The following is a 71,188-nucleotide window of genomic DNA, read 5'->3' as shown; positions in this document are numbered from 1 at the left end:
TTAAAATAATACTTTCTTTGACTGAGTTGCTTCCAACTGTCCATTTCTTCAACTTGTAAAATTAACGACGTTACCCAACTTCATCCTTCATTTTCCTTCATCCTCTTGCTTCCTCCATTGAAACTGACTTCTCCTTCTTCCTCCATCTTCTTTTCCTTCCGCGATCTCCATCCCTTCCACCAACACCACCATCTCCGGCGACTTTGCCGCCAAGTTAAACAAAAATCCTATGAAAAAGGGTGAAATTAAGGGGATGGTGAACCCCTAAGGGTAAGGGTGTTAACCTCCTCCATTGAAGCTAATTTTGAGTCCCACTTTTTCCATTGAAGCTTTTGAAATTTCTATTGGCGTTCTCCACGAACTTAACGCTGTTAACTTTCCTTATTATTGAAATTACAAGGCTACCCAGATTTAAGTATATAAATTGACAGTTATACCCTCATGATAAACACAATTTGTTTATCATGAAAATAAACTTGTATTTTCCCTAATTTGATCGTTTAGTTGAATTGTTCAATGGAAGTGTGAACAATCTTTTTACTTTCAAGAAGCACTTGATGTGACATTAAACTTTGACAATTTCTTATTACGCTTAACAAAAAATCGACAAAGTATTTGTGCATCGAGGTAACTATTGATCATTCGATTTGTTTTTATTCAGGTCATGTCAGTTCGGGTCGTGTTATTTTGATCATGTAAGACCTATTTTGGTTGATTTTGGGTTTGAATAAGTTTGGATCGAGTCGAATCATTTTCAATTCTATTGCCAATATGCTTATTTTGATAAAATAATCATTATTATCAACATTGATTATTTGGTCCGTTTGGGTTAGCTCAAATTGGATCAAGTGATTTCTAGTAGAATTTGGTTTTCAAATCAGATGTTTCGAGTCAACTAATCAGATATAAGAAGACTTGTGGATGGTAAATGACATGAAATGAACTAATCAATACACCAATGATGTACTCCATGATTAGCCGAGACAATGAAATAATAGTCGTCCCATTCCAAAATTTCAACCGTTGCAATCACTTAAATAACGAAAGACACAAATGTTTTAAGTACCTACAACTCTACAAGTATTTAAAAACGGACAGAAGTGTAGCAGTTTCAAATAATGGAACTTAAATGCTGGCTTAAATATGTTGAATGGGTGACCAAGATATTGGGACCACAATACCCAAATTTGAAGACATAATTATTATGCAAGTAATTTTCACAGATGAATTATGTGAAATCAAGAAGTCCAAATGTCATGACCCTGAATTAACTCAACCAAGGCCCAACTTACTCAAACACAAAACATTCTAGACTTCTCTCAAACTTTCTCTCTCATCCTCTTCATTCGTCTTCTCACCTCCACTACTCCTCGATATTATCACGTCGGATTCCGACGGATTCCGGCGACTTTGCGATATCCGACCTCCTCTTCTCCGGCGGACGGCGGCAGCGCAAGTTACTAGATTCTTCTTCTAACTATTATTATTCTTCCTAATTCTTATCAAAGGTAATTAACTTTTCATCTATGTTAATTTTTATTTTTTATATATTTTATTATTATTAGATTAGGTATTTTATTGACTTTTTGGTTTTAGGTTGTTGATTTTTGAAATTAATGTTTATTATATGCTCAAATTAGTTGGAGTCCTTTATTAATTTTGAGTAATTAATGTTAATCTGATGATTTATGTTGTGTTCATCATGTTATGCAGTATAATGTACTTCGTACTATTTTATGTTAATTAAAAATGAAGAAATGAATAATAATCACTAGAGGAAATAGCCACTGCCTTTTGGCAAATGGTAAAAATAAATTTTTTGGTAGCGGGTCGTAAATGTCGGTAATGAGAAAGAATTTGAGTGTAGATTTTGCAAGGATTGATTATTTTATGAACGAGTATCTCAGTTGGTTAGAGCCTCCCTCCTGGTTCCAGGCATCCTGGGATTGATTCACATTACCCGCTTTTGTGGCTCTCTAAATAATTAGTTTCTTACACTGTACTCTGTTACTAAGGAGCCTATCAATGTATATTATATGAGTAATAGAAATGTATACTATATGAGTAATAGACGGATATAGCAAGAAGCCTTATCCTTATGTTATACAGTGAATTACAATAACACTGTATGCAGATAGCGAATTGGAAATCAAAGATTGTAAACTGCTTTGCTAAGTGAAAATCTTGCCGGAGTGTGCATTGAATTTTAAGACGTTATGCTTATTGCTTATATGTTGATGTATGAGTGGTTAGTTAAAAATTTGGTAGATCATGGGCTTTATGTCTATCTAGGTAAGGAGTATTACGCAATTAGGCATAATGTCGCTATGGGTGGAAATTGATTTCCCCGTTCCTTCAACCTAGCAGTCACCAATGGAACAAGATAACTCAATTTTATTTCTACTTTTCAAGTGAATAGCCTGGACAACATGCTATATTCCTTTCCTTTAACCTTAATTTTCTTTCTGAATTTGTTTTCTTTTCCCAGCTCGAGTCAAGGGGCACTTGAGTATAGACGGAACTTAAACAATTTTTGCTAGTGATCGCTCAGATGGGGGATCAAACAAAGCAATCAGAGACAACAATCGAAGAGGAAGTGGGGAGAGTGGTGGAGCAAGCAAAGGAATTGCAAGAAGCGGCGGCATCATTCATTTCGACGTCATCAAGGGAAGAGAAAGAACTTCGACAACGTGCTCGTTCACTCGATGAGTCCATCGCGAAGCTTCGTTCCTCCATCAGTTCTTTCACAAATAGCTTGGATCCCAGGCTAGTTGAGAAGGTTATACATCAATATCTTTAGAGTTGAATAGATTTGGTATTTTTGTTGTTTGTTGATGTAATTGGAAATTTTTCTTTGGGGCAGCTTGAGGATGAATTGAATAGAGCAAACTGTATCCTGGTTGATGGAGATGCTTCATCTTTTCTTCCTGGCAAAGTTGAGAGTGTGTCATTTTGTTCTCTCACTTTGATTCTATATTCTTTGCTTATTGTGGTGAATAATTATGAGGTTTTCTTGTTGATAGGTTGGTTTTTAAAGAGGTTTCTTGGTCCTATTAATGTGCGAGCTATCAGGAAGGATGTCCAGTTGAAAGTCAAAGAGGAGTACAATAGTTACAAAGTAAGTTCTATATATATATATATATATGTACCCTTTTATGAATGAGAATTTGTTGATCTTGAATTGGTTAAAAATTGATCGGATGTATACACTGCATTGTGTATCAAAAGTTTAAAATGTTGTTTTGAACACCGAGAGCTAAATTTGTTACCTATTAATAGGCTGAAAAAGATGCATGAAACAATGAGCAATCTAATTTGATTTATAAAAAAAGAAAATTTAGAAACTTGAGCCCAGAGGAGGGGAGGAAGCTTGTGAGTGTCTTGTATATCACTCGAGTACCAAAATTTTGTATTTTTATTCTTATGTAGTGGTTGCTCTTCCTATGATAACCTCCTTGTACTTATTTTTAGCTATACTTGCATGAATATTCATCTTTGAATGTGATTTGGCCGTTTACTTCATTTTGTTGGCGACGTATGTCTATTAAAATCAAAAATGGTTTTGAAATGGATTTTAAGTTAGTTCTTGCTAGGGGGGTTTGCTTACATGGTTGGTGAGGGGCGTAAGGAAAGATGGAAGAGATAGAGAAACGGTTTCTGGAAATTGGACTAACAACTTTTGGTCTCTAGATGTCTAATGTCATTTGCATCACATCATTTGAATTTCTTTAGCTTTGATGATTACCCTAAATTGCCACTCATAGTTTGTTAACTAGACAATAAGCTGCCAATGTATTCCCTTGTTTTAGCAATTTATATTTACAATAAGCTTACCTTAGATGTTGAATCACCTTTTCTCCCTTTCTAAAAAAAAAAAAAGACAAATGTTACATTTGTGTTTGATTTTGATGCTTTATTTTATTTTATTTTATTTTATTTTAATTTAATTTAATTTTTTAATTTTTTTTAATTTCCTTAGTGACAAGCTAAACGACGCCTTTATTTTAACAGGTAACGCCCACATTTAAATATGAATGGACAAACATACCCTCATGTGTATTCCATGTTCTAACTCAATCTAACATTATCTCCTCCCAACAAACCACACCACCACCGGCCGAGGGCAAAGTTACTTGACACATCGCCAGAATTAAAGTTGTTTTTTTTATTGGTGGAGGCCAAGCGCCTAATTTTTTCAAAACTCTAGAGGGGAAACGCCTAGAATTTTCAAAAGTTCCTAGGAGATTCGAAAATTCTAGGCGCTTCCCCCTACAATTTTCCAGTTTTTTTGCGTTTTTTTGTTTTTATCATAATTTTTGATCCCGAACTCGGATTAAGACAAATAATATATCATTGAAAAGCTATGGAAGTCTACTTTCCAACGCAATTGGAATCGGGTCAATATCATTTCTAGACCTTAAAATATGGTCGAAATAGTGCAAGGGTGTTGGTTTTGGACCAAACTTAGTATATTAGTCATATATTAAGATCTAGAAATGATATTGACCTGATTCTAATTGTGTTGAAAAGTAGATTTTCAGAGCTTTCCAATGATATATTATTTGTCTTAATCCGATTTCGAGATCAAAAGTTATGATAAAAACAAAAAGCGCAAAAAAACTGGAAAATTCTAGGCGTTCACGTCTAGAATTTTCGAATCCCCTAGGGACTTTTGAAAATTCTAGGCGTTTCACCCCTGGAGTTTTGAAAAAATTAGACGTTTGCCTCCTCCCCAAAAAAACGACTTTAACTTCTTCATGTTTAAAGCTAAGTAACAAAACTTGATTACTGCATGCGATTGTAATTGTAATTAAGAAGCAATTGTACTACTATACATACTAAGTATGTATACCCGTTCAAAAAAAAAAACTACGTATGTATACTATTGTAAATGCATGCAACTTGTCATTTATGCTGCTATATGACGATGACGAATAAATGAGATTTGCATAATCTTAGTGTTAAGATTAAATATGTAACGGATGCAGATAGAGCGTAAATAATAGAGGCCAGGGAAGAAAAACATGGAATACACGCGAGGGTATGTTTGTCTATTCATGTTTAAATGCGGGCGTTACATGGTAAAAAGATGTTTCATAGTTTTGCTCCTTTTTATGTTTTAAATTGTTAATTTTTCTAAGGTTATTTATTTATGCATTTTATTTATCTATTTTAAAAAAATCCATTTCTGTATTGTTATTTCTATGTATATGATTGTGCGAAGTGGGGTTATATACAACTTGGTGGAAAGAGACATATCCTACTTTTATGGTTGGTGGCAGTGACACTAGTGAATGATAATGAGATTGTCTTACTGTTACAAAATCTTAAATTATATTTTTGTTTGAAATGGATAGCTAAGGACCAAAAAAATACAATTGCGGTGGTCTAAGGGAAGTTTTCATAATAAAGTAATTATACAAACCTGTACTAACATAGTATTACCCCAAGTTTACGAAGATGTTCCTACCTTGGTCAGGGTTGTGGACCTCACATGTGCATAATCTGGTTTTTACAATTGCATGAGGAATAAATAGTCAAAACTCAAAAGGCCACAAGTGAGAGATTTACTTGTGTCTTGTGTTTCAATAAAAATTACTCCGTATTATGTTGTATAATGTGTTGCATGTATGAATCCCATTCTGCTTATGGATGGCTATAGTTATGTGCTAAGTGCATCCATTTATTGCCCTTTTGTCTTCTCAAACATTCCATTTTATTTATTTATTTATTATTATTATTTCTTTTATCTAGAGATCTTTTGGAGTATAGTTCAATAAATATTGTACACTTTGTTTGAGCAGGATAGAACTGCCTACTTGTTTCTTCTTTTTCCATCTATACTACTGATTCTTAGATCTTGGATGTGGGATGGCTGCATGCCTGCTTTTCCAGTTCAACTTTATCAGGTACAGGCTACATTCAGCTACTTAGCGTCAATTTTATTTCATTGTTTGCTTAATTTATTTACTGCTCTTTTTGTACTTTGTCAGGCCTGGCTTTTATTCCTTTACACAGGCTTGGCTTTGAGAGAGAATATCTTGAGAGTGAACGGAAGTGATATTCGTCCATGGTAATTGCTTTTTCTTCTTTCAAGTCTTGCTGATTTATTTTTCTTTGCTGGGGCCTTCCAGTTCAAGTTAACTCTTTTTAATTGTGCATGAGTTGATTGTGTATTGCTAGCTTGCTTGTTTTGTATAGTATAGAAATTTGAGTTTTTGAGCTTTTAGTTAGTCATTCTCCTCAAAGTTTCTGTTTTCTGTTCCTTTTAGCTCTCTAATGAGCTTGTCATGCTTAAGTTGGATGCTGCTTTAATGGATTTTATTCGTATCAGTTCATGGTGCTCTATACTCAAAACTTTCTAATGAGATGAGGTTAAATTTGATCATTAGCTTAGATTGTACCTTGGAAATAGTACTAGTTAAGCCCCTTACATTTTCTCTCTTTTTTTGGCTCCCGCTTCCAATCTTTCTCAGAGAGAGCTTTACGGGAAACCTTTGTGCACCTAAGATTGATATAATCAGCTCCCATTTTAGCTATTTGAGGGAAGCCAAGTGACAATAGGTTTATTGAAATGCTATGTTATGTTTTTATGATTTGTCTCTTGGTCATATATTCTTTGTTCTTTATAATTTCCTTTGATAGATGTGATATATCTTTATAACATAAGTTCATGTTGCTTATTCTTTATTTCAATGGTTAAAATTTGAGCTTGATTCCTTTTTGCGACTGCTCTAAAAGAAATGACTATTGACAAATACTTGTGAAAAAGAAGTGGCAGGGGAGGTTGAAAAAATCAAACAAATATTTCAAAATAAACATATCTACATCTTATGTCACCCCAAAACCCTATACTTTCTAAATTTATTCAACTATCTTAGGAGACTAAGGTCCTGTAAACTGAAATTATTTTTGGCTAGAAATTATTTTTGCTGAACTTAAATGATTTTTACTGATTAAAACTTATTTTTATTGATTCTCTATTATATTTGCTCTTTAAAGTTAATGATTTTTACAGATTAAAACTTCTTGTTGATAAAATGAACTTATTTTTACTAAACTGAATATTATTTGAATAAGGTGAAGAGAACAAGGCCTAAATTTTTTTATTTTTTTTAATTGCAGTTTATAATGTAGTGATAGATTCCAAGAAATCAAACAACTTTTTTATACTAAAATCTTAACGAAAGCCTACAAACCTATCTATTAAATTATCAAATTGTGATATTTGGATAAGGTGCATACTAAAGGATTCTTTGCCCAAAAAATTGGCGGTAATCAATGTCAACTGTATACTGATATACCAGTGATGGATTGGTGGCTGTTGATGGGGATTGCAAGTCTATGGATTTGCCACATTTGGGCTGCTGCGAGTGTATTCTTGATAATTATTGAAAGTGATATATGTAGTGAAAGGTGACACTAGTAGTTCTTAAAATTGCAATTGAATCACTTGGAGAAATAGAGGATGGTGAGGATAGAACTATAGAAGGTGAGGGTGAGAGTGAGAAAGGGAGAGAACAAGGAATTGAGTAGGTGTATGGGTTTATTTACCAGAAAGCCATTATTGACACATTGTTGTCTGTGGGATATTGATGACTGGGAGTTGATTTTGCTTATGTTGAAGTGCGTATCAACCAGGTGGGTGCAATCAGCTCATCAGCTTTGTATCTTACTTTGAATATCTTATATCTTTATGAGGATCAATAATTAATCCTTTTCTTTTGGCCTTTTAAGAGTCTAGTTAAAATGGAAGTTTATTAGGCAGTGTGATATACAAGCATCTGATGTTATTGGTTGGCCCTTTGTAGTTGTTACTAGCTGCTGCATTGCTCTTTTAAAGATTATTCATTGACATTAAATCATGGATTAGTTGTTTTGTATATCTTACATCCAAGTAATGTAGATAGATTTTAGACCCTAAATCTGTCTTGATTGCTACCCCCCCCCCCCCCCGGGGGTAAATAATACATACGCCTTTTTTTTTAGAAATATATATATAACTATCTAAATCTCTCTTTCCAGTAACTCTGGGAAGATCCAGGGAACACTTTAAATTGAACAACCCTTGAGTAATATAGAAGCACCAAAGCCAAAATGCAAGTATAAGATCTGATGGAGCTACTTAAATCATTTTCTTGATTAATCCTTTAATATTCTAACCAAGTACACTAAACTGCTCAGCAATCTATGACTTGAAAGAAATTACGTAAATGATTTGCTAGGGAGCTTGCTATGCTGTGAAAATCAATTAATACTTTGATTTATATGTACAAGGGAGTCTTTGGCTCATATCAGCAGTAAAATCCCAAATTTTATAATTTTTTACAGTGATTCTCTGTTAACTGGTAGTATTTTTCCGTCATATATATTTGCATTGTCCTTTAATATTCCATTTCCCCCCTCCAAGAGGAAAGGGATCTCCTCTTTGTGTTCCGTTAGCTTTTCAAAGTTCATTATTAGGCAATGGATTTAAAAGATGACTCTAGTAACCTTGTTTAAAATTTTCAGGTGGATATATCATCATTACTGTGCAATGGTGATGGCCCTCGTGAGCCTTACATGGGAAATTAAAGGCCAACCTGATTGTGCACAGAAGCAGGTCAGTCTTCTTAGGGTGCTTCATGGTATTCCATATATTTTTTTTGACAGACTATGGTATTCCATTCTTTAACAGATGCTGAAGTGATGAAATTCACATCTCATCTGTAACAGAATGATTTGATCTGCTACATCAGTGGATATTCAACTGCATATTCTAACATTCTTCACTATTAAGTTCTATTAGAAGCAATACTTTTGAAGGAAATAAAAAATTAGAGAAAATAATGCAATCGAGAATCTCAATTTGAGTTCTCAAAGATTTGATTGGAGATATTTGTTTTTGTAACTTCGTCCATGGAACTTGAATTTCTCATTTTTTTCATGCTTTACACCAACAAGGCTTAAAATGTTTCCTCCATGGTCAATTTGATAAACCTACTGTGACAGCTTGATTCTGATTCATGTATATGGTATATTTGATATTGCAACTTGAGATCCTGCTGTGGTGTATTTGTTGCTGTATATGTAACTACTTGATTTTTAACAAGTTTCTCCAACTATTTTTATTTTTAATGGTATTATAGAGCTTCCCAAACCTGCAGACCAGTGGGAGAGAGTTGAGTGGCTAATAATGTATTTTTCCATCACGTTGATAGTGTAATTTGAACCAGCAATTTTAAAACTCTATCTTTGATGTAGTATACACATATTTCAGCTTTTTTTTTTACAAAAACAAAATTCTTTTCCATTTCTGTGTTACATAGTTTCAAACTATTAGGTGTCCTGATAGAGTGATGTCAGCTTCACCAAACACGTGAATCTTTATGGCAGACTTATGAGCACGCCTTGCCACGATGAACTATTAATTTCATTGACTTCTGCATGGGATGTTTACATACATAAGTTTGTATAGAATCTGCTATTAATTTTCTGAACTTGTTGGACCTTAGAGGGACAGGGGACTCCCCCTTTGGTACTTATTCCCTTAGAACAATGCATTGCATTGCAAGGACATGTATGAATTAAATCTGTTTGTTTGCCCTGGAACTGTTATGTGTGTTTGTAAATTACATTTGAAGCTGTATAATTTAAAGGGAACTATATTAGCTGTATTGCATCCTTATTGATGGTGTCCTATTCTCATTCTCAGAAAGTGGAGTATAGATATGTGTCGAGGGGCTTGATCATTATTGCAACCTATAGCTTTTAACTTGATTATTTCTTGTTTGTTTTCTAACTCATGGTCAATGTCATCCAGAGAGGGGTAAAACTTTTTCTACAATGGGCCATGATGCAAGGAGTTGCAATGTTATTGCAAAATCGATATCAACGGCAGAGGCTGTACACTCGTATTGCACTTGGAAAGGTATGTGCTTTTTTTTTTATTTTTATTATTATATATATTTTTTTTATTGATAGTATTCCCTGAATTTGGATATGAGGAGTTGGATGTTCAGGAGTTTGTTAGTGGCATGAAGCTTGGACACCCATTCCATTAAGACTTTATTGGCTGCATTTTATATTGTGTCTAGGCTCCAAGGATACCTGGGAACAGGCTGCATGTATTAGGTGTGCAGCCTCAATCATCCTTCTTTAATTGCAATTACATAAGGTGTTTTTTTCAAAAATGTTCCAGCTAACATGCCACTGTAGTAAAGATTGACGAGAAGTGTGATATATTACAATTTGTGTAATGAAATCATTGCAACTACAGAGCCAATCTTAGCATACACCATAGAGTTCCCAGTGGAGCTTATACTACGCTTCTGATGTAAATCATGTAATGTTATTCACGTAGTTCAGAAGCTCCATCACTGTTCACATACTAGACTGATTTTGTGATCACATAATCTGCATTTCTTCTGAGTGTAGTCAGGGGCTTGTGGTCCATGGTCAATTGATCATAATAATGGTTTAGGGTTCATGGGAGGAACATCTCATAGCTCTTATGTTGTGCGTCGTGGCTGTCAAGTATGGGATAAATTATTAAGTTTATACTTGAGCATGCCCCAACGCCTAATATGGTTAATTGGTTATCAATTTATGCAGCAATGAGTAGTTTTGTGTATTGTGATGTGTCAATAATCTGAGACTAAAATGTGAATTTCACTAGTAACAATGGGATATATCAATGATGTCTTAAGAAAATAATATAACTGAAATTCCTATGGGATTTCTATGAGTGGAGTGGTGGACTGCTATAATGTTTCACTAGATTTGGGGGTCTGTGTCTAGAATCTTTTAGTATCCCATTGTTAGGCTTGGGGGACTTGTTTTAGCTGTCACCTCTGTTAATATTCCCATTCCCATAGTGGATCTTCAGCAAATGTTCTCCATTCATTCTTCTGTCATGCCTTTCCCCCAAATACTGTTTGATGCATAATCCCCGCCCCTCCTAATTACGAGTACCTGATGTGGATGAAAATCTTTCCCTCACATGTATAGAAAGAGGGGAATAAAGAAAAAAGAGATATAAGAGATACCTCTCTCTCTCTCTCATAATACCTTATGTTATATGGGTTATGGTGTAGTAGTCTTACACTGTTACCTTCTGACATATTTCAGGCAAAGAGAATGGATATTGTGTGGGGAGAAACGGCAGGAGAGCATGGCCAGCTTTGGCTGCTTTGCCCTATACTTTTTATTTTGCAGGTAATTGGAATGTTACTGTTTTTGGGAGATTTTTTATAAGTATATTTGTAAATTGCTGCATGTTGTATGACTTTTATCAACTATCAAGGATAAAGATTAAAAACTGCATGAACGTAAAAGAATAAAAAGGATAAAGATTAAAGAATAAAAGCTTCAAATCTCATTTGGTGTGACAGTGCTTAGTTTTCTGAACACGGTGACATGCTTAGGCTTTTACTTCGCAAATATTGGGTGATTACGTAGGGAAGTTTTTTTGTGTGTTTGTGTGTGTGTGTGGGGGGGGGGGGGATTTGGTTGGGGTGGACGGGATCATGAAGGATAGCTATGGAGGGGAAGATACCAGAGCAATTGCTCCAAATGAATTGTGTCGGTGGAATCCATTAGTCCATAACTCCATATGTAGCTTTGAGAAATTATTTTCTTAGATTACCAAACTAATGAAATACATTTTAGTTCCCACTCTCTCCGCTACCTCCAAGGCGCCGACATTCTATTGCCAAAAACTCCAACTCCCCCCCCCCAAAGAATAGATTGAGAGCAACCTCTAATCAGGATAGAGAACAGCATGGCAATCATCCTTTATCAGACATAGCATTCAGAGACAAAATCCTTCTGAAAAATAAAAAATAACAAAAATAAAAACCAAGAATTTAAATAATGACATTGGTATTATAGTTGATAAGGAGTCTTCTGTAGGATATTGATCCCACAATATCAATGGCTGGTATCTGTCTTGTGAAACTGTGATTAAATCGATGGGTGTCATTCCTTGGTGCTGATTTTGCCGTTCATCTTGTTGTTGGGGAAGTGGGAGTTATTATTTTTAGTTGCGAGGATCATAAAATTTTAGAAAATTTGTAATGTTTTGTCCATACAGCTACTTTTTAACCCTTGAATTACTCATGCCATGTTTGTAACGCAGTTTTTGAGTGCGAAAAATTATCTATATTTGGGATTTTTTAAAGTGTGAGGGATATATAGTTGGCTTAATTGGCTTGATGGATGGTGAGGACCTGGGCATTTCTATTAAAGTTAGAAATAATCATTTGTGCTGTATTATCAGGCTGAAGTTGGAAGAACTATGAAAGCTTGTTTCTATTCTGAAGTGATATTTCCCTTCCCTTCTTCAATCTAGCCCCTTCTAAATATTGAGATACTGAGCTACTGCTGGATTAGAAATTGTAATAGAAGGCAATCAATTTATATATTTATTTTTCTCTCTTTTAGTGAGATTGACATGAGTAATGTTGATGCTTGCTTGTGAATGAAAGGATAAGTTGTATCCTAAGATTTTTAACAAAGATTTGGTTGAAGACTATGTCTCTTTTTTGACGAAGAAGACTGTCTCTTGAATTTATGTAATCTGCCAAAAATTTCAGGGTTTCGAGGCATATGTTGGTTCATTGTTGCTTCAAACAGCATTTGTTGGATTTGTATCTGAATGGCAGGTGAGCTACCTTTTTTGTCCGTGTGTTCTCCAGGAAGGGATAATAAGATTATATTTAGCATCTTTGTACTTGAACCTTTGGCAGGTTGTTTTTTGTGGATTTCTCTTGGTTTTGATGGCAATTGGTAATTTCGTAAATACGGTGAAAACTTTACTCGTGAAATCGCGGTTTAAGGCAAAGATGAAAAGGACTAAAAGCAAGCAACAGCTCGACTAGGGATGGCATTTCTGAAAGTTCCGATAGCCTCATACTCCCGATTTCTTTTTATTTATATCCTTGGTATGTTGGCTTTGTGCTGCTCTGGTGTAACTGAAGATTCTTTTCACGTAGTTGAGATGTACACATTGTTTTATAGCATAACCTCCCCTTTACCCTAAGAAAAAAAAAAGAGATCATTTTGTTTTGTATGTGTAATTGTTTGCTTATCACAATCATCGAATATCGGCATTTTTTTTAGATTGCATAAATTAGATTTGTATTAATGAAATAATAAATGGGATGTTACCCAGTTCAGTTTTGACGTTTTATACCTTGTTTCTACTAATCATCTTTCTCAAAATCAATCAATTTAATTTAATTATGAAGGGGCACTTAGTAAGGTTACGAGAGAGAAAAAAAAAGGTATTTTGTTTGTTTTTTTACGATGAAAAAAGGCATGTGATAAAACAAATAAGAGAGAAAAAAAAAGGCTTATAGCTTGTTTTTTGTTTTCGGTTTTTTTAAAATTTAAAATCAAATATTTTCTCTATTTTTTTAATTGCTCCATGTAGCATGGATAAGATTTAACAAAAAAGAGTAAAACACGGGGATGTTAAATGTGCCCATGCAAAATTGTGTAGAACTACATGGAAGATAGGCTGTTTTGTGAAGAACTACCTATTTTTTTTTTATTTGTTTATGACTACCCGTAAGTTTGAAAACGTTTGGGTAGCACTACCCAATAACATTTTCCATCCAAAAAACCGTTAGTAGGCCCCACATTGTACACGTGTCAAGTATTTATTGGATAAAAAATTAAAAAAAAAGGAAAAAAAATAAAAAAAAAAACCAGCCACCCCAACCACCGTGAAACCCTAACCCCTACCCCCAGCCACCACCAAAAATCGGCCGGCCGCCGCCCTAAACCCCTGAAAACGGCCGCCCCCATCCCCTTCTCTCTCGCCGCCATTTCTCCGCCCATGCCGGCCCCCTCCCCTTCCCCTCCTCTTCCCAAACGCACAAAACGCCATTGAAGCTCCATTTGAAGCTCATGCATGAAAGCTTTAGGAACATTATTTCTTCACCAATTTTTATTAAACTTGTACCAAAATGTTCACAATTCAACATACAATCAATTAGAGCAAACAATTTTGTGAATTGCTTCACCAAACAAAAAACCCCAATTCAAATTTTTTAGGGTTCTTCACAAAAATTGGTGGTGATTGGAGTTTAGGTTGGTGGTGATGGTGGTTGTTTGGTTTTGTGGGCTGTGGGTTTTCAAGTGGAGAGGGGAATGGGGTTGTTGGGTTCCGGTGGCCGGTAGGCAGTGGGGATGGGGTGGTCAGGGAAGGAGGATGGTGTTAGGTTGAATTTTCTGATTTTTTTGTTATCCAATAAAAAAATGACACGTGTATATTGTGGGACCCACTAACGGTTTTTTGGATAGAAAACGTTAATGGGTAGTGCTACCCAAACGTTTTTAAACTTGCAGGTAGTTGTAAATAAAAAAAAAAGGGTAGTTCTTCACAAAACAGCCTATCTTCCGGGTAGTTCTACACAATTTTCCATAAAACAAATAAGACAGAAAAAAAAGGTGAGGTAATTTTGTTAATATAACACTTAGATTAGCTCTCGTGCGATGCACGGGTATAATAAAAAGAATTTATAATTATGTACATTTTTAAGTTATATCATCACTCAAAATATGTAAAATCTTTGTATTAACATAAACAAAACTACAAAAATTAAAGTAATATAATCAAAAGAAATTTCATATCTACAACAAAATTTAGTGGACTTTGTAATTAGACAGAGTAATCACATATAAATATTTGATTTCCTTAAGATTTAGCTATATATATGTAACTTAAGATAATGTACCGTATAAAAGTACTTTGTAGTCGATATTTAGCTTTTTCAAAATAAAAATAAAAAAATTAAATAAAAAGTAAGAACAATAAAGAAAATTGGAAGAAAAAAAAAATTAGGCGGGAAAAAATTAGAAGGAGAATCTGACACGTGTACAATTTGAAAAAAGGATGATGTCAGCGGTTGTTACTTTAACATTATTTATACACACTTCGTAAATCGCATTTCGTAATACAAATGAACAAGGCATGGTAGTTAGGATATTTTGCAAAAACTAAGGCGGCTAACGCGTACAATGAGTGCGTTATAGCTAGCTATGTTCGAAAGTTCTTTCGATTTGGAGTTGTTAATTGCGTTAATTAGGGAAAATATGTAAGCAAATATTTTTAGGGGTATAAATGTCAACACATTATTTTTAAGAGTTCAAAAAAAAAACAATTAACATTAATGAGGGCAAATATATAAATAAACATTTTAGGGACATAATCGTCTCAACACTATTCATAAAGTGTGGTCATACTTTTGAAAGGGGAAAATACGTAAATAAACATTTTTAAGGGTATAATAGTTTCAACACTATTTATAAGAAACATTCTTAAGGGTATAATAGTCTCAACACTATTCATAAGACTTTACTCATACTCTTAAAAAGGTAGGGAAATAACAAAGCATACCAAATAAGAAATTGTGCAATTATTATGCATCTTCTCAAAAGGAAATTGGTGCAATGAAAAAAACTCGCAGAAGTACCTAGAATTTGAAAGCTAGAAATCTATTCCATTGTCTATATATATGACTATATTGATTAGTATAAGTACTAATGTAGACACCTAAAAATGTCTCCCTAAAATCAAATCCGATGATGAACAACCTTTCATTGTCATTATTGGTCGGATTGAGTATTTAATCTCTAGAGTGCTAAAAATCCATACTTAGTCCAATACATTTTTATAAACCAATTCACATTTAGCCCAAACATTTATTAAAACCTTTGTCTAAACTCATTTCTAGCCCGAACTACATTTAATCCATTTCCCTAATTATGAATTGAGCCCAATTAATAAAACCACAAAACCCTAAACTTAAAATGAGTCGAGAATGACAGAAACGGCGCTTAATTATCACGTGTTTTATGAAAAATCAGATAATATTTCAATTAAACGACATTTTACAAAACTGAGGAAGTAATGTGCCACGACACCAGTGTCGTGACACGTCACAGGGTACCATGACATAGCACCAGTACTCCTCAGTTTTCATCTTTTCACGCGTTTTGACTTTCTGAAATGATAATATTTGGTATCGCGCCACGCCACGGCAGTGTTGCGTTACCTTTTCCTTTGCGCGACGCCTCATTTCTAGGGTTCCGGACCTCATTCCCCTCAATTCTTCTATAAATAGGAGCCTCAATTACGAGCTTTGGGGCAGCACTCAAATTCACTCTCAGCTCCCTCCCTCACACTTACAATCCTTATATTTTCATCTTACATCCAAGGAGTCCATACTATACCTGAAGTTCCATACTTAAACTAAGGCGTGAAATGTAGAACTGTTTGAGGGTTTGGACCAAATCAACTCTACTTTAATTTAATTTAATTTCAATTTGATTTGATTTATTATTCCTTGAAGTTACTAACGCTTTATTCATGATATAGCAATTTAAAGAAGGGCGCAACGTGAAGTAATTTATTACTCTTATTTTATTGCTAGTATCATGTTTAGGTTTATCGTTATACTTTTGATGATTTGACTAACAATGTTATGGTTAAATTGCTTCCAATATTATTGTTATTCTATTGTTTTGTTGATCATCATATTGCATGTTAGATTGGGAATATGTAATTGAAATAACGATTAATAAGATAATTTGGATAACCGGTTTAAATTCTTTTTTAATCTTGTTGTTTAATCGAAGTGGTCATAAATATTTAGAATTATGTGTGCATTAATATTCAACCAATTTAGCCTAATTTTATTTGGAGCAAATTGAATATTGTTTGTATGCCTTTGAGATCGTAGGAAATATTTTTCGCTATAAGAATCGAGTAGAGGCCAATACGGACGAAATTGACTTCCATTACTCACTTCGTACCATCATCCCCGATCCTCCATTCGTGGTTCTTGACCATATGAAATTAGTAATATCATGGATTATAAATGGGGTGTAACCATCACAGGTCAATCGTTGTTGCCTTTCGTTATCCCTTATCATGGTTGCCTTAAATGATCCGTGAACGGTTTATAAATTTCTTAAAAACTTGTTGGTGGCTCCCTACTTTTATTGTCCCTTATTGTATAACGTTAAATCCTGCTTCCTATAATTACCAAGCATATTCACACCGTGATTAAATAGGCGCGCTTTGAATCATGCCTACAATTACTAAGTTAAAATTTTCATATAACTTATCTTATGACAATTCACAATGACGATGCAACTTGTGTACATATATACAGAATAATTAGTACTATTTTCACGCTTGCTAGTTCTAATAATGATTAATAAAGGTTACCTAACTTACCTTAGTTCAATTTATTAATTAAAAGTACAAGTTCAACCTTATACAATTATACCTTAGTTTTTTCCAACTGAGCCTAAATATATCACAGAAAGAATGAGAGTGGTTATTTCAAAAAGTAATGGAGCTTATTAAAAAAAGAGATCAATGGACAAAATTAATCCTACTTAAACAAATTGAAGTTGATAGCAACTTCTCAAATTATGCAAAAATAGTAGTTAACAACTCATTGACTTTCACATTTGTCATCCTTTATTATCCAAAGTTGTAACCGTTGACAAAAGCTTATTAATTATGATGAAATTAAAACATCCAATAATAAGAGGCATGATGCTTGCTAACTTATATTCTGTTAGTACGTACGGGCGTGTACTTTGCGCACGGATAATTCACTTTCGACTACTCCCCACACATGCCATGCACAAGCTCATACTATACCATTTTAATTTCTATTATTAATTCTAAATTAATTAGCTAGTAATTACAATAAACAACACTTAATTACATAAACTTTAGACTACTATAAATACTCGAAGATCTGAACCACAAATCATCATCAACAATTAACTCATTTACTTAAATCACTAGTATTTTCAAAAGCTAAGGAAAAAAAAAAAAAAAAAAAAGGCTAGGGTAATGTCTAACAAGAGAATGAAGGTACTCCAAACACTCTCGATCTCGATCGCTCTCCTCATGATCCTCCTCCAAGCCTCCTCGGCTCGAGGGCAGGACACCTCCGAGTGCGAGGTGGCCGCTAGTGGTGGATGTTATGACAAGGAAAAATCCTTGAAGCTAAAAGTGATAGGCATTTTTACCATATTAGTAGCTAGTATGATTGGAATAGGGTTACCCTTATTTTCAACTGCTTTTCCTGCGTTACACCCCGATCGTAACGCGGCTGTTATAGTAAAAATCCTAGCTGCAGGGGTAATTTTGTCCACGGGTTTCATGCACGTCCTTCCTGATTCTTGGAATGATTTAACTTCACCATGTTTGCCTGAAAACCCTTGGAGAATTTACCCCTTTTCTACTTTTATTGCTATGGTTACGACGGTCTTGACCATGATGATGGACACAGTTGCAACCGCGTACTTTAAGAAGAAAGGGTTGAAGAGAATGCACGCCCATTGTGGTAACCATGGTACCGACAATGGTGGTAGTGGTGTTGGTACTATACATCACATGCAAAGTCCTAGAGAAGGTGACATGGAAATGGTTGATCATCATGACATTAGTAGCAATAAAAAACAAGGTGTGGAATCCGAGGAGAAGCAGTCTCAACTCTTGAGGTATCGCATTATTGCTCAGGTACATACTACTAAGTAGTTTATTTATTACCATCTACTAAACATGTCGTTTATTTCATGTTTTGATTTGCAATCAATAGTTCATAGTGTTATTAATTTGTTGTTATATGTAGGTATTAGAGTTGGGAATAGTAGTGCACTCAGTGGTGATTGGAGTGGCAATGGGTGTTTCAAACAATCCATGCACAATAAGACCACTCGTCGCGGCTATGTGCTTCCATCAACTCTTTGAGGGCATGGGTCTTGGTGGTTGCATCTTACAGGTACTGTACTCTAATCGACTTAATTAAAAATAAATTGTGTAGATTTCATTGAGATTTATAAACCCGACCCAAAATTAACTAGACTACTTAAAAACTAACATTGATGATGATGTATATATATAATGTATATTTTTTTAGGCCGAGTATGGAATGAAGATGAAAGCAACAATGGTAGCATTCTTTTCAGCAACAACACCATTTGGGATAGCTCTTGGGATTGGCATGCTAAGTTTTTATAATGAGAATAGCCCAGCTGCCCTAATTGTTGTTGGAGTGTTGAATGCTATTTCTTCAGGGCTACTAATTTACATGGCTTTGGTGGACTTGTTAGCAACTGATTTTATGGGACCTAAACTTCAAGGAAATATCAAACTTCAATTTGTTTGCTATTTTGCTGCCTTCCTAGGCATGGGAATTATGTCTCTCATGGCGAAATGGGCGTAATAACGACATGTAATGGAATACTTATGTTCGAAGCTCGTTAATGCATATGATTTAATGGAAGATTTCCTAAAGTTTTCCTTTTTCTAGCTACCATTATTGAAAGAATGTGTGAAGCTCCTAATTTGTGCTTAATGGATTGATGTATTATCATTGAAGTTGTCGTTCTCTAAACTAATTTAAACTTCTTAAGTTTGTTGCTATTTTGTTTTTATCAATATTTGAGAATTTGAAAAAAAATAACAGAGAAAAATATGAAATGGAAGAGAATTTTTAGAGAGAGAAAAGTAGTTAAGTGTTATTAATTTCTATAATGAAGTTACAGAGAAGAAGACTATTTATAGTCTGTTATTACAACAATTACAGCTAGGTTGTTACAACCAAATTTCTAACAAAATTAGTTATGGGCCCAAAACAACTTTTTATTTTGCTGAGTGAGAATGCTGACGTGGCACTCTTCATCATTATTCTTCACACCCCCCATAAGCTGGAGGCTGATTGAAGCATTCCAAGCTTGGACAAATGCTCATTGAATTGAGCAGAAGGTAATGCTTCAGTGAACAGGTCTGCAAGCTGAACCTTAGTAGGCAAGTAGCTCAAAGAGATTAGCCCTTCCATAACTTTGTCTCTTGTGAAGTGGCAATCGATTTCTAGATGCTTAGTTTTGTAATGGAAGACAGGATTCTTTGCAATATAGGTAGCTGATTGATTGTCACAGTTGAGAGTAATTGATTTCAAGCCTTGAACACCAATTTCCTCAAGTAGTCTCACCAACCATGTTATTTCAGAAGCTGCATTTGACATTGCTCTATATTCTGCTTCTAAAGAATGAACTTTTAGAGACTACTGTTTGCTTCTTTGATTTCCAACTAATTGGAGAATTCCAAAATAGCATCAAATATCCAGTAATAGATCTTCTTGAATCACAGCAGGTCTCCAATCTGAGTCAGAGAAAGCTTCTAACCTTAGCTCATTTGAAGCTCTAAGTAATATGCCCTGATCTTCTGTCCCTGCTAAATACCTTAGGGCATGATGTAGAGCAGAAAGATGAGAGGTTCTGGGATCATGATGGAACTGACTTAAAGCCTACACTGTAAAAGACAGGTCAGGTCTAGTGTGTGTTAGGAAATTCATTTTTCCTACTAAGCACCTGTAATAAGAAGGATCTGCTATAGGATCCCCATCTGCAGCTGATAACTTCAAATTCACTGGTAAAGGAGTCAGAGCATGTTTAGAGACATCCAAACCAGATTCTTTGATCAGTTCCTTAGTAAACTTCTTTTGTGTCATCAGAAAACCATCCGCAGAGAATTTTTATTAGTTTGATGGATGAAATTTTTAGATTGAATGTTTTTGCTATCAAGTTGTAATAAATTGTTAGCTATGTACAACTTTTTGGAAAGCTTATTTCTAAATGAAAGTTTATTGATTATATGCACTTTAAGCATGTTTCTTATATCTGCATTATCAATCTATTGCTTTAGAGTCAATTAAAAGTGTCTTTATAGATTAAAAAGTGTCGCCTTAGTTTCAATTGGAAGCATTGCCATAAACTAAATAAAGTGTTGCCTTAATTTTAAAGGTCAACTAGTAGCAAGCTAAGAAGTGTTGGTTAAAAATACCATAAATTTTTGCTTAAACTTTGGAAATGTTGCCTACTGTTGATAAATAAGTGTTGGCATAAGTTAAAAAGCGATACCTAAGTAAAGCGTTGCCATAATTATATACAGCAACAGTTTAAAATAATTGTTGCCTTATGCATGAAAGTTATTGCCAAAGAGTTTTAGCAACAACACTTATTGGTAACGGTTTATATCCGTTGCTATAGGCATATGGCAACATTAACATGATATATGGTAACATATTATTGCTGTTGCCATAAGTCTTTTTTCTAGTAGTGGCGCAAGTGGAAAAATTGCGTCATGAGGACTTTAATTTGTTCATCATTTTTTGATTGGACTGGATGACGCTTATGGCTCGATTAGGGGTCAATTGTTGGCTCAAAATCCGTTACCTTCTATTGATAAAGCTTATCAACAAATAATTCAGGCTAAGCGCTTGCGGGGAGGCGAGACCACCATGACCATGCCGGTGGCTCGTGAGAATGTTATGGCTTTCAAGCTTCAACATGACACCACTTCTAAACCGCAACGTTTGACGGATAACTCTGATAAATTTTGTAACCATTGCAACCGTGTAGGACATGACGGGTCAAGTTGTTTTCAGATTCATGGCTACCCTCCTAGGTGGGGAGACCGTGGCCATAGAGGTAGGGGCCGAGGTCGTGGTGACTCGGGCTTAAGCAAAGGAGAGGAAGATCTGGGGGCTGAGGAGGAGGTGGTCAGCCTGTTCGTGCAAACAAGACTGGAGGGGAGTCAGCTTCCCAGACCACGCAAGGTGGGAGTGCTACGACAGCTGACAGGGCAGCTCTTGCGGGTGTATCCTCTACTCAAATTCAGCAAATTATTGACCACTTGAACACTATGAAACCCAAGTTACAGGGTAAGGATCAATTAGGTTGTATCGTTGATACCGGCGCATCCAACCATGTGACTTGTGACTTGTCTCTTTTGACGAATGTGACTAATGTGCAACTTTGTCTGGTGGGTCTTCCGGATGGGAAGAGTGCTAATGCCTCAATTGAATTGCAATTTAATCTCTACAACTCAATTATGTGATGAATCAAATTAAATTGTACTGTGCAATTTACTAACAAACATTGTGTTATACAGGACCTAACGACGAGGAAGTTGATTGGAGCGGGTGAACGAGTGGATGGACTTATTATTTCCGTGGTGTTCTTGAAGTGAAGGCTTTGAAGATAGATGGTGTTCAGTCGACGGAGTTGTGGCATCAACGAATGGGACATCCTTCGGGAAAAGTATTGCATCATCTTTTAGTTGTGAGTAGTTCTATTAGAAGTATTAAAAATAAATCTTGTGATGTATGCCCTAGGGAAAAACAACATAGGAGTAGTTTTTCCATTAACAATAATAAAGCTAGTCGTGTGTTTGAACTTATTCATGTAGATTTGTGGGGACCTTACAAGACCTCATCGACTTGTGATTCTCACTATTTTTTAACTATAGTAGATAATTTTTCAAGAGGAGTGTGGACGTATTTAATACGTAATAAAACTGAGGTTGAATACATGTTTCTTAATTTTATTGCTTTGGTGAAACGACAACTTGGTCACAAGATTAAGGTAGTTCATAGTGACAATGGAACGAAATTTAATTCCTTGAAAGATTTTTTTTGCCAATGGGATCCTATTTGAAACTTCGTATATGGGAACACCTCAACAAAATGGGCGTGTTGAACGGAAACATCAACATTTTCTTAATGTGGCACGTGCCTTGAGATTTCAAACACATTTACCTCTTAAGTTTTTGGGGGAATGTGTGCAAGCGGCTTGTCACTTGATGAATCGGACTCCCTCTAGATTGCTTGAATTTAATACTCCGTTTGAGATCTTTTTTGGTAAACAACCCTCGTATGAATATATTAGGGTGTTTGTGTTATGCTCACAATCAACGTAGTAAGAGTGACAAGTTTGCTTGTAGGAGTAGGAAGTGCGTATTTTTGGGGTATCCTTTTGGGAAGAAAGGTTGGAGAGTGTATGATTTGGAGACTAAAGAAAGCTTTGTTTCACGTGATGTGCAATTCTTTGAGTTCGAATTTCCCTTTACCATGCCTCAAAATAATGAAGTTTGGAGACCTGTACATGTGCATCCTTCGGGTGAGGAAATGATGATGAATGGGGTTTTGATTGGCACAATGAAGTTGTGGGAAGTGCGAATGAAGGAATGGGAGGTGAAAAAGTAGCCCACATAGCAGATTCCGTGGGCAGCCCGCGGCGTAAAGAGGAGTACCACAACCAGGCAGCAGCAGGGACTGCCAGCAGCACAGACATGCTCGCTGGGTTTCCAGCGCGCGTTGGTGCGGCAGCTAGGGAGACGACCAATGCGTCTGGTCTGGGAGCTGGGTTCCAATAAGGGTGAGCATTGGATTTCGAATTGGATATCCGTATCCTTCCTAAATTTGATATTCGTATCCGATCCGAAATTTTCGGATATCCGAAAAGTTTCGGGGCGGATAGCTCGGATATTCAATATCCGACCCTTTTAATAATATATTGTTTAAATACTAATTTAATGGCAAAATTAAATTTTTGAAGGCAAAATTGATATGTATTGAACTTTTTTTAATCATGTTATAGAGGAAAATTGTAACAAAGAAATTTTACAGACTTGCAAACTAATTTTAACAAATTTAAAATAAAGCAATTTTACAGAAAATTGCAAACTAATTGTCACAAATTAAACAAAAAAAATTCCAAATAAACCAATTTCCAATTGTTAAAAGTACATAAAGATTCCATCTAATACCAAAAATGTAAAAATAATCATCAACGATTCAACGACGGAAAACTGAAGGCGGATCATCAACGATACTTCAACCCTTGAAATCCAAAGAACCTACAAAATGTAAGGCTTATATTCAAATTAAACCACACATCATTTAGAAATCAACGACCCAACTATTGTTTTAAAAAGGCCCAATTGTTTTTACGAAATTAGGGTTAAACAAAAAATGATCTAAGTATCTAACCTAACTCAAATTCTTTGTCGAAAAAAGGTCCTTTCCCAACTATTTAATTTGAATATTACCCTTATGTTCTTAGATCAAAAATGCTAATTTAAACATAGTTGAATTCATATGAAGGTTCAAAAGAATAAATAAATAATAAAAAAACCTATACCGATTTGTCACGGGGGAAGTCGTGGTGACTGAGGAGAAGAGAAGTCGTGAAGAGGATGGAAGTCGTCGCTGTCAAAGGAGGGACCGATTTGTCCAATTAGGGAATAAGGAGTAAGTCTTGTTGATTTGAGATCGACAGAGAGAGCACTACTAGAAAATAAGCGTTTTCAAACACCCTGTTTTCCGTCGAAAAACGTGTTTCCAACAGAATTCCGTCGAAAAATGGTCATCGGAAAACTCTTTGTCGAAAAAACGTCCTTTCCCAACTATTTCCGTCGAAAACACTGTTCCGACGGATTTTGGGGCATCGAATGAGGTCTTCCGGCTTAGAAAAAACCGTCGGAAAATACTGATATTAAATTAAAAAAAACACGCTGCAACACCACCGACATAGCCTATCACCACCTCCAACCACCTGAAAACCCATTGTCATCCCCACCCTCTAACCCTAACCGAACCAGACCCACCACCTTAACCCACCCCACCTAACCCTAACCCACCTAAACCCAGATCTAAACCACCACGGCCCACCCCATAACCCTAACCGAACCAGACCACCACTTAACCCTAATGAAAACGAACCAAACCCACCTTCTAACCCTAACCGAACCAGACCCACAACCTTAACCCACCCCACCTAACCCTAATCCACCTAAACTCAGATCTAACCACCACGGCCCACCCCCTAACGCTAACCGAACTAGACCACCACCTAACCTTAATCGAGATGAACCAGACCCACCCCCTAACCCTAATTGAACCAGACCCACCACCTAAACCAGATCTAAAACCACCCACCACGGCCCAAACTAAACCCATCCTAAGCGAACCACCCCACCACCCACCTAAAACCACCCAACACGACGCCAAAACACCCCAACCACCGTAAATAGTAAAAAAAATCGAAAAAAACAACTATCAAAATCAAATCAATTTTTTTTTTTCTTTTCTTTTTTTTTTTTTTTAAAAAAAAAAAAAAGAGATACATACCTTAATTTCACTACACAAAACCTCGAAAGAGATACATACCTTCGTTTTGACCATGAGACTTCGAATTTCCGTCGTCGATTTAAGCTTTTTAGGCTCCAACCATGAAAACCCACCACCCTAAGAAAAAGAGAAGAGAAAGAAAGGGAAGGTGGCCTGAATTAAGAAAGAGATCGAGAGGGAGGTCGTAGAAGAGGAGAAAGAAAAGGGAGGAGAATAGAAAAGGAGAAAGAGGAGGGATGAGAAGAGAAGAGGAGAAAGAAGAGAAGAAGACCGAGAAAGAGGATGGAGGAGAAAAGAAGAAGACCGAGAAAGAGAAAGAAGAAGGAGAAAGAGGGTGGAGACAAGAGAGAGAGAGGGCCGAGAGAAAGAGAAGAGGAGAGAGAAAGAGAAGAGAAAGAGAAAGAAGAAGGAGAAAGAGAGATAGAGAAAAGATGAAATAAGGGGAAGGGGGCTGTCGGTTTAGGTAAGAGGGTAGGGTTTTTTTTATTACTTTCCGATGGAAATTTAAATTTCCGACAGAATAAGCCGTCGGAAAATACTATTATTCCGACAAAACAAAAATCCGTCGGAAATTTCGATTTTTTCGACCGAAAAACGTGTCCGTCGGAAATCGGCCTATTTCTAGTAGTGAAGGAGAGAGAGAAGATAAAGGAGAGAGAGATGATAGGGTTGGGTGGGAAATAAAATAATTAGGGTTTCTAGTTTGGGCCTTGGGGCTTATACTACTCTTTTATTACTTTTGAGAGTTTTTAAAACATTTTTTTTAAGAAATATAAAAAGGAAATACTGTAATAAAATAAGTGACTTTTGGATATAGGATCGGATGTCCGATCCGATCCGATATCCGAAATCCAGTATCTAGATATCCGATATCCGAAATCCAGTATCTGGATATCCGATATCCGATTATTTCGGATCGGATATCCGATCTGAAATTAATCTTGGATCGAATATCCATAATTTTCGGATCGGATACGGATCGGATCATCGAATTTTCAAATAGTTTTGCTCAGCCCTAGGTTCTAAGCGAGCGCTGGTCAGCCTCACACTAGCAGCGAGACTACGGTAGTGCAGGGGGTAGCGTAGCATACCTCGAGTGATGTTGAGGGGTTCGAGCAAGCCGACACTGATGATATTATCGGAAAAGGGCAGCGTCAAAAATTTCCTTCGATCAAGCTACGTGACTATGTAACACACACCGTTCAGAATAAAAGTCCATCTACGCCTCAAAGTTCATCTGTGCCATCTTCCTCATGTATTGTTTACCCTTTAACACATTTTGTTGAAAGTATATAGCTAAAATTACAGGTAGCAATGAACTGAAATTTTTTGAAGAAGCTATGAAGCATGAGGGATGGAGAAAAGTCATGGCCGATGAAATTCAGGCACTAGTAGAATAGGGGACATGGGTGCTAGAATATCTTCCACTCGGCTAAAAGGCGCTTGGGAGTAAATGGGTCTACAAAGAAAAGTACAATGAGCATGGTAACTTGCAGTGATTGAAGGCTAGACTAGTGATATATATTTAGCAATCATCATCAGGTTGAAGGTCTAGACTACAATGAGACATTTGCTCCTGTGGCAAAGATGGTGACAGTTCGAACATTTCTTGTAGTTGCAGCAGTGAAGAATTGGGAAGTTCATCAAATGGACGTGCATAGTGCCTTTCTACATGGAGATTTGGAGGAAGAGGTATACATGAAAATTCCCCCTGACTTTGACAAAAATAATTCTGGTAAAGTGTGTAGGATGAAGAAATCATTATACGGCTTGAAACAAGCATCGCGTTGTTGGTTTGCAAAACTGGCAACGGCATTGAAGAATTATGGCTTTAAACAGTCATACTTTGACTATTCCCTATTTACTCTGATAAAAGGGAAAATGCCAGTTGAATGTTCGAGTTTATGTTGATGATTTGATCGTTGCAGGTAATGATAAGTCCACTATGCTTAATTTTAAGGCATATTTGGAAATTGTTTCAAGATGAAAGACTTGGGCGTATTAAAATATTTTTTAGGGCTAGAGGTAGCCCAAAATAAGCAAGGAATTTTCATGTGTCAGAAAAAGTATACAGTTGATATTATTACAGAAATAGGTTTGCTAGAAGCAAAACCTACAAATTTTCTCGTGGAGCAGAACCACGGATTAGCTCTGGCGCATGGTGAATTTATGCACGATGTGGAGAAATATAGACGTCTCATAGCGCGTTTGATTTATCTGTCGGTTACTAGGCCTGACTTGGCCTATTCTGTGCACATTTTATCGCAATTTATGCAGAGTCCGAGTTGAACATTGGGATGCCGCGTTACGGGTTGTGAGATATTTGAAGAAAATACGGGCCAGGGCATCCTGTTGCGATCAGATAGTGCTTTGCAATTGGAGGGTTAGTGTGACTCTGATTGAGCGAGTTGTCCTCTTTCGAGACGATCTTTGAGTGGTTGGTTTGTGCTTCTTGGTTTGTCTCCAGTGTCGTAGAAAACCAACAAACAACATACTGTTTCGCTACCCTCTGCAGAAGCGGAGTATCGTTCTATGGCGGCAGTGACCAGCGAGTTGAAGTGGCTAAAGCAGCTTTTAGGGGACTTAGGTGTGCAACATGAGAGTGGCATGCACCTATATTGTGACAGTCAGTCGGCGTTGTATATTACTCAAAATTCGATTTTTCATGAATGCAAGAACCATATTGAAGCTGATTGTCAGTTTGTCAGAGATGCGATTACAACAGGCATTATCAAACCTTTCTATGTGTCCACGACAGTTCAGTTGGCTAACATTTTTAAGAAGGCTTTAGGGAAGGTCAAGTTTGATTATTTACTCCGCAAGTTGGGCATTTGTGATCCGTATGCTCCAACTTGAGGGGAGGGGGGGATATTAGAGATATACTAGGATATAATATTATTATGATATCCTAGGATATTATTATGGTGAGTTGGGATAATATTTTAGGTGAATATCTTTCGTAAAGATATGGAGAATATTAGGGTTATTTTTAAATCCTATCGTTATATATACTTGTATGGTGAGTGTGAATATGAATGAGAAATACAGTGAACATTATTCAATCTTTGTGACTAATTTAACAGTTTGTAATGTATAATAAAATATTATAACTATGATTTTTTTTATATGTCCATTATTACATAAATTCAAAGAATATATTTATATGTAATGTTCTTTTATTTATAAGTTATGTTCTTTTATTTATAGGTAATGTTCTTTTGTTTATAAGTAATGTTGTTTTATTTATAGGTAATGTTCTTTTGTTTATAAGTAATGTTCTTTTTGGGTAATGTTATATGCAGCCCTAAGAGCTGCATATAAGCATTTAATATACTTCTTTTTTAGTATTAAGTTAGGAATTTATCGACAATTCACGAGTAAATTGGTGTAATAATTGTTAATTTAATGTCTATTCTTTTCACTTTTGACTTTTTATATGTAACCCTAAGGATTGCATGTAGCTTTCTCCATATTTTATATATACTCCGTATTAGTTAAAAAAAATTAAATATGGTCAAAGATCGAAGATGAATAGTATAATTATTGTTTTTTTAAAAAAAATAATAGAAAGAGTTTTAGTTGTTTTGTAAGGAGCTTATTCAATGAGCTGATTGAGCTCCAACGTCTAATTATATTCTAGCACGAAAATACGAGTAAGCCTTTTGATTTTTGATTTTATGTGTCGTACATTTTAGCCAAACGACTCACGCAACCAACTAGCCAATTCGACTACTAGCTCTTAGAGTTTTTTTTTTATTTTTTTTAAATGGTAGCTCTTAGCGATTAGTCAATCGCTAATACCAAACATCACTTTCTTGTTAAGTTCGTAATGACCTGATAAAAGCTGGAAATGATGGAAGGATTATCATGCATGCATTTGAACAATGGATTAGACATGTAGACTATTAGGTTAACCAACGATAGAGTCTTTTTATTACTATTACTCGGTATTTTTTTTAATCATTATATTGTTATTATGGTTAACGATGAGCTTGTCTAGTATTAAAATTTCTAATGGACGCATTTTTTCCCATGCACCTGATCTGATTCTCTCTTATCTGAACTCATTTATTTATGTCAAACTTATTTTAGATGTCAACTTAGCTTTAGTAACCCCACTTAAATTTTTTTTTTATTTTTTTTTATTTTTTTTATTTTTTTAAATCTAAATCCATCTTATCTAAAATTATTAACACTCACTTTTAGTTTTCTAAAATGTATGAAAATAATATGAATAAAACATGACATAAATGGTAGGTATAATGGAGCATGTCATTAGAAAGCACTAGTCGACCAATCGTAGATTACAAAAATAACCCCAAGGATAATTTTGGTGTACTTCAATAATCTGTATGTACAAATAGAATACAATATCATCTTTCAAAAAAAAAAAAAAAAAATAGAATACAATATCAAGATGATAATTTCCACTATAATATCGGAATTCATTGTGGCTGCTGATCAAATGATGCTAATTTATCACTTGTTTAACATTCCATTATGATGCAATACTTTTCTATTCAAAATAAAAATAAAAATAAAAATAAAAATGAGGCAATACATTTGACTTGCAACTCGTTTACTTTTATTGTAAATTCAAAGTCGGAACCTTAGTTGTCAAACGTCAAAGCATAAGTTGAGAGCAACATCTAATAACAAAAGGCATGCATGATGCTTTGCAAACATTTATAATCCTATCTATCGATAATAGGCTAATAGCACACTCAACCATTGAATTTTTTTTAAATGCACTTAAGTGCACATAGAGTTAGTATATGTTTAAATAAAATAAAAATAAATTAATTTGATATATTGTGCTCATTTAAAAATTTCAAATTAAATAACAAGTCTTGTATCATTAAATAATATCTACAAACACAAAATCTTCTACTGAAGTTGTAAAAGATTAAGTTATACAATTGATCCGATATAGATTAATAAGGTAAATACCAAAACTTAAATAAACCTGGTCCACAATAATTTTATTGTGAACCAGGTATTATCACGTGACTAGCTTTGTCTCCAACATCTTACTATTGCTTCTTCCTGCCTTCCACTATTCCCACCCAAAACGCATGCTCTTGATTTCTTTTCCCAAAAAAACGCAGCTACACACTTTCTCTCTCTTCCGACCTCCGTTCTTCCATTTTCTCTCTCTACAAAATCAGCACCGATTTTTCTGTAAAATTGCTCGAATTATTCTTCAATGGCAAGAACTAGAGGTGGTGGTACAGTTCAACCGAGAAGAGGCCTTCGTTCTTCAGCTACTCGACCACTTTCTGGTATAATTGTTGTTTATCATTTGATTTCTGCAATTTTGAGGTTATTCATTGTTGTTTTTCTTTAATTTAAACTATTTGAATGATTTTTGTTTGAATTTTGTTTCGCATTGAAGATTATTGAAGATCTAGGGTTTTTTGATTTTTTTTCATGATTTGTACTGTATTTCTGCAATTTTGAGGTTATTCATTGTTGTTTTTCTTTGATTTAAACTATTTGCATGATTTTTGTTTGAATTTTATTTCGTATTGAAGATTATTGAAGATCTAGGGTTTTTCGATTTTTTTTCATGATTTGCACTGTATTTCTGCAATTTTGAGGTTATTCATTGTTGTTTTTCTTTAATTTAAACTATTTGCATGATTTTTGTTTGAATTTTGATTCGTATTGAAGATTATTGAAGATCTAGGGTTTTTCGATTTTTTTTTTATGATTTTTCGAAGGTAATGTTTCAGATATTGTGTTTAGTTTGACATAAAAGAGAGCTGTTGAATAATGTTAATTCAATGTGTGTAGCTCTTTGCTCAACTCAATTTTATGTATAGCAACGATTTGAATAGAGAAGGCGAGATTCATATTGACGTATTCTGGAAGTGATGGTTTGCTTGAGGGTTTGTTTTCAGCTTTTTGTATAGTTATTTAATTGCACAATTTCATACATATACTACAATTTAGTCAATAATGTTGAGCCACCTCGAGTGTGAATGCACCCGAACCTCACAGCTTTCTAAACGTAAAGATATATATACAATGGATGCATACTTTCTAAATGTAAAGATGCACCATCCTTTTCTGACTCAACTAGAGCTGGAGATTAGGGAGGAGTTAAGTTAACTACTAAATAATCGAAATTCTTAGTTGTGTACTTGCATAAAAGGAATGTAAGTTGTGCACTCTGCTTGCTGCCTATTCTGCAGTCTAATTGGGCTTCTGGCCAAAATTAGTATCCTGGCATATGCTAACAAATTAAACCCATGCATCAAGAAATTTACACCTAAAACATTTTTCTTATATATCTATGAAGTGAACATGAGAGGAACAAATCCTATGAGTATTCGGAATCAGATTCTAGAAACGATTATGGTCTTTTGCTGAAGATCACACAACAAATAATCTCAGCATTGAACCAGCACAAGGTTGTACACTTGTACTTGTGCCCGTGCCATTTATGGAAGAATAGTACAAATCCCCCTTAGTTTGCACTTTTAAACCTTGAGGTCCTTGCCCATCTTTATTTGATATTCATTTGGTTTTGACAAACGAGATTTGTTGGTGTATTTGACTCATGAAGTATCATGTTGACAAACTATGGGGGCAGGTTGCAACATACAACTTTAATGTGCTATTCCCCCACCCCACCCCACCCCCAGCATAAAGGTATTGAGATGGAGGAACAATATTGGTCTATGGCTGTGTACTTGGATTTGTTCCTGTTTGTGATTCTCCCCAGCAGTTACAACTTGTGATGATCTTTAAGATTAGTCTTGCACGTGTTTGATAAGTGTTTGCTGACTTAGCTCGATAATTGATGAATTTTGTACAAGTTCTGATGATCCTTCAGATTAGTAGTCAACTACAAAAGTTTTTATTTGTAATAATGATGATTTTCTGAAATTTGGATTTTGCCTTTTTCCAACGTTGTTTATATATGCATTGCTAATAATTATTTAGTTAAGTAACTTCAAGCACCACAAAGTATATGTGAGTTTTTGTGTCAATTAATGTTTCGCTGGGTGTAACTTCTTGTTGAGAATTTGGCCAATTAATTGGTGATTGCTCTAGTGTAGTTTGAGGTTCTATGAGAACTCTTTGTAGATTTTGTATGATCATTTGTGTCATATCTTTTGAGCTATATTACTCTTTGTTCCGAGAGAGCAAGATCCTTTTTTAGGCAAAATCATTGTTAATTTGTGATTATTAGTGATGGAGTCTGTTAATTTGTGAATGGAGTCTGTTAGTTTGGTAGTCTAACCTGCATAAGCTTCTTGACCCATGCTTTTTGGCAATGGTTATGAAAGCCGAGTACCAGGATTACATCTAGCTTCTCCTTAATGGCAATCATCGTAGGTCACTATATGTTAAAATAAAGTAACTATTTTATTAATAATGTTACTATTATAAATATAAAGGACTATGTGTTCATTAATGTTAAAAATTTGACAATACAAGGGTATGAAATAAAGATTACTATTTAGGAATAAAGATCGCTATATTATGAAAAAAGGTTACTATTATAAAAAATTTAGCTAACAAAATTAAAGATTACTACATTAATCATAAAAGAAACTATATCATAATAATCAGTATTTAAAAGCCACTTCATTTGTTCTCTTAATCTCGATCTCGAGTTCTTTTCTAATGAAATCCCTCTTAGTTCTTTTTTTATATATTTAAATAAGAGTATAAGCAGCAGAGAAGTAACAATGACCTATGTTAGATATTTAGTACATTTAGTGCATATATCATTTTCAGTGTAAACTCATGTACGTTGTTTGTGAGTAGGTTAGTAGGTTCAGAATTTGTATTTTATTCACTGCTTAACTTGTATATTGTTCGATTACTTTCAGAATTTGTGTACTCGATGATGATCTCTGTCTCTGCTGTGTCTCTGCTATTTGAATTAATATTGCTCGATTTTTGAGTTTGGATACTTTGGTTACTGGCCTGCATTATGTAATTTGCAATGTTTCTGTTTTTTATGGTTTATTTATGTGATTCTCTAGTCTTAAATTTTCTGGTCATTATTGTTTCAGAAAGGTCACTATAATTTACATTTTGATTTCTTTTGTATCATAATGGTGCCAAAGGCTTGAAGAAGAAAACTAAAGCTAACAAGAAAAAGAATATTGCTATTGAAGAGGTTCATGAAGGTGCTCTTGAGCATCAAGTTTCTGCAATTATATCACCATCATCTCGTCGTAAGAGAACTCATGATGAAGCTAAAGTTGAACCTGCTGCTCTTGTTCGTCCTAAGAAGCCAAGGACTAGAACGAAGAAACCAATAGTTGAAGCTACTGAATCTGGTGGTGATGTGCCTACGTAAGTAACTTAGCTATGAAAAAGAACAAGTCGACTTTTGGTGTTCAAGCATGCATGATTTCCTACTCTAATGTGAAATTTGGAAAGCCTACCAACAATAGTGCTTTGTTAGATTCTATAATATGCCCTGTTACCAACAATATTGCTTTGTTAAATTCTATAATCTGCCCTTGAATGCATTGAGCTTACAGTATTTGTGAACTTCTCTCTCTAATACTTCATTATCATCGTACATATTATGTGAAAAATTAGCTTCTCTTTTTTTTGGAAATTTTTTTGTCAGACTGCATTGATTTTTTGATTTGTTAACTTGATGTTGATTTAATGTTGATAGCATTATTATTTCTATTTTGCAGAATGCGGCCATTTAAAACTAAATGTAGGCCTTTGCATTTGGTTGACATGATGTCTAACTTTACTCTTGATCAAAAAAATTCTGTAAATGAAATTGGTTTTGGAGGGTTGTTATCATTGATGTTGAAAAGGAATCCTACTAGTATGTATAGGTGGCTAATTGATTCTTTTGACTTTGGTAGCTGCATGTTTTCAATTGGTAATAATAAGGAGTTTGTGGTGAATGAGTATGATGTGTATGGCGTGTTTTTCCTTCCTTTGAACCCCAAAAATGTTGAGGAGATACCTAGATCTGCTAATAAAAATAATCCAGACTTTGTTTTCAAACATAATTGGAGATTGCATTTTGGGTTAACGGATGAAAATGATCAAATTCCACTTAATTTGTTAGAAGCTAGGATACCTACTTTAGGCCAAGGTGGAGATGAGTTTAAGCAACTCTTTGTTATGCATGCTATATCCACGTTTTTAGCTCGTACTTCTAACAGAACTGCCGATCTTAGGATTGTCAAGGCACTTGATGATGTTGAACAAATTAAGAATTTGAATTGGTGTAAATATGTTCTTGAAAAACTATGTGAAGGTGTTAAAAGTTACAAAAAAGGAGAAATTCAGAACTGTTGTGGTTGTGTTTTGATGTTAGAGATTATTTACTTTCATAGGTTGAAATTTAGGAATGTTGAATTAAGTACTTCTTTACCCTTAATTCAACATTGGAATGATGAGTTGATTAGGGATAGAATTAAGAAGGAAAAATTGTCTAAAAGTTTTGGGTGTGGGATTTTACTGTCTGATGTGTATCCTGTTAGTGGTAAAATGAAGTTTCTGGATGGACATGTTGTGGGTATTGCAGGGGGAAGTATGGGGAATGCTGGGGGGAGTGATAATGTTGTGAGGAATGTCGGGAGGAGTGGTGATGTGCCTGATTCCCAGGGTACAATACAGTTCATTCTCCCAGCAGGTTCGATGTCAGATCAAGAGATCCATTCGGCTGCTATTGATGTAAGGAGTAGCTGACTTTTATTCTATATTATTATTTTTATTATTTGATATGATTTAAATGTTTATACATGTTTCTTTTAATGTTTTTGCAGCCCGTTCATGAGCAATTTTTGTTCATGAAAAGAGATATGCATGTGATCTCTTCTTTTTACAATGATAAGATAAAAGAGATTCTTCTTTCACGTGGTGAGGCCAACAACTCTTATGGCTCTTCTGGTATTAATTTGTCCCAGGATGATTCGTTTTTTATGGATCCTCAAGTTCAATCTGTGATTGACGAGATCTCTGAACTTGCTATTTGGGTGACAAAATTACCTGAGGTGTTGGGTCAAATTTCTACATTTGACCACAACAAAACAAATGGAGGGAGGGAGGCAATTAGAGGCACTATCCCTGTGATTGGCTTTGAAAATATTCTTGCAAATGGAGGGTCCAGGTGTTCGTTTTCTTTGGATTGGAAATCTGATGAAAAGCTTATATTCATTTCACACTTTTTGAAGTCAAATAACAAGGAAATGAAACTATTGGATCCATTAGTCCTAGAGATTGTTGACTATTGCATTATCAATTATTCTTGTTTGGCTCCTAAGTAAGTAATCTTTTGTTTGATTGCATTGATTTTCTCTTATTAATTTATTTATGAAACACCTTTTTAATTCTTATACTCTTTGACTCAGTGAACTGTTGGTATTTTTTCACCAAAAGCATTTGATTCAAAGGCAAGAATTCTACACATTAGGAGAGCCTTCTGAAATCATGAGCAATAGTATTTTGGATTGCTGGGCGTTGCTTCTGAATGAAAATCAGAAATATTTGAAGGATGGACCTCGGAAATTGTACTTTGGTTCTTCAATTAGTGTGAGTTGTTTAATTATTTCAATGTTTATACATATTTTTACTTTTTACTGTTTTTTTTATTTGTTAAAATATTATGTAGGTTACAATAGTAGAAGCTGCTGGCAGTGATGACAATTCACAAATAATGGACAATGTTTATCAAGGTTTGGAGGAGTGGATGAAAATAGCTTGCAACAATTTTGATTTGTCAGAAGTTGAGCTGGTAATACTTTCTGTTTTTTTATGCTTTAAAACATATAGTTCCCTTTTTTTATGTTATAGATACCTTTTTTTTAATGAGAGTGACTATTGAAAATTGCATAAGTATATTTTTAAAAGAGGTCATTATAATATCAAAAATGGAATCTATATGTGTTTTTTTTATTCTGACTAATGGTGCTATTATTATTGCAGATATTTTTACCTTGTCTTTGGGGCAATCACTATTGCTTATTTGTGGTGAATTTGACTAAAGAAAAAATTCAGTTTATTGATAATCTGAATTATGATGAGGATAATCGTATCTTTTTGAAAAAGTTGTCTAGTCTCCTGGTATTACTTTCTCACTTTTCCATATCTTGACAATTAAGTTTATTGTTTATTGTTTGTATGGACTTGTTTATAGTGAGCCACATATTCTCACTCTTTTCTTGTCTAGTGTTTTGGAGTTTATTCCTGGCATTTTGTTGTTATTTGTTGCTGATCTTGTAGAATTTTACGGTTGTTATGATCCTTCCTGTTGTGATAGCAGGAGTATGGTTATCATCTGATCTGATTTTTAGAGATCGATGAGAATGAATGATTGATTATATGATGATTTATAACGGTTGATATGAGCGTTTTGGATGGTTTAGTGAGCATTGTTTACATTGATATACGGGTTACTATATTAATATACGGTTTACTATATTAATATACGGGTTACTATGTTATAACAACTCTTAATAGATCGTTTAATGCGACTGTGATCTGACTATATGCTTTTTTGCTAGTGTGATATGATCAGTACCTACTTTGATCAAAGGCTTACTCAATCTGGAGATATGGTTGGATACGCTTTGGAGTTTCCCACTTTGAATTGGAGATCTAGCAAAGATAATTCAGATTCTGGTATTTATGTTATGATGACTATGCTTTTATTCAATGGAGCTGATGAGTTTAAATGTGAAGTTGTAAAAACAGTTATGTTTCTTTCCCTTTTAAATTATTTGTTTAATTTTATTTTGATTACTTACTTTTCTAGGATTCAAATAGGAAGATTCTCTGGATTCAAATTGCTGCATCTTTGGTGTTATCTGATATGAATGAAGCTAGATCAATTATAATTGATAAGGTGGCTGAGTTCAAACCTGAGAGGCAGCGTCTTTCAAAAGAGGTTGAAGAAAGAAGAAAGAAAGTGATTGAAGAGAGGAAGAATAAGAAGAAGCCAACTGAAGACAAGAAGAAACTAAAGGGGAAGGCTTAAGATGTCAGAACATGATCTTTTGACTTAGTTATTTTTCTGATGCTAAGCAAAGTACTAAGCAAAGTACTGTGAACATTGAAGACTGGTATTAGTATTAATTCAACTTTTGTGTATGATATAGAAGAAGATTGGAAAAATATTCTTTTGTGTAAACAAGCATTTGCCAACATTTTATGAAAATGGTATATTGTTTGTTTAAAAAAAAAAGTCTTTATATTAATATACGGGTTACTATATTAATATACGGGTTACTATGTTAATGTGAAATGTTATTCTAAACTTATCTTTATAAAGGTCTTTATGTTAATATTAAAAGTAACTATGTCAATATTAGAGGTTTACATTGAAATGAAATGTCACTATATTATCATAGGTCACTATATGTTAAAATAAAGTCATTTTATTATTTATAAGGTCTTTGTTTAGTTAAAAAAGGTCACTTCGCTTTCAATATTGTATAGTGTGAAAATTAAAAACTATGTTAAATTAATGGCAATTATCGTAGGTCACTATATGTTAAAATAAAGTCACTATTTTATTAATAATGTTACTATTATAAATATAAAGGTAACTATGTCAAAATTATGGACTATATGTTCATTAATGTTAAAAAATTGACAATACAAGGGTATGAAATAAAGATTACTATTTAGGAAAAAAGACCGCTATATTGTAAAAAAAGGTTACTATTCTAAAAAATTTAGCTAAAAAAATAAAGGTTACTATATTAATCATAAAAGACACTATATCATATAATCAGTATTTAAAAGATATAAAGTTTCCAAAAATGAAATTACAAATAAAACGTAACCATATAACAATAGAGGTTCCTATGAAAAAATTTAGTGCTCTTAAGACAACATTTGATGTCTTCAGACTATCAGAGCATATACTTATTATTAATATTTGGTGTTTTGGCACCAAATTCTCTATGCTTCCTCCTCTTCCCCTTATTCATGTAGTCATAGCTTCCTGGAATCCTTTTATTTGATTGTTTTCCTTTAGTTTTTGCACGAGATGGATCCAATACTTGAACAACACTAGATGAAGTAGCTTCTGAATTCTCTTCTACACCTGTTGTGTTCTCATAATGGTTGTTAGTTGATTTCACAGCAGAAATAATCTCATCTATTTCACTTGAATCTTTTGTAAAGCTTTCTTCTAAGACTTTTCTTGCTTGTTCAAACTTGAGGCTCTTAAGGATTAGACTATAATACTTCCTCACCATGTGTAGCCGCCAGGGTGTGAAGTTGTTTAATGTCCCCTTCTTTTGCTCTGCCTCCTTTCTTGTCCAAACTTCAACCTTAGCCATTTTAGTCCACCTGAAAGATATGTATTGCTCTGGGATTTTTTCAACAGAATGCATGTGCAAGATTCTAAGGCTATGGAAGCATAACCAACCCGACTCTTCAAAATTCTTGCATGGACATTGAATTGTTTGGTTTGTTGGATCATAAGTTACTGCTTGAGTTGTGCCATCTCTGCCTTCAAGGTACACTTGGTAAACCATTTTGCCTCCATTAATAAATAGCAGTTTGGTTTGAGATCCAATGGCTAGGTTGAATTCTTCTTCAAAGTCCCTGAATAATGTATGTGTATAAACCTCAGCAGCATGTTTAAGTAAGGCAGACATCGGATAACTTGAAGTAGGAATTGATTTTGTGCTATTGAACTCATAAAAATCCTCATTCCTTCTCCAAGTCTTCACTGTCTTTTGAAATATGTCGTAGAATTCTGTCAAACTTGTCTTCTTGTTTGCTTTAAATCCCACTGCATGATTTGTGCTCTCACTTCTCTGTGACGACAAGATTCCCGCAGAAAAAAAGTCCTTACTTAGAGCTGTTGACCACTTATGCTTTAGTGAGTATAACCTCTTGAACCAACTGTTGTTTTTCAGCTTGTACTTTGTCATCATTGAATCCCAACATACTTCAAACTGAGCTTCGTTTATACAACCACTCAAGCATTTTGTGAAAGCAGCTTTGAATGTGTCATCACTCTTCAAAATTCCAAATCTTGTTACAGCATTTTGAATCAAATGCCATAGACATAGTCTATGTCTAGTGTTTGGAAATACCTGTACATTTTGATACAGTTACTATGGTTTCACAAATGGTTACTACATTTAAAATAGAGGTAACTAAATATAATTCCAGTACAAACATATTTAGATGTAGTAGTAACTAATTACCTTGGGTATTGCTGCTTCCATGGCTGCATCTTGGTCTGTAAATAGTGAGACAGGACATTTACCACCCATTGCCTTTTTGAAGGTTTCAAATAGCCACACAAATGACTCTATGGTCTCATCACCAATAAAAGAACAAGCAAACATAGTGTTCTTCCAATGGTTGTTTATTCCTACAAAGGGTGCGCAAATGAGGTTGTAACGATTCGTCCTATATGTGGTGTCAAAAACAGTGACATCCCCATATATTTTGTAATCTTCAAGCATAATAGAATCCCTCCAAAACAAGTTACAAACCCTTCCATCTGCATCCAACCTTACTCTGAAAAAGAAGTTAGGGTCTTCAGAATAAGCTTCCTGTAATTTGTCACAAACTACTTGAGAATCTCCTGCTTCAATGGCCTTTATTTTCAGCTTATAACAATAATTCATGTGGTCTTTCACTGTATGACCAATAGCATCTTCTCCTCCAGCTTCATTTGACATGTAATTAAAGGATTCCATAGGTCTTAGTCCAGATTCTTGCATGGCCTCAATCACTTGCCCTTTAATTTCAGTCATTGCACGCTCTGAACGGTGGAAATGGTTCCATTGTGGTCTAGTGAGTGGATGATTGTGCACCAACACATGCTGAACTATCTCAAATTGCCCCTCCTCATTCAATTTGGCTACTATCAAAGCATTACAATTTGTCCTTGTTATAGGAACTCTCCTACTTTGTCTTGTTTTTTTTTTTAACAAAAAACTTTCCTCTGTCAAGAGTTCTGGAATTTTTTCCTTCTTTTTACCAGAATTCCTCAGTCCAGCTGCAGAGCATACAAAGAACTTTTTGGTGATAATATCTTTAGTTCCGGTTTTGCTTGTCTGTTTTGCTTTTCTAACACTAAAACCAACTGCAGCAGCATGTTGACAATACAATTCATGTATTTCTGCAAGTGTTGCTCGAGTTTCTCCTACTAACCAACCACTAATCTCTTCATTATTATTTTCACCTGTTATTTATTTGCACCATCCATAATTATCATTTATATAAGTCAAATTGGGTATATTACAATAGCACTCTAAAGTCTACAGTACAACAGACATATCAGAAAAGCACTCTAAGATAGATCACTATACTATCAGTAAAGGCAACTATATTACTTAAAACTGGCTTTGCATGTCTCTAACTACTGTGAACCTAATTATTTTCAATCAGTATAAATTACGTACTACTGTTGCAATTATACGAATTAATACCTAATTTGATTTTCCAAACAAACAATTGTAATTGCATAATTGCTTAATACCTTGAGCTTGCATTACATGTTGATTTTCCTGCTGAACTTCATTCTCATCCTCAGCTTCAATAATAGCTTGTTCTACATCTTCAATAGCGTCATGTTCTTGAATGGGATGATGATACAAGCTTCCTGATATTTGACAAATCAAACAATGATCAGATCAATAACTATGCACAGTTTGATCAATCAAATAGATTATTAATAATTCTTACCTTCATAGTTGCTTTCAATTTGAGCTTCATTGTTCAGATCGAAATTGATGAAATTAATATCGAACTTTTCTACGGTGTCTTGTATATTTCGATTTATATCAAATTCAAGTGAATGTATAGAAGAATTTTCCATGAATTTTGCAGAAATTGATTGATTATGGAGAAATTATTAACCCTAGAATTGATGAATGTATAGAATTGATTAGAAGGAGAGAGGAAAAACTTCGAGCTCGGCGTAGATGATGAAGTTGCAGAGGAACAGAATTCATCGATTTTTTTACGGGAGTGTGTGGGCTGGGAGTGTGTGGGCTGGGAAAGAAAATCACGTGATATTTTTTAGGTCCACAATAAGTTTATTGTGGACCAGGTCCACCCAAGATTTTTTGTAAGGTAAAAAGGATCTAGAATAAGGCCCCGTCCACTTCACTTTATTTTTGCTGAACTAAAATTATTTTTACTGAACTGAAATTATTTTTGCTGAACTTAAATTATTTTTACTGAACAAAAATTAATTTTACTGAACTGAACTTATTTTTGCTGAACTAAAATTATTTTTACTGATTTTCTGTTATATTTCTTCTTTAAAGTTACTGATTTTTACTGAACTGAAATTATTTTTTACTGAACTTAACTTATTTTTGCTGAACAGAAATTATTTTTACTAAATTGAAATTATTTTTACTGAATATTATTTTTTTAAGGTGAAGTGAATATGTCCTAGCTTATCGTAAGATATTATGATATCTTATAAAGTTAGGATAGCTTATCTCTGAAAATAGAATAATTTATGTTGATGGTATGATAAATTATTATAAGTAAGCTTCACTTGAGATTTCTTGTAAAAATTTGGATTTTTTTGACAATTACCACCTACAATGTTGCTGTTTTAGCAATTACCATCTACAATTTTATTTTATTTTTTATTTTTTTTATTTTTTTGGAATTTTACCATCTACTATTTTTTAAAATATCAAAAGTTCCCACCTACTTGGCTTTTAACTGAAGCGTGATGTCATGTGAAGCCTACTAACTACCTTCTCACCCTATTTCCCTCCTTTTCTTTCTTTCTCTCCCAATTTCTCATTCCCTTATATTGTACTCCTCTCAAAATTGGTGAAAAACTTCAAATTAAATTACATATTTATGTTAATTATTTCACGATTTAAAGTTTTTTCCCAATTTTGAGAGAAGTACAATATAGGGGAATGAGAAATTGAGAGAGAAAGGAAGGGAAAAAGGGTGGAAAGGTAGTTAGTGGGCCCCACATGACGTCACATTTGAGTTGAGAGCCAAATAGATGAGAAGTTTTTATGTTTTAAAAAATAGTAGGTGGTAAAATTAAAAAAAAAAAAAAAAAATAGGCGATAATTGCTAAAATAGCACCAATTGTAGGTGGTAATTCATAAATTTTTTGAATTATAATTCATAAATACTGTATAAATTTTAATTTCATTAGCTACTCATCATTATATTAGAACAATTCACCATTCATTTTCACACAAATCACTACTTCAATGACTCTGCTCTACATTATAAAATAAATCTTATTAAAGGGTTATTTGCTGACTTGTTATGTTGGGCTTTTATACTGTATATGGAGGCAAAGAAACAAGGCAGTCTGGGATAAGTGCTCAGTGAGTCCTGAGAAGCTTATTAGAGGGTTATTTGCAGACCAGTTTCATAGAATCTCGTTTGTAATGCCTGCTAAAGTTAGTAGAAGTAAGCAAAATTGGTTTAGAGAGTTGTTTTTGTTGTAATGCATGTGTAGTTTGTTTTTGTTGTAATGCATGTGTAGTTTTTGATAGAGTGTAAAACATAATCTTCGACCTTAACCATCATCAGCTTAAGATTTTGGTTGAATTGGTTCATTAATATGGTATTAGAGTCACCTTGACATAAAAGTCACAGGTTCAAATCTCATCCACCCCCCACTTTCAAGTGGAATATTTTGCGAAGGGCCTATGCTGCATCCACATTGATTAATCTCATGTAAGAGGGCGTGATAGAGTGTAAAACATAATCCTAGGCCTCAACCATCAGCTTAATCTTTTGGTTAAGTTGGTCTTTTTACAATTTTGATGGTGGGGATAGATGAGCTGATGTTGTATGTTGGGGTGTTCAAAAATTGGTCCTGACCAGAAAATGGACCGGGGTCTCTGGGATGAGAAATTTATTTTTGCGGTGTCCGGTCCAAAACCCTATAAAAACCAGTCTTGGACCGGACCGTTTTTTGCTTAAAATTATACATAAAATCTTTAATAATGATTAAGATTATCCTTAACAAGCTTGAAAAACTTTAGTCGTATGAGATTTTTTGTACTAAACATACAAAAAAAGACATTAAAATATTGTTTTTCCTTTATTTTTTTCGAGTTTTTCATAAATTATTTAAAATTTAGAATTTTTTTTAATAAAAATTCTACAATCAATCCAAATCGATCCGGTCCGGGTTTTGACCTATTTTTTCGGTCCGGTCCGAATTTAATCCTAACTTAATCGGTCCGATTTTCAGTTCTTGAAATTCAATTTTTCGGCCTTCGGTCTGGTCTTGGACCGATGAACAGCCTAGTTGTATGTGGTCTGTTGTATGGTGCAGTTTTAACTGCTGTTTTTGTTGTTTTAATATAATTTTTTTTTTACCTTTTTTACAAAAAAAAAAAAAAAAGAAAAAAATCTTAATTCACAGCGTTACTTTATGTGGAATCTCTCTTTATGTGCAATATCCAGCATTGTGATTAATTTGAAGCAAAAGCAGTGTACAATACTCTTTTGACCTTGAAATGTATTACTGTCAAAACGGTTTGACAGTTCGGTTTCGGTTCGGTTTGAAATCGGGTTGGTTTGAAATCGGTTCAAATGTCTTACGGGTCGGTTTCAGTTCGGTTTAAATAATTATCGGTTCGATTCGGTTTCGGTTTATTCTTGAACGGTTTAAATTCGGTTCGGGTAGTAAACGGTTCGGTGCAAACGGGTTGGGCTTGTTAACGGTTCGGTGTAAACGGTTTTTATCCCGGTTTGAATTCGGTTCGGGTTGTAAACGGTTCGGGTTGTAAACGGTCCGGGTAGTAAACGGTTCGGTGCTGACGGGTTGCGGTTTGTTAATGATTTTTCTCCCGGTTAGAAACGGTTCGGTTCTTTTTTAGTTCAGTTTTATTTTAGTTCGATTTATAACTGGTTTGGTTTGTTAACGAGTTCGGTTCTTCTACGATTTAACATTATTTGGATCAGTTTTATTTTAGGTTTACTAAATTACGGTTCGGGTCTGTTTTTTATTTAAAAAAATCGGATTTTTATCGAGTCGTTCAAAATACTCCTAGTAGGAAGTGGTTTGTAAACGGTTCGAATTATAAGCGATTCGGTTCATAAACGGTTCGGTTTATAAGCGGTTTGGTTTATAATCAGTTCGATTTATAAACGGTTCGGTGCAAACGGGTTGCAGTTTGTTAACGGTTCGGTGTAAACGGTTTTTATGCCAGTTTAAACGGTTTCGGGTTAGAAATGGTTCGATTTAGATTTGGTTCGGTTCTTAAACGGTTTAACGTTTACTCGGATCGGTTCGGTTTCGGTTTTACTAACATGCGGTTCGGGTCGGTTTTCAGTTTCATAAAATCGGTTTTTAATCAGTTCGGTTCTCATTCGGATCGGTTGAAACGGTTCGGTTTCACTAGTTCGGTTCGGTTTTTGACAGTGCTATTGAAATGGATGAGTCGGATAATATGAGCGTGTACTTGGCACCTTAAATTCCCCATTGGCCCACCCCATCACATGTCAACCACAAGCTCATTAAATATCCAAATGTTACGCTATAAATTCTTAATTATACTTGGCAATAATAACATATAGTAGACAAATAATAATAATAATAATAATAAAATTCTTAATTATATGATCAAAAATAATTAGTCAACTAACTTGCTAGCTAATAGAAGTAATCCACACACCTCACATGAATCCTAGTCTACTATGAATACTCAAAGCTTCCAACACGAAACTACCATCACCAAATAAACACTTATAGAGTTAACACACAAGTACAATACTAGTACAATAGTATTATTAAAATAAGAAGTAAATCATAAAAAAATGGCTAGAGCAATGACTAGCAAGAGGATGAGAGTACTCCAAACACTCTCAATCTCGATCGCTCTTCTCATGATCCTCATCCATGCCCCGTCGGTCCGAGGGCAGGACGCCTCCGAGTGTGAGGCGGCCGCTAGTGGAGGGTGTTATGACAAGGAGAAATCCTTGAAGTTAAAAATCATAGGAATATTTACCATATTAGTAGCTAGCATGATAGGAATAGGGTTACCCTTATTTTCTACGGCTTTTCCCGCGTTACACCCCGATCGTAACGCGGCTGTTATAGTTAAAATCCTAGCCGCAGGGGTAATTTTGTCCACAGGCTTTATGCACGTGCTTTCAGATTCATGGAATAATTTAACTTCGCCCTGTTTGCCTGAAAACCCTTGGAGGATTTACCCTTGGTCTACTTTTATAGCTATGGTTACGACGGTCTTTACCATGATGATGGACACGGTTGCAAACCGCGTACTTTAAGAAGAAGGGATTGAAGAGAATGCACGCCCATTGTGGTGGTAATCACGATACCGGTGTCGGTGTTGGTATGGTACACAACATGCAGAGTCCTAGAGAAAGTGATATGGAAATGGTGGATCAAAGTCATAATAGCAATAAAGAACAAGTAGTTGTTGCACAAGAAAAAGAGACTCAGCTCTTGAGGTATCGTATTGTGGCTCAGGTATGAAACTATGAATTAGTATGTACGAGTAGTTAATAAAATTTGATTTATTCATGATCATGATTTATTAAGAAAGAAAGTTTCTTATAATATCGTTTTGACCAAGTTTTATTGATCTACTTTGAAAAGCATGAATTTCATTCATGATTCAAAACGATATAAAAAGAAAGTACACTTTTTTTGTTATAGATATATTGCACCATGTTAATAACTTTACGTTTTCTAGTCAACACACTACTTTGATAGTTAGAAATTGATGGTTGAAGGAGTGCATGTATCTAGATATTGTAAAAGTCAACATAGTGCAATATGTTTAGAATAGAGAAAGTATATCAAATGACAATAATTAACAACAGTAAAATATTACCTCCGTTTCACATTATTTGCAATGATTAGACACTTCTCACACTCTAACACTTTATGTCAAATCGTTGTAAATAATATAAAACAGAGGTAATATATATGAATAATATTTTAATTTCTACACCTCTTCCATCCCACTTTAATCAATATAAATTGATGACAAAATATCTTCTTATTGCAAAAGTGCAAAACACTTCAATAATTAGTGTAATAGAAAAGCAAAATATAATACTGCTTAATTTTTTAAATATTTTTTTTATATATATAATCTTCAATTCTTCAATCTTACAAGTTCCAACTCTCCAAGACTCACACATATAAAAGCAAGAGATTAAGCTCTGAAATTTTTTCAAAGTCAAAATACAGTAAATATTTAAATACAACCTATTACATATGTAGTACAGTATAAAATAATTTATATAGCACCAAAAAAAAAAAGGAACAAGAATTTGAAGGTAATAATAAATATATATAGGCGGGTAAAATGATATATATTAACGCTAGCTAACTGCCCTCCCAATTTGAAAAATTCTCTTGGTTGCTAGAGACTAGAGAGTAGGTATGAAGAAGACAAGATGAAGAAAATTAATTAAATTGTCGAGTTAATTAACAATTACATTATGTTAATAATTTGTCTATCTAGCTTGTCATAAGCTGGTGCAAATCAAGTTTAATTAGTATTATACATTATTTTATCTGAATGATTACTTTTCGTGTGTGGTCATTTTCATAGTATTAATATACAAGTGTATATATTAGTCAAGTAATGTAGTTTATGGTACTGTCGATCTTCCCTTGCTAATATTACCTCTCTTTATAATAATGTTAACATTTAAATATATCTTAGGACTTGTTTTGTTCACCTTATTTTCACTTATTTTAGGTCTAATAAGTTCAATTAGAAAAAATAAGTTTTGATAAGGATTATCCTAGTTCAAATTACAAATAAAATAAGTTTCAATAAAATCTAATCTGTTCAGTTAAGTTCAAATAAGTAAAAATCAGGTGAATAAAACACACCTAATACTACCCGTGTTTTATAATGTGTCTAATCGTTTTCACACATTCGAATGTATACACATATTCTAACATCTCAAGTGTTGATGGTGCTAGATAAGGCAAGTTAGCTATCATTATTGCTTTGATCTTATTCATTTTGTATGATAAACAATTTCTAAAACGAATGACGAGGAATGCACATGCATACACGCCTTAGGAGTTAGAGGACATTCTAGATCCACCAATTTGGGTGATTAAATGAAATTAATTATTATTAGGCAGAATAATCCAGCTACAAAAGAGCATAATCTACGTAATTAAAGGCTAATTAACCTTTGAGTCAGAATGAGTGAATGACTAATACATACGAAGTATATAATTAATTAAACTGTGATGTAGTGAACTTAACCAAACTGTCAAAGTAAGAGATAGATAAATATATACACAAGTAGTTGTTCCCTTAACCTCTTTTTAATTAAGGATACACACAAGTTTTTGATAACGTCGTTAGTTAATGTACTTCGTGTTATATTATTGGTACATAAACTAACAAGTAATAGTGCATACAAATGACCGAATTTATTGATATGCAGGTATTAGAGATGGGAATAGTAGTACACTCGGTGGTGATAGGACTTTCAATGGGTGTTTCTAACAATCCATGTACTATTAGACCACTTGTCGCGGCTATGTGCTTCCATCAACTCTTTGAGGGCATGGGTCTTGGTGGTTGCATCTTACAGGTACTCTAGATAAATTTAGTCAATTCGAACCCGATAGTTTTATGTTTAACTAATATTGAAAGTTCAAGTCAGCCTTGATCCAATAATTCTTCTACTTTTTGGTCCAAAATCAGCCACATATTGTTTTATAAAGTTAATTTTGACAATGCGTACATATATGTAACGAATATTTCAGGCGGAGTATGGGATCAAGATGAAAGCAACAATGGTAGCATTCTTTTCAGTAACAACACCATTTGGAATAGCTCTTGGGATTGGTATGCTAAGCTTCTACAATGAGAATAGCCCAGCTGCCCTAATTGTGGTAGGAATACTAAATGCTACTTCATCCGGGCTACTAATTTACATGGCTTTGGTGGACTTATTAGCATGTGATTTTATGGGACCTAAACTTCAAGGAAATATCAAGCTTCAATTAGTTTGCTATTTTGCTGCCTTCATCGGCATGGGAATTATGTCTCTCATGGCTAAATGGGCATAAGCTAAGGAACGTATACAGAGAATGTTATATCTACCCAACAACAACAAAGCCTTAGTTTCAAAATGATTTGGAATTGCCTAAGAAAATAAGAAATTATGTTAGTAGGTGGAATGCCATTAATAACTAAAATTAAAATTTAACTTGTTATATATCCACTGGGTAGATAAAGTTTTTTTCTTAACCCATTGCACGAATACTCGTATTGGCAAAAGGGATGAGATTTTTTTGTGGAGTGCAAGCAATATAAGTTTCTTATTCTAAGTGTATGTGTAGTGTGACATTTTTAATCTTATCAAAGGTTAGGTTTTTTTTTTTTTTTTTTTTTTTTTTTTTTTTTTTGAAGCTTGGATTCCAATGTTCCATAGTTGAATAAGATAAAAGTTAATTTGTGTACTTTTTTTTTTTGTTTTTTTTTTTTGAAGGAAAGTTAATTTGTGTACTTTGTGAATAGAAAATTGACAAGTTGATTCTCAGGTTTACGCTAGATAAGTACGTTGAGATGCTTCACCTTGTCACTATCTCATACGTACTTCATGTAGATAATGCAATGGTGGAAATTGTCAATCTCTAAGCAACGTCAGTGTTTGGTTAGCATTGCAAATCATAAGACTTGCATATCTAAAATATGATCTTGTTGAAATTTGGTTTAAAATTGTTATTTGATCATACCCATAAATATATAATTATAGTGTTAGACTTAGATTATGCCTTAAATTTGTTAACCCTTTTTAAACGATCAACATTGGTTGTTACCTATCCACCATTATGTAATTTGTATTATCCTCAAGAATAGAGATCAATAAAACTCTTTTCTCTCTTGTTCGTGGATGTAACTTGTTGTTATTAACTACGTAAAATTTGTGTGTTAAAATGTTGTTCAACTTATATCTTATTTTAATGTCTATTAAATTCTTTTTTCAATTTTAGATTTTTTGTGAACTGACATATTAACTCTTACAATTTTTTGAGATTTATGTTAAAAACTAGTTATTAGCCTGAGTGATGCCCCGACTCATCATAAATATATATGTTAGATCAAATTAATTAAGAAGGGATAGTGTTCAACAATATTAATTAGTAAATGAAAATGTAATAATCTATATCATCTTTCATTAATATATATAAGATATATCAAATTTCAATAGAGAGGTTATACATATAAGAGTTTTTCAAGTAATTAACATTATTATAGAGAATTAAAGTTACGTCAATGAAGAGTTTTTTTAAGAGACTAAACATTACGGTACCACATAATACAATTCAATGTGATGAGAGAATGGTGATGACATACATAATGCACATGTGACACCAAATCATATTGAATAAAGGGTGACATATGGCGTTAACATGTTGTCCTTGTGAGTTGTTTTTTAAATTACAGATTTATAAATGAGCAGTTTCTTAAAAGCATGCAACTAATAAGCTCTCGCATTACACAATAACAATAATACAAGGACTGGACCTCCAAGTTTATATTTTGGAATAGGCTACTAACTACCAAGTTCTAACAAAAGCTTCAAAGAGTAGCAAACTAGCAACCAAATTTTGGTTGCAATCACGGAATAAAATCAAGTCCTCAAAATATTGCGCCCAATATTGCAACATAAAGAAATCTCGTTGTTAAGTGATGTCCAAAGTTTATAAATTGTGAGTTGTGAATCTTGTGATTCCCAAAAATGAGCAACATGGGAGAAAGAGAGGGTTTTAGAATGCGAGTTTGGGTTGTATGCGTTGGCAAGAGCGCCATACTCGAAAACCCCATTAACATTTACAGTAACTTTTGTGTGCGGCTGCCAGCTGATACACACCAAGTAACCCCTAACCAACGAGTAACCCCTGACCGACCGAGTAACCCCTATAGCACTAACAAATTAACCCTCATAATAGTTTGTCATACAGTGTGGCTAACAACATATAAAAGTTGGTGCAATATTTAACCCACTTTTTATATAGATTAGATTGAGAATTGAATTAATCAATCAATCAAAACCAAATTGGTATCCACTTCTTTGGGCCAACATTCGGTTTTCCAAAACTAAACACAAGAACACACTAATTAAGAGCCCATACTTTCTTCACAACATTAATCAATCTAAAACCAAAAACCCCTTTTTCCTTTAAACCCTCCTCAAAAACCCTACAAAAATTACCTTCAATTTCTTCATCGATTTCCTAATTTCCCCCAAATTAAACCCCCCATTTCAGCAAAAATGAGCTCCAAGCTATTTGTGATCCTAAATCGATTGACGTTTAGGTTAAATCAAGCTCAAATTTCATCAGAAAAAGCCCTAATTTTGAGCTCAAATGTCATTAATGGTGAGAGAAACTACCACACTAATACAAAAAGTAGGGAGACATTGTATTCAAAGTTAAGCCCCTTAGGAAGTCCTGGAATCAATGTACAACCAGAGCTTGATGGTTGGGTTGATAAAGGCAAGAAGATTAGCGTTGCTGAGTTGTTGCGAATCATCCATGATTTTCGCAAGCGCAAGCGATTTACTCAAGCTCTTGAGGTAGATTATAAATGCTGAATTTTGTTATAATTTTGTTGAATTTTGGAAGCTTTTAAATGTTGGGTATGTTTGATAATTAGATTTTGAAATGTTGTTTTTGTAGAGATGATATTGTGAATTAGAATGTGGAAAAATGTGTTCTTTTTATTTTTGAGATTACATATTTACATGATAATTTGTGGGATGTATATGTAATTTGATTCTGAATTTGTGGGTGTCTGTAAAAATGGGTACTTGTGAAGATGTATAGAGTAAAGAGACTTGATTATGAATTTGCAATAATGGATAAAGGATAAAAGGAGGAAGGTTACAGTAGATGATAACGAGCGTGAAACTTTGACGCGTCCACGAGCATGATTGTAATACCGGGTTTTGTCGGTTTGAAATTGAATTGGAGGTAATGGCTACGTTAAATGGTGAGATACAATTTCCCTAGAAAAGATAGGAACTTAGAAAGGGAGAACCCGCTACTACATTTGCAGGCTCGTTATTTTGTCCCCTGCCTCAGCTAGTATGCTTTTGAATTCTTGATTTTACCTGAAGTATATAAGTAGTTGGCTGGATGCTTTGGTTTGAACAAGGTCTAAAGTTTTATGTTTTGACTCTTCATTGGTGGGAAGCAAACTATTTAGATCAATTGACCTTGTTCGGCTCTAGTAAGTCTTAGAAATTTGTGGATTTTAATATGAAGTCTTAGAGTAATTTGGGGAAAAAAAAAATTCTATAGGTTATTAGTTTAAGCTATTCAATTTCTAGAGTTATCTATGTGCCTGAGTCTTTGTAGAATAGACGAATGTATGCCATTCAATATGATGAAATAGTCTATCCAGCCTGGAGTAGGGGTCATGTACACTGTTTTGATTGTTGTCTATATACTCAGTGATGTGCTTATTTCTTCCTTAGTTTAACTTTCAAAGCCTCTTTTTCTTTGGATAGAATAATATAGTTGCTTGCATTTGGACCTCCATATAGGATATTTGATTCACAAAACACAATTCTAAGTATGGGTTGAAAATGGATGTGTTCCATGCTTTGTGTTTGTTTGAGAGAATTGCCATCTTTAAACACATGCTTCAAACCCCCAATAAATGGAGTTTAGAAGACTAAGGGAGGTGAGGTTTGTTGCATACCTAAATTTCAGTCATCAAATAAAAGAGATAGATTCATTCCTGAATAGAAACAAACACATGGTATTAAAAATCATGTTCCAAAATCATACTACCTTGTTTTTATTCTTGTTTTTAAACTTATAACAACTTGTGAACAAAACACCCCTTCAAGTGTTGCAATTGGTGAGACACTGGATTTTCTTGCTGTTCACTTGTTCATTGGACTAGAAGTTGCTGAGAGCTTTGTGTATGTGTTTTAAAATTAACCTACGTTGACAAAGCTGCTTATAAATGTGATGCTGTAAGTAACAAGAGGAATTAATGCTGAGAATTTTATTCAATTTGGAAACTTGTTTCTTACATTTCTTTGCCCTAATAAGGATCGGTATGCACTTTTATTCACTACTAGTAATCCTGCTAGTCAGTGCTATCTTGCGGTCTTGTTTGATGATTGAGCTGCATGATCTGTTGGCCAAATCAATAGGTTTTTGCTTGTAGGAGTTAGGCAGAATGCTTCAAAGTATATCGTAAAATGCCTAAAACCTGAGTGTATAGCAAAGTAACAAACTACTCAATCCCTCTTTGTTGCCCAATTGGGGACTTGAGCTTTGGCATGCTTTTAATGAGAGTGAAAAGTAGAGAGGATAAAGTTGGTGGGTTGGGGTGGGCTCCAAAGGACGATTAAAGGGGCGCAAAGCCGGAAAATTTGACATACCTTGATGGAGCAAATATTTGACGACATCCCTTAAGGGAAACGAAAAATGATGGAAGGATGAATGTTGAAGTCAAATGGAATTATGTTTTTTAAGGGTTCTTAGCTTATGATTGACCCATTGTTGCAGGTTTCAGAATGGATGAACGAGAAAGGAGTCTGTAAATTTACACCAGTTGAACATGCAGTGCAGTTAGATCTTATTGGCAGAGTCCGCGGCTATTTGTCTGCAGAGAGCTATTTCAATAGCTTATCTGAACAAGACCAAACTGATAAGACATATGGCGCTCTTCTTAACTGCTATGTGCGACAGCGACAACTTGACAAGTCCTTGTCACACTTACGGAAGATGAAAGAGATGGGTTTTGCATCAACAGCTCTTACTTATAATGACATTATGTGCCTATACACAAATATAGGGCAGTATGAGAAGGTTCCAGAGGTGCTAGTTGAAATGAAGGAAAACAAGGTTTTACCTGATAATTACAGTTACAGACTGTGCATCAATTCATATGGAGCAAAATCTGATATTGAGGCGGTGGGAAATATTTTGAAAGAAGCAGAGACTCAACCTCACATGGCAGTAGACTGGAACACCTATGCAGTTGCTGCTAATTTTTACATTAAAGCAGGGCTCGCAGACAAGGCAATTGATGCCCTGAAAAAGGCAGAGGTAAGAGTGGATAAGAAAGACGGCACTGGCTATAACCATCTGATTACTCTCTATGCCAAACTAGAAAAAAAGGATGATATTTTGAGGTTGTGGGCACTGGAGAAGAGTGCTTGTAAGAGATGTATCAACAGGGATTATATTAACGTGTTGGAATCTCTTGTGAGGATTAATGCAGTAGAAGCAGCTGAGGAAGTGCTGAAGGAGTGGGAATCATCTGATAATTGTTATGATTTTCGGGTTTGTAATATTGTTACTGTAGCATATTTAGACAAAGGAATGCTTGAGAAAGCAGAGGCTATGCTTGTGTCAGAGAAAGAAAAGGGTTCAAGTCCCAACACTTGGGGATTATTAGCAGCAAGGTACCAGGAGAAGGGTGAGATGCATAAAGCAGTCAGCTGCATGAAAGCAGGCTTGTCATTTTATGTAGAGAATAAGGGTTGGAAACCTAATAGACAAGTCATTTATTATCTTCTTAATTGGATTGGTGATGAAGGCAGTGTTGAAGATGTTGCATCCTTTGTCAAATTGTTGAGAAATGCAGTTCCGGTGAATAGACAGATGTATCATGCTCTAATCAAAGCCCATCTACGACATGGCAAGGATGTGGATGGGATTTTGGAGGAGATGAAGGCTGATCAAGTAAAAGAAAATGAAGAGACAAAAAGTATCCTTAGTACGATACCAAAGAAAACTTGATTACCTTCTACAACTACTGCTATTTTTGGCAGGAATCTGTAGTTCCGCATGATCACACTGTCCACAGAAGCTCATATATTTGTTCGGGTAATGCAGCTACTGCATCAAGGATGAGGTATATTTAACGGCATTTGAAGCATGTAGATGCAGTGACTTGCCTAGTTGCCACAAGCACGTTTTGGGCAAGGAATTACACAAGTGATCACAACTTTTCCAATATTCTGATCTTATTTAGGTCTGTACTCTGTACCAAGGAAAAAACTAGATCACTCTGTAAGACGCAAGACAATAATCCTTTTACATTTTATATTTTCAGGATGTGCCATTAAATCGATCAATAAAAACCAAGTTTGTTAGCAGTTTATTGATTTGTAATCAGCAAAATCCAATCTTTAACCATATAAACTTAACTTTATTATTGTTGACAACAAGTATTAACTTCATTGTGTGTTTTTATCTAAAGATTTCTTATTTGGTTTGGAAAACTAACAAGTATTTACATGGTGCTGATTTCTGATTTCTTAAGATTGTTAAGAAAACAAGTATTTACATTGTGCTGATTTCTAATTTCCAAACCAACAGCTGTTATTTACATTGTGCTGCTAAACACATATTGAGTTAATTATATACAAATTCTTATGTGTGACTTGCTACATGGTGTGACACATTACAGTTTACATATATTTATCAGACAATTAATTAAGTAATGGAGATTATGTTATGAATAAATAGGGTTGCCTAGATGGATGAGGGTTACTCCAATAGAAAAAATGGGGTTACTCTTTTAATAGTTAAATAAGAGAGATTATTCGAATATACAAATGTTGTTTGTATTGAGGTTACTTGGACAAAATAAATCTACCATGACCGATAAATAAGATTACTCATATGAATAAAGTATTGCTTTATAAACAGATGAGGCCATATTATGTGGCTGACCATACTGTGAATTGTTGAGTTAATTTTTACTTTTGTTTCACAACAATTACATCGCTAACTTTTGCACTTTCCGGTTGTCATTATGACCATCCATTTTTATTGAATAATATGAAAATTACTTTTAGACTAATCCAACAATATTTTATATTTCAATATTTAATTTTTATACTTCCTTCCTTATCTTTTCCTTGCAACATTTGGAATTCACACTATTAATGTAAGGTGTTCGTAAATTTGTCTCAATTTATATTTTCACAATACCAAATTTTGTAATTTTTTATTTATCTATAATTAAATTTTTTATAAGAAGATTAAAATTATATATCAACTAAAGTCAAGACATTACGAGTAAAAGCCGAATGGGTTCAATGTTAATTTGAAGTGCACAAAGTCAAAAACTTGCATCTATGATGAAACACAAAGGCAGTATTATGAAACAAAAGCAGTGCATGTTTGTCCAATCCAACTCGTAAGTAATTATTTTCTCATAAACGACCCATTGTGTGATACCATTATCTCAAAACAGTGAAAACTTTAAGACTAGAAAAGCAGTTGTACATAACTACTCTAGGCCTAATGCCCCATGTCATGACAACCACAAGGGACAGATCTACTCGTACCCTTGAAACTATCACCACCAAACAACTACAAAGAGAGCAACCTCAGATTAAAAAAGCCAAAACATTAACGTTAACTACACCGCGAAACTCTTGAACATGTATGGTGTAGAAAAAATCACATTTGGCCATAAATCAATATGTAAGACTACTGTGCCATCAAGTTGCTGACTGATGTTATTTTCGACATCCTGCAATTCACATCATAGTACCTATTCCGAAAAGGTTGATTTAAGCTCTCCATTGTTCTTCATCTCCAAAATGATATCACAACCTCCAATCAGCTCACCTTTGTAGTAAAGTTGGGGATAAGTAGGCCAATTAGAAAACGTCTTCAGCCCCTGTCTAACTGCATCGTCACTCAGAATATCAAAAGATCCAAATGTCACACCTTCATCCGTCAAGGCATTCACCACTTTGGAGCTGAAACCACATTTAGGAGCATCAGGGGTGCCCTTCATGAAAAGCATAACAGGTGAACTGCTGACCAATTTAGTCAGACGATCATCAAGTGTTTCATGAGGAATAATGACCCCTCTATCAGCCAAAACCCTCCTGAGCTCACCACTTTTCTGCATCTCCAACACAACATCAGACCCACCAATGAGTTCACCCTTAATGTATAGCTGAGGGTAGCTGGACCAATTTGAATGAACCTTGAGACCTTGACGAACTTCGGTATCAGTTAAGACATCAAAACTCTTATATTCAACCTTTTCTTGCTCAAGAATGTCAAGGACTTTTCGGCTGAAACCACACTTTGGTTCTTCTGGTGTACCTTTCATGAAAACCATGACAGGACTTGAGTTGATGAGGCTTACAAGGCGGGAAGTAACAGATGAACTTAAGCCAGTCGATGCTGATACACCCCCCTTTCCACTTCCTGATTCAGAAAATTTCCCATTGATGACATTAGTGGAATCTATCTCATGATCGCTGAAAACGTCTTTCAGCTCACCACCCTCATGCATAGAAATGACTATATCACATCCACCAACAAGTTCACCTTTGCAGTACAGCTGAGGATATGTTGGCCAATTGGAGAATTTCTTCAACCCTTCTCTAACTTCTTGGTCAGTTAGGATATCAAAGCTTCCAAATTGGATTTTCTCTTCATTCAAAATATTAACAACTTTCTGGCTGAAACCACATTTTGGCTCTTCTGGGGTTCCTTTCATGAATAGCATCACTGGATGAGATTTAATCAACTGTCGTAGTTTCTTGTTAAGATCATCACTGCGACCAGTCTGATTGCCCACCGGAACTGCCCTATTGTCTTTAGCAAATTCTTTCACCGTTTCTAGGACAGTGGCTCCAGCAGCCAAACCAAGACTGGCAGGTGCAGCAGGTTCATCAGGGTTGACTGATCCAGCAACTTTGGCAACTTTGTTGGCCAAGCTGGATGGATCTGCTCCCTCCAATGTATCGACAGCCTTGCCACCCTAACAAAACAGGAGATAAGATAAGCATATTGGACCAACTAAGTGCAAAAACTTAACCATCATATTATAATGACCAGAAATTTTGACCAAATATAAGATCGGAAATTTACCAATAAAATAAATGGACAAAAGAAATGGCTTCTTTGTATTGTATAATCTAAAATTAAAAAATGAAACACCCGACCCATCTATGTTAAGGGTACAAGCCTACAAGAGTTTTGCAATTGTACAGGTGAGTCTAAGTCTGATTTCCCTCACTCTACCCTAAAAAGTATCTGCTACAGGCATTGAGCTAATATAAAGTTGTTATATCAAAGTAGTTAAGTATCAGACATAGGAATCACAATAGCATAGCAAATGATGATAGCTGAAACACGCACCTATGTTAGATAAAAAAGTTAAGACAACTTGTAAGCTTACCTTAAAAAAGACGACGTAAGGCACAGCAGAAACAGAAAAGGCCTCAGATATCTCTGGCTGCTCCTCGGCTTCAACCTACAAAGGGGTGTGCATAAATCAGCCCTCACGCAAATGTAAAACTAACAAGCCCTCACACAAATGTAAAACTAACATACCACACAAATTTTGGAATTGTTTCAGAGTCGAACAAAAGAAGATGAATAAATACCTCATCATGTTTTCCCATGTAAAAGTTTATCACTCACACATCCAATATATTTTCACACATAAAAGATCATATTTCCTGGAAAAAGAAGGTACTAAAAGAATCATACTTCCTTTGTTCTTTTTTAATCACTACATTGGGGTTTTCACGCCTGCCAATGCACATGTTATACCATTAATATCTTAAATTAAATTTAGTAAAAAGAATAGAAGGTTAATATTTTAAAAGTATATATATCAAGCCAATTCTAACAAGACCCCATTTGAATAGTGTAAAAGACAATCAAAAGTGTTTGTGTGAATAGTGTAAAATTTCTAACGTTGCAATAAAAAAAGAAGAAAGTATATGACAAATGAAATATATGGTACTGCAGTAATAAAGAAGACGGCTTTTCAGAATCAAATAGAGGCATACAGCTATCTAGCGGTTTTAAAAGTAGGGGGACAAAAGTGCTTTTTCTATGAAGAATCATGAAAATCAACATATTTATAAACAAGCTAAGCATGAGAAAAGAGATGGAAAAAAAACTAAAACTGCTTCTTCAAGTGTACACTAAATGTCAATGGCAATCAAGGACATTGACAGATTAAAAAAGAAAGCACTCATGGTAATACAACGGCTGAGTGTTATATCCTCCAGATGCTATTTACTTGACATACCAGGAGAATCTTATTAATCATCTATCCAAACTTTACCATTCCAGCTGTTGGAAATAGCTGACTACCCAAAAGCTTTGGGTGATGAACAGATATGGTCCATCCTGAAATGTACCAACCTGAACCCATAATTCACCACCTCCAACTCAATCCTGCTAAACTGTTTGACAGGTCTACCCACAAGTCTACAACTGTTTTAGGCAGTGACTACACTCAGCTTAAACTAGAGAAATGAGGGGCTGGAGTTGAACATGCAATTTAAGAATTGAGTCTCCAAGGAAACCAACATAAGATTCCACAAACTTCGAAAATCCAGCTCTTCAAATAGGAGCTTATTGCATATGACTATATAGAGTAAAAATATGTGTAACATATCCCTTGATAGAATCCTTGCCGAGTCACCGCCAATGGAGATAAAATCAAGAATAGCTAGCACACTAACGTGAGCCCTCCTAAAGTGAAAATTCTAAATAACTAGATTCTACTGCCCTCCAAATGTAAAAAGGGAAAAGAGATAAAGTAAGGACAATTTATAAACCCATAGAAAAAAAATGGAAGTGCTGAATTGCCTGAGTTTTCTCCTTAAAACTAACCAAAGGGAAAGGAAAAAAAAAAGATACCCCGAAGAATAGCTTCCATAGGCTTTTCAATAAAACCTGTAATCCTACAAGCACAGCCAACTCATTCCTCTGAAGACTCAATCAAGCTGTGCTAAAGAGAGCTAAAAATAGACTAGATCAACTCCCAATCCACCACCCTTCTGTTCAAGTCCATATGTCACACAAAAGCTCACGAAGTAAGGTCCGTAGGATCACACTCTCAAGAAAGATTTAGCGTCCCTGAATCCGATACCCCAGCCCCCGCCCCATACAAAAAACAAATCCAATATTCAAATGACACAGATGCTGTCATTGAAAAGGCCAAAGAATTTACAGTGAAGACGAATTGGGCAAAACTATTAAGATTATACAATTAGAGAAGCCAGCAAACTCTATTCCCATCAATCCCTAGCACGACAATAATGAATTTATAAAAATATATTTAAAAAAAAAAAACAGATTTATTGATGCTAAAACAGCCAAGCTCATGAAACCCTAATTAGAGACAAAACAATCCCCAATTCAAAAACAACAAAAACTACATAATTCAACCAAAAACCCAAGTTGCAGAACACAATCAATCAACATTCAACAAAGTAAAGAAAACCCACACAATATTAAATTACTAAATCAAGTGTTTTTTTTTACACATTTACAGCAATACTGCAAAACCCAACACCATATAATCATCAAAAAGTAAAAATAAATATAGAAATTCAAAATATAGAAATAATAAAAATTCAAAGAAACTATAAAAAAAATACGGAGTAATAAAAATTACCCTGAAAAAATGGGCATGAGGAAAATCGGTAGAAAGGTGAGAGAAAACTTGGTCCATGTGTTTGGAGGCTTCACACCAAGTAGCCCAGAAGTGTAAAATGACAGGATTACCCTCGTTCACCGCCTTATCAACCTCCGCTTTTGACTCCACATTCTTCACACTTCCACTCCCCATTTTTTGATTGTTTAATCTTCAATCTCTCTCTTCGATTAAGATGAGAGAGAAACACAGATTAAATTGATTGATTGATGGGATTAGATTTGATTTGATTTTCTGGGAAAATAAACCCAGAAATTACAAGAGGAGGGAAAGAAGAGAGAATATTGTGGGTGTGAGTTGTGAGTGAGGGTTGTTTGAGAGTCAATGTTAACGCCAAACTGCCAAAGAATTAATCGATCTTTGCCGTTGATTTTTGATGGGCTTCGATGCTCGAGTCATGTCACGTATTCAATTCCAGAACCTTCTCTTTTTTGGTAGCAAAATTCGCTTTATCAATTTTGGGTCGGGTTATATTTGGGTGATGATTTAGGAGAATCTAACTATTCTTTATAGTAAAAAGTGTGTCTAATACAAAATATGTCACATGACACATTTCACCTATTTTAGAAATATGTCACATTATCGTAACATCTTTCTCATGTACTATACGTCACCGTAACACAAAACCAATAAAAAATGAATTAACATTCTTACCAGCATTGCTATCTTTTAGTTATGTTTCATATTCAATTGTAATAAGAAAATTTGTCAAAAAAAAACCTTTTAAATGCCTCATTTTGTAAGAAAAAACCTTTTAAACGATTCTTTGTTTAAAAAAACCACCACGATCACTTTTTTTGTTTAATGAAACCTGGGCTCTCTTTTCCGGCATTGACTCCCAATTTCAGTCGTTGACCCATGAGTTTTCCTACTTGCTGCCACTTATTTTGATAATTGCACTCCCTCTTATTTTCCCTCTAAAGAACTTCCTCTCTATTCTCTCTCCCATTTCCTCCATGAATGTTTTCAACACTATCACATCAAATTGGGTCTCTCTCTCTCTCTCAACTCGCCATTAATACTACAACCATAAATTGAGGTAAGTGTAAAATCATCAGTTCTATACTCGAATTAGTCAAAAAAAAAATTGGGGCTTTTTTTAGACAATTGAAAAACTCATTTTCTTGTTGTTTCAATGGCTAAAGGAGGAAGAAAGGGGACGCTTGAACGCAAAACAAAGTTTCCCAATTATGTAGTAAAGTACAAACCCAGGTATGTTCTTCAATTTCGTACTCATTTGCACAATTTGCGTTTAAATGGTTAGGGTTTATCACAAAAAATCGACAATAAATAAACTCAATTAACTTAATTGTTGTTGGTTGTTTGATGATTTTGAACTGTGATTCTTAAATAATACATGCAAACTAGATTGGATTGTTGAATTTTTTTACTGGAATTGTTCATTTGTTGCCCTAGTTTGTTGAATTTAAGGAATTTTGTTTTTGTTGGTGTGTTTGTCAGGTTTAACAGTAGAGTAAATGTGTTTGAACCTCGGTTTAAATTCATGGAACCCATTAACATTAGGATGTACTATGGTGGTCATTTTGTGACTAAGAAAAACATTACAACTTATGAGAAAAAACCAAATGTGACCCAAAAAGTATGGAATAGCATTGCGTGTGAATGTAGAGGAGATTTGCTATTTTGAGTTTACCTATTGGATTAAGTCTGACTTAGGCTGTGATGAGATTGGGTAAATTTGGTATAGGAAAAAGGGATGTTTTTTACACACTGGGAGGGCTAGAATTAGGCATATCTCACAACACTCCTTTTGGAACACCTCTAGTTGAGTGGGTGACGTGGCGTAGTGAGAGAGGTTTACGTGACATGTGGACGTTCTTAGTAACGCCTTTTAATAGATTAGTATACATTGTTGTACAATATGTAATCCAGTCTATTATTTTCATTAACGACTTTAATATTAAGCCCGTGAGTTTTGTTCTTATGATATAATGTCGTACGATGAAGCTAACATAAGAGCAATGCCATATTGCCATTGATGGACTAAAAAAAATGTCCATCACGTACTCTCTTTTTACTCACTTTCTTACTTCTTCACATCATTTTTAACGTGGCCAATTTTTATGAGTAATTTTTTCTCTTTTACTTACAACAATTTGTTTTTCATGTCTCTAGATGTATGGTTTTAACCATTAATACATATAATTAATTAATTATAATAAAGTAAAGATTAAAGTATAAAGACGGAGAATAACAACTAAATTAAAAATAAAAAATAAAAAAAAAAATAAACTTTTTTCTACCTTGTAAATCACATACTCCCTTCTCTCATTATCCTCTTTTATTATGAAATTTTTATATACACCCAGGTGCGAGATGTATCAAAGTTAATAACCATGATTTAATATAATCATAAAAAAAAAAAAAAATCAAGTACCTTAGGTGAACCGTGCACCTGGGTGTATATAATAACCTTTGCTTTTATTAATTTCAGTGGCAAGGACTTAAGCGATGATAGATCTATTTTTGTTGTCTAGTTAAATTTATATTGGCATAATAAGATATAATATTACAATGGAAAATTTGTCAAAAAAAACCTTTTAAATGCCTCATTTTGCAAGAAAAAACCTTTTAAACGATTCTTTGTTTAAAAAAACCACCACGATCACTTTTTTTGTTTAATGAAATCTGGGCCCTCTTTTCCGTCATTGACTCCCAATTTCAGGTGTTGACTCATGAGTTATCCTACTTGCAGCCTACAGTTGGATAAATTTCCCTCCTTTTTTGTTTGGCTCCTTAATTTTCCTTCTATAAATATTCTAGGGCAAGCCTCCCCAAATCACTCCAACAAAACTTAAGGCAAATCTCCACCCAAATCAGAGCAATTGAAAGGTAAATTAGGGTTCTTCATCTATTTCTTCAACAAATGTAGTGATGAATTCACCATTGTAGCGCTCCATCGTTCTTTTCCTCTCTAATTCTTCTGTTGTGTGGTTTTTGCTCTTCACTAATTCCTCTGTTGCTGCTGGTAAATTTGAAGGTAAAATGGTGAATTATGCATGTGGCTTTCCTTGTGCGAAGCGACATTCCTGGACTCATGAAAATCCAGGAAGAAGGTTTGAGGCTTGCATAAAGTACAACCACAACACTAGAGAACGAGGTTGAAACACGTTCAAATGGCTGGATGAGGAGTAGACAGAGTGGCAGCGTGAAGTGATTAATGTTCTACTAGCTGAGAGGCACAGGAGGGCAACCAAGTTGACTATTGTCAAGGTTAGGCTTGCTTGCCTAGAAGATCACAATAATATTTAAAGGGGAATGCAAAGAGGCTCTGTACCAGAGATGTAGCAGGTGGGGTTTAAGCAAGTTGGCATATGTGTTGTTGTTTATGTGATTGTTAGTGTGGTGTTGATGAAAATGTTTAGTTAGGTAGAATGCTAAGGTTGTGGGATGTTTTGGTAATTAGATTGCTTCAGGTAGTAGATTGCTTAGATTGGTAAGTATGTGGGGGTTTAAGCTAAGTATGTGGGGGGTTTTAGCTAAGTAGAATGTGCTAAATATTTTGTGTATTTTGGACCCTTGTAAGTGAAATAAAAATGCAATCTAATTTGGTATCTACTCTTTTTGTGCCATCTTGTTTACTCACTGCATGTTTTGATTTCTAAATACTGTCACGTACAAATGTTGAAGCAACAATAGCATGCACACAATGTAAGAGAAATCGAAGCAATGAAATTGGTTAAAATATAAATACCATAACATAAGTTGGTGTAAAAAACAAGTACACCAATTGTTTTTCAAAAGATTAGTTGTCAGAAGAAACTTTGAATATATATATATATATATATATATATATATATATATATATATATATATATATATATATATATATATATATATATATCCTGACATTAAAAGTTTGATTAAGTTGTTCAAAATAAACATCACATATTTCCTGGCATCATTCAATGAGCTTGCTGGGTTCCATGTTGGGGTGTAGACAGTGAGATGGAGTGCTGTGAAGCTTGGGTTGATTGACTCAGTTAATGTGATGAGGTAGCTCCTGCTGCTTGGCCTGCTACTGGTTTCCCTGCTACTGCTTGCCCTGCTGCTTCAACTTTCTTTGGTCTTCTAGGCTGCCTCTTTGGCTTATCAATAGGTGGGCTTGGACACTTATTCTTGTAATGCCCCAACCCACCACAATTAGAGCATTTGTTTTTCACCTTTTCCCTCTTAACATTCTTCCTCTCTTTATCTTCTCCAGCTTCTTTCTTTCTCTTCTTACTTGAAGGCCTGCCAGGTAAGTTTCTGTGTACAAGAGGTAATGGCCTGGGATAAGGAGTGACTTCCCACTGCTGATGACCAGGCATTGCTTTAAAAGTTGGAGCATATGCCTTGGTGTAGGTCTCCACATGATAAGCTCGGTGGATGAAGTTCTCAATGTCAAGCCTTCTCAATTGAATATAGGCAAGTGCATGCCAGTAAGGAATTCCCATAAGTGTCCATCTATTGCAGCTACAAGATTTGGTTTCCAAATTAACAACATAAGTGTATTCTAAGTCATCAACTTCAAACTCCATTAAGTCAGCTTGACTTACTCTCATGTTGGACACTTGTTGCAGACCTCTATGCACCATTTTCAAAACAGTTGGCATGATCACACTAGTGAAAGATTTGAGCCCTTCCTTTTTTGCAAAAAACCTTCCCATTACATATCTTCTTACCCACTCTATCAACTGCAGAATAGGCTTGGTTCTAGCTTCTTTGAGAACATTGTTGAAGCTCTCACAATAATAGTTCAAGAGCATACCTGACTTGGAGGAGGAGTTGAATTTGTGTCTTGACCAATGAGCAGGTGAAATGGCTTGTAAGCAGTTAAAGGCATCTACACTCAGCTTTTTGATCTCTTGCATATGCTGCTTAAAGTGATGCTATGGCTATACATAACCAAAAGTACACAAAACTCAAAGACATGTCAAATATGTTGCATATATAAGCAATCAAATGTGCTCTTTCCAAAAGTCAAAGACATGTCAAATATGTTGTACCTCTATGGTTGACCTTGCAGCTTTCCAAAAGTGCTCTTTGTAGACAATCCCCGGGAATTTGTTCTTGAAGTAGCTCCAAATGTGCCTGAAGCAGTACCTAGTGTCTGCATCAGGCATAACTGTAGCAATGCATCCACTAGGCCCTGTGTCATATGTTCAGAGTAAGCAATAAGCATACAATAGGTGAGTTTGGTTTGAAAAATGAACTAAGTTGTAAGCAATACAAATACCTTTTGCCTGTCACTCATGTAAGTGAAATCATCAGCTTAATGAACCCAAGTGACAGAGTCCGCAACTGTTACTATGTCCTTTCTTAACAACTCCAAAAACCATGTCCAAGTTTCCCCATTTTCTACTTCTATAACTGCCCATGCTACTGGGAAGATGTTGTTGTTGCCATCTTTCCCCTCGGCTGTCAGTAGAATGCTTGAATAAGCCCCCTTCAAGTGAGCACAATCCACTCCCAAGATTGGTCTACATCCTGCCATGAATCCCTGCTTGCAGGCTTGAAAGCACACATATAACCCCTGGAAAATAGGTTGGGGGTTAAGCACTCTATCTACCTTCACAACACCTGTACTTCCTAGGTTATACTTCAAAATGACAGCTGCATAATCCCAAACCTTCTCATATTCCAAATATGCATCCCCAAAAATCATCTTGAATGCCCTCTGCCTAGCATACCACGCTAAGTAGTAGCCTATTTCTACTCTACACTCTCTTCTTGCCCTTTTAATGAATGCTAGCTTCCATGTGGGGTCATCCCTCCAGTCTTCAAGGTACCTCTCAGTTAGGTACTGTGAAGTAATCTTTGAGTTCTTATGTTGGTGCCCACATATATGCTTAAGCCTAAGACTCTTAATTTGCCAAGTTGCCTCACCTTTTAACTTCCTGCAATGTATCTTAAACCTACACTTTCTTCTAGCATTGCATTGCATTCCAAAATTCTTGCTCTCTTCCAAGGACATCCACATCTATGAGCACAGTATGCACTCACTCTTTGGTTGTTCTTATGGAGAAAGTAAAAGTCATAACCATGGTTAATAGCATGGTAGTGTAAAGCCCTCCTAAAGCACTTGTTGGTTGGGAACTTCAAGCCTTTAGGTCAACACCACTTTGCCCTTAAAATCAACCTTTGGGTTGAACTCAGGATACACTGGCCCCTCATCATCTGAACCAACCTCACTGACCACTTCATCATCTAAATCCACTATGTCTTCATTATTCCTAATCTGCAAACCATCCTAAATATTCTGCTCATCATCCTTTGACAGACCCTCTAAACTCCTAGTAACCCTCTCCTGCATATCATGATCTACAAACTCATCAAACAAATCATCATCATCTTTGTCCTCATAATCATTGTCACTTAATTCAGCATCATCTTCCTTAATAATTTCTTACACCTCACAGCTAGTCCTCACCCACCACATTTTCCTCAACAGTTCCCACAACAGGCACTAATTCACCAGTTGGTCTTGCCTTACTCGGCTTTGTTGTGTCATTTTGAGTTACCATTAACTGCTGGGTGTTTGGTTTTGGGTTGGTTTCTGGCAAGGTAGATAATGTAGGAAGAACAATGACATCTAGAAGAACAAGGAAGCTGCAGGAAGAATTGGAAGGGGTACTTATATCAATGAAACTGGGTGGGTGGTTTTTTGTGTGCTGAAATTATTGGAAGCTTTGGCCTTGTGGTTGTATCAAATGGTTTGGAGGGGAGAATAGTTTCTGAAAGTGTTTTGTGCAATGTACTTTGAGTGCTAGAAAACTCAGATCTAGGGTTTTTAGTTTGGAAATCATGCACTTTATGTGTTGGTGGACCCCCCTCTTCATTATTTAATGAGTCACCAACCCCATTACTTGCCATATCACTGCCTCTCCTATTTGTGCTCTCACTATCTGTGTAAAAAGAGACACCTGCCCCATAAAGTAACCTCCAATTAACATCATCCACCTTGTCTTCATGCACAACATAAAGGTGATAAAATCCATCTTTCTCACGTGCTTCAATGAACTCTTCTATGACCTTATCTCCCTCTCACAAGTGGTCTTGCTATTATTTTTTAATTTAATTTATTTTTATTTATTATTATTTTTTTAAGTACTATTGGGACTCTTTATAATACTACTGGAACTTCTAATAGTACTACCGACACTTTATATAGTATACCACTGATGATATTATTAGTACTACTAAAGGAAATACTTAACAAGATCGTTTTATAATTAAGAGTAATAATCACTTGTTTTTCGATTAATGACTTTAACGGTATTAGTTATCACAACTCTACTACTTATATATCGCAATAAATTAACCTTTTGGTTTAATAGCCCACCATGCTTCGCAATAATAATTATTTAACTAGAGAGTTTTGGCCAATACCTAAACTTAGTCGACATTGGAACCTCCGGCGTTCTGAGCTTCCATCTTTACCAAGGTAGCTAACCTCAACCTTGTCTTCCTTAGATCAAGCACAACACAGGTCTAATTCGTTTCTTACCTTAGACCGTAATCTCTAATAAAACAATTCTTATTGTGTTTTAAACAGAAAGATAACTCATTGGATATATAAGGTTCAAGGGGATAACGTTCCCTTCTTGAACGAAACTTTTATTTAATTTTGAAAGATTACAACACTCATATTTTACAACACAAAACTGAAAGCTTAAACAGACATAAGCTGAACTAGAGTTTTCTCTACTTTAAGAGTGATGGAGAACCAATTTGTCTCTTAAGGTGAGTATTTTTCTCTAGAGGACTCTCTAATGTTTTCAAATAAATGCTCTAGCTAACTCTTCCAACTCTGCCTACACTTCTTTGCCTAATTCCCTTTATATAGGGAAACTAAGCTACATAGGATTCTCATCCTGACCCAGCAAGCAATTTTCCACCATTGCTTTTTACAAGGACACTTTAAAGCAGTAACGGTTACTAAAACGTGGCTACAGTGAAAGTAGATTGAATTATTACTAGTGTGGGCTCAGGAATCCATTATCTCATCCATCATTATGTCTTGTAAACCACCTTCGTTGTCTTTACTATCTTCACAATGGACATACATGGGGTTGTCCTCTCTTTTACCGAGATCAAACACACATTTGGCAGCATATGGTTCATCCCATGTGACAAAGATCTCCAATAGGTGCTCTTTTCCCTCTAAGGATAAATATCTCCCAGCTTCAACTTCTTCAGGATAATCATACACTGATTCACCATGTAATTCCCCTTCTTCTAAGTAATTTCTTAACCATTCTGGTGCTACTATTGTTGTATTCCCCACATGTATTATGACTGGTGGTTCTTCCTTTATTGATATGAACTAGTTAAGATACTGAGCAATATAGAAAAATCCATAAGCTTTGCTTCCGTAGGATCTTTTACTCGTCTTTGCTGGATACATATTGGATCTTTGAGTTTGCGATGAACATCTTCAAACATGATTAAGAAATGTGGAGAGCTAAATTTTCCTTCAACCATTTCGATGTTTGCACTTTGCACTTGGACTTGTTCAACTCTTCCTTTGTATCTTGTTGCATCATAAATTCTTCTAAATACATACCTTTGGAACTTTGTGACTTTCCAAAAGAATGTAGTATTATTATTAGGAAATGGCACAATACTATGAACTATTCCATAATCCCAAACTTTGTAGTACTCCACTACATATGGTGCCCTCCATTCTAGAGTATGTGGATGAATTGACACGGTACCCACTCTGGAATTAGTGTTAAAGCTTATTCTACTTCCCCATAGATCATAAACCTCATACAACTTGTACGATCTTGATACAACTAATAAGTTGAACCAATATTTAAATTCGTTATCTCTTATTTTATTTAGTATTATATCCAGAACATCAGGAATGAGTCACAAGATCATGACCATCACTTCATACATCAGGAACCTTCGAATTGCTACATGACAAATTTTAATCAAACCATCTCTATACCTCTTTTTTGATGAAACGATCATGGCCTCCATCAAGGCCCAAGTGGAGGGTGAAACCCACTCCATTGCTTTATCAGTTTCTTCAATAAGGGTTTTTTTTTATCTGCCTCCATCTTTTTTAGTTGGTGGGCAGGAGGTTTTTCTGATGTCTTGGGTTTCTTCGTCATTGGCTAATTCCCTGGTCAAGCTATCTGCCAAAATATTCTTCGATCCTTGTGTATGTTCAACAGTAAAAGAGAATTGGTTAAGCCATAATTGCCAAAGTAGGAGTCTCCCTTGCGCTTGCATATTAGACAAATTCTTTTTAACAAACCCAAGTATGCCTTTGCAATATGTTCTTATTAAGAATTGTTTAGGGGCTAAGAAGATTAAGAACTTCTCAATCCCTCTAATGACTGCAAGGATTTCCTTTTGCATTGTAGGATAATTTAACTCAACTTTATTAAAACTTCCATTATTGTATCTGCAGAGTCTTTCTCCTTCTTTGATTTTTAACACAACACTCCAGTGTTCATTACTAGCATCTGTTTCAAGAATTAAATTATCTTCACTAGTAGGGAGTGTTAATACAGGAAGATTTTTACACATAGCTTTTAAATCTTGAACAATTTTGGAATCACTTTTCTTCCAGTTTCAAGTTATTTCTTTCTTGAGTTTTTGTTGTAATGGTTTTCTTAACAGAGAAAGATTTTCTATGAAATCAGAAGCATAGGTTAAACATCCTAGAAACCTTTCCAGTTGTTTTCTATCTTCAATTTCATCTGGGAATTTTTCAATCTTTTCCAAGATATGTTTTTGCAAGATTATTTGTCCTGCTTTAATCTTTAATCCTAGAAACTCAATTTTGTTTAGCATAAACACATTTATCTTTTCCAAGGATTATACCATGTTCAACACATTTTTGGGTTACAGCTTTAAGATCATCTTATGTTGCTCTAAATTTTTTGAGAAGATTATAATATCATCTATATAAACCAAACAACAATGATTCAGCTCTCTGAAAATATTATCCATTCTTCTCTGAAATATTTGTGGAGCATTTTTTAATCCAAAAGGTATCACTGAATGCTTTCTTCTTCCATTCTAATTTGCCAGTAACCACTCTTACAATCCATTTTAGAAAATCATGTGGCTCCTTGTATTCTATTGAATAACACAATTTTATTAGGAATGTAATAGCCATCGAACACAGTATTATCATTTAGTTGTTTATAATTAATTAATGACTATTCTAGCTTTACCTCTTTTTTCTTCTGCAAGATTTCTTACCATGAATGCTAGACTATTATGACTATTCTTGTTATTCCTAATTAACTTCTTATTCAACAATTCTTTTATTTGTTCATCAAATTCCAATATATCTTGGTAGGTATAAACCATTTGTCTAGCTTACTCTAATAATCTTATTCGAATTTGTTAGAATTATTTTAGCAAATGCCTTATCCTTTTCCCAATGTTCTAATGGATTTGTTGAATTTAGTTTTTCACCTAATTTTTCTTGCTGCTTTACTATCTGATGTATTAATGATGATTCACACTCAGAAATTCTAAGTGCAACCTCTCCTTGTGTAGGTGTAACCTTATCACCACACTAGCTGTGCGTAAATTCCATTGTTTGATGAGTATATGCTTTAGTTATTTTCTGTATAGGAACAAAATGGCCATTAATAGAAAATGAAATTTGATCAATGATTTGAGTGCATGGGGAATATAATCTTTGAAAGTTATTTCCTATTATCATATCATGACTAGGTTGATCAGTAGCTCATAAAATAGGAATAATACATTGAACTCCTCCAATTTCTATTGGTAATTCTTCAATTATTTTCATATGCATCATGACACTGTTATTAGAAATTCTAACTTGCATAGGATTTTTATCCTTTTTCCACAAGAATTCTTAAAATAATGATCTTTTTCCAAAACATGTAGAACAACCACTATCAATGTATGCACAATTTATATTTATTATAGTCTACAATGCTTACGTCAATTGGAATATAAGTGATATTAGGATTAGTACTAGATATTTCATTACAGGCTTCCATTTGCATATTAACTTCATCTTCATATACTGGTTCACTCACAGTTTTGGTCTTATATCCAATTACCTTTCTTTTGTCAATAATAGGATTATTTAGATCTTCATTTACTTCTAAGTTAGAATATGAACCAATATCAATACTATGTCTTGCTGGTTATTTTAAGGCTTTCTTAGTTTCATATTTTTCATTTAGCATCTTTATTAAAGCTAATATTTTTTCTTCATCCTCCACTAGCTTTTCATCAACTTGTTTTTCATCTTAATTATAGTTGAATTTTGCCTACTTAGACTTGGTGATCTAAGATTCATACTCCTCTGCATTTTAGGTTTTGTAGTTATCCCAATATGAAGCAATCCAGATTCATCAATTGACAACTTACTTAACCTATTATTAACTACAGGATTCATGAAGAATTCTTCCCAAGTTTTTTCAATTTCAATTTCATTGGGATTTACTTTTATCGGGGTAATTTTCTTCTTAGGGCCCCCTCCTTGATCATATTTATAAGCATCAACTATTTGATTCTTGAAAGGTGAATCTATAGTATTTACCAGCTACCTTCCATCTTAACTATATGGGTCGAGTTCCTTTATGCATTTTTACTCCATCAGTTAATAGCTTAATAGCTAAAAACTTTGAGGCAAATGAATCTTCTAAGCTCACATAATATCTAGGTTCACATATATAGCTTACTGTTCCTTGACTTAAGCTACATGTGATACCACTAATTATTTGATCATAGAATTCTTTGTGTCTAACGTCACAAACAAAGCTTAAACATTTAACATCT

The 71,188-nt window shown here is 34.6% G+C and overlaps 6 protein-coding genes, 1 long non-coding RNA gene and 1 pseudogene across 8 annotated transcripts; 5 read left to right on the top strand and 3 right to left on the bottom strand.

The window, feature by feature from the left end:
- Positions 1–1,240: 1,240 nt before the first annotated feature.
- LOC110706902 (transmembrane protein 120 homolog) lies at positions 1,241–13,171 on the top strand. 2 transcript variants are annotated; one of them, XM_021884888.1, is made up of 11 exons: positions 1,247–1,508; positions 2,489–2,779; positions 2,864–2,942; positions 3,024–3,118; positions 5,805–5,909; positions 5,994–6,073; positions 8,512–8,602; positions 9,803–9,910; positions 11,110–11,196; positions 12,576–12,644; positions 12,729–13,171. In XM_021884888.1, exons 2-11 carry the CDS (start codon positions 2,552–2,554, stop codon positions 12,858–12,860), a joined length of 1,074 nt encoding a protein of 357 aa, XP_021740580.1. In that variant the 5' UTR covers positions 1,247–1,508; positions 2,489–2,551; the 3' UTR covers positions 12,861–13,171. The 2 variants fall into 2 exon arrangements, with proteins under 2 accessions (XP_021740579.1, XP_021740580.1); XM_021884887.1 differs by having other exon boundaries at positions 1,241–1,508; positions 12,576–13,171.
- Positions 13,172–17,438: 4,267 nt separating this feature from the next.
- Positions 17,439–19,330, top strand: LOC110706727 (zinc transporter 7-like). Its single transcript, XM_021884683.1, has 3 exons — positions 17,439–18,535; positions 18,648–18,797; positions 18,936–19,330. The coding sequence occupies exons 1-3, from the start codon at positions 17,864–17,866 to the stop codon at positions 19,239–19,241; spliced, it is 1,128 nt and encodes a 375-aa protein (XP_021740375.1). The 5' UTR covers positions 17,439–17,863; the 3' UTR covers positions 19,242–19,330.
- Positions 19,331–35,241: 15,911 nt separating this feature from the next.
- On the top strand, positions 35,242–36,531 carry LOC110706901. Its single transcript, XR_002508401.1, has 4 exons — positions 35,242–35,253; positions 35,342–35,665; positions 35,916–36,053; positions 36,494–36,531. It is a non-coding gene; the product is annotated as an uncharacterized LOC110706901 (long non-coding RNA).
- A 1,315-nt stretch (positions 36,532–37,846) lies between these two features.
- On the bottom strand, positions 37,847–40,782 carry LOC110706768 (protein FAR1-RELATED SEQUENCE 5-like). Its single transcript, XM_021884719.1, has 4 exons — positions 40,650–40,782; positions 40,444–40,566; positions 39,158–40,146; positions 37,847–39,043 (listed from the first exon to the last, which is right to left on the bottom strand). Exons 1-4 carry the CDS (start codon positions 40,780–40,782, stop codon positions 37,847–37,849), a joined length of 2,442 nt encoding a protein of 813 aa, XP_021740411.1.
- Positions 40,783–44,730: 3,948 nt separating this feature from the next.
- On the top strand, positions 44,731–48,602 carry LOC110706726 (annotated as a pseudogene).
- A 1,400-nt stretch (positions 48,603–50,002) lies between these two features.
- On the top strand, positions 50,003–54,065 carry LOC110706900 (pentatricopeptide repeat-containing protein At4g21705, mitochondrial-like). The gene is made up of 2 exons (XM_021884886.1): positions 50,003–50,507; positions 52,459–54,065. The coding sequence occupies exons 1-2, from the start codon at positions 50,205–50,207 to the stop codon at positions 53,695–53,697; spliced, it is 1,542 nt and encodes a 513-aa protein (XP_021740578.1). The 5' UTR covers positions 50,003–50,204; the 3' UTR covers positions 53,698–54,065.
- A 1,023-nt stretch (positions 54,066–55,088) lies between these two features.
- Positions 55,089–59,761, bottom strand: LOC110706899 (monothiol glutaredoxin-S17-like). Its single transcript, XM_021884885.1, has 3 exons — positions 59,357–59,761; positions 57,116–57,190; positions 55,089–56,695 (listed from the first exon to the last, which is right to left on the bottom strand). Exons 1-3 carry the CDS (start codon positions 59,528–59,530, stop codon positions 55,466–55,468), a joined length of 1,479 nt encoding a protein of 492 aa, XP_021740577.1. The 5' UTR covers positions 59,531–59,761; the 3' UTR covers positions 55,089–55,465.
- Positions 59,762–63,399: 3,638 nt separating this feature from the next.
- On the bottom strand, positions 63,400–65,378 carry LOC110706767. Its single transcript, XM_021884718.1, has 4 exons — positions 64,689–65,378; positions 64,635–64,641; positions 64,405–64,547; positions 63,400–64,287 (listed from the first exon to the last, which is right to left on the bottom strand). The coding sequence occupies exons 1-4, from the start codon at positions 65,376–65,378 to the stop codon at positions 63,400–63,402; spliced, it is 1,728 nt and encodes a 575-aa protein (XP_021740410.1).
- Positions 65,379–71,188: the final 5,810 nt, after the last annotated feature.

Source organism: Chenopodium quinoa, unplaced genomic scaffold, assembly GCF_001683475.1.
Source record: "Chenopodium quinoa cultivar QQ74 unplaced genomic scaffold, ASM168347v1, whole genome shotgun sequence".
Lineage (NCBI taxonomy): Eukaryota > Viridiplantae > Streptophyta > Magnoliopsida > Caryophyllales > Amaranthaceae > Chenopodium > Chenopodium quinoa.
This window is presented reverse-complemented; position numbering and strand designations above follow the sequence as displayed.

What these genes read in the sequence shown, in the direction of transcription:
- LOC110706902 (XM_021884887.1), top strand. Translation starts at nt 2,552, where the DNA reads ATGGGGGATCAAACAAAGCAATCAGAGACAACAATCGAAGAGGAAGTG. An exon ending in TTCCAGTTCAACTTTATCAG is followed by an intron (nt 5,910 to 5,993) that starts GTACAGGCTACA and finishes GTACTTTGTCAG; the next exon opens with GCCTGGCTTTTATTCCTTTA. An exon ending in CTATACTTTTTATTTTGCAG is followed by an intron (nt 11,197 to 12,575) that starts GTAATTGGAATG and finishes CAAAAATTTCAG; the next exon opens with GGTTTCGAGGCATATGTTGG.
- LOC110706727 (XM_021884683.1), top strand. Translation starts at nt 17,864, where the DNA reads ATGTCTAACAAGAGAATGAAGGTACTCCAAACACTCTCGATCTCGATC. An exon ending in GGTATCGCATTATTGCTCAG is followed by an intron (nt 18,536 to 18,647) that starts GTACATACTACT and finishes TGTTATATGTAG; the next exon opens with GTATTAGAGTTGGGAATAGT. An exon ending in TTGGTGGTTGCATCTTACAG is followed by an intron (nt 18,798 to 18,935) that starts GTACTGTACTCT and finishes ATATTTTTTTAG; the next exon opens with GCCGAGTATGGAATGAAGAT.
- LOC110706768 (XM_021884719.1), bottom strand. Translation starts at nt 40,782, where the DNA reads ATGGAAAATTCTTCTATACATTCACTTGAATTTGATATAAATCGAAAT. An exon ending in AATTGAAAGCAACTATGAAG is followed by an intron (nt 40,567 to 40,649) that starts GTAAGAATTATT and finishes GTCAAATATCAG; the next exon opens with GAAGCTTGTATCATCATCCC. An exon ending in ACATGTAATGCAAGCTCAAG is followed by an intron (nt 40,147 to 40,443) that starts GTATTAAGCAAT and finishes AATAAATAACAG; the next exon opens with GTGAAAATAATAATGAAGAG.
- LOC110706900 (XM_021884886.1), top strand. Translation starts at nt 50,205, where the DNA reads ATGAGCTCCAAGCTATTTGTGATCCTAAATCGATTGACGTTTAGGTTA. An exon ending in GATTTACTCAAGCTCTTGAG is followed by an intron (nt 50,508 to 52,458) that starts GTAGATTATAAA and finishes CCATTGTTGCAG; the next exon opens with GTTTCAGAATGGATGAACGA.
- LOC110706899 (XM_021884885.1), bottom strand. Translation starts at nt 59,530, where the DNA reads ATGGGGAGTGGAAGTGTGAAGAATGTGGAGTCAAAAGCGGAGGTTGAT. An exon ending in CTCATGCCCATTTTTTCAGG is followed by an intron (nt 57,191 to 59,356) that starts GTAATTTTTATT and finishes ACCCCTTTGTAG; the next exon opens with GTTGAAGCCGAGGAGCAGCC. An exon ending in CTTACGTCGTCTTTTTTAAG is followed by an intron (nt 56,696 to 57,115) that starts GTAAGCTTACAA and finishes CTGTTTTGTTAG; the next exon opens with GGTGGCAAGGCTGTCGATAC.
- LOC110706767 (XM_021884718.1), bottom strand. Translation starts at nt 65,378, where the DNA reads ATGTGGATGTCCTTGGAAGAGAGCAAGAATTTTGGAATGCAATGCAAT. An exon ending in CTGCAAGGTCAACCATAGAG is followed by an intron (nt 64,288 to 64,404) that starts GTACAACATATT and finishes GTATAGCCATAG; the next exon opens with CATCACTTTAAGCAGCATAT.